Here is a 72,089-nt window from a genome sequence, read left to right on the forward strand (position 1 = left end):
TGATATGCTGCCACAGGTTGGCACCCGCTTATTATGGTAGGCCTTCTTAAAAGCGGCCTCTATGTAAGTGTTTGGTGAATCCTTTCCCCAGTGTTACTGAGTGCATCACCTGTTGGATTGCATACTCAGGGTAGCTAGATCACTTTTTGAGAAAAGTTAGTATCTGTCAGCTCCCTTTCAGTTATCTGTTTATCAGCTATATTGCATATAACGGTGATTGTAGGCTAGACTGTTCAGCCTCCTTCTAGTTAGCAATAGTTTTATACTGCTGTGTAATAGATTTCAGTCTGCTCACATACTGTTTTTGGATTTTACACTGCTTCAGGCCCTGCAGCATGTTGTTTGAGGTAGCAGGCTCAACTAGCCTTCCTTAAGCCATGTTGGTTGTGTATGGTTCCCTTTAGTCACAGAACTTAGGGTACTTTGCCTGTTTGGAAAGTGTAGCCTAGCACAGGTAGCAGTTAGCTTCCCATAGTTAATTGGGTTAGAGCTGGTTCCCTGTAGCTTGATTCCCTGGAAATTCACAAACTGAAGCCATGTGTCACTGAATCGGCAGGCCCCTTCAGGCCTCCTTTTTAGTTTACATGTTGGCACAGATTGTGTTTTTCTGTGCGGCTTAGGGTGAGATGACAGTAGTGAAACCTTACTGAGGTTTGGTTTAGCCTATTGTTGCCTCTCTGAGTCGATGATTCTAGTTGAGCTAAGAGCCACCTAGCGCCTAGGTTGGATCTTTAGGCTCCTGGAAACGGCCACGAGACTTACGCCATGTGTCCTGGAGGATGCTAAGCCTGCGGTCCGCCTTTTTTGGACACACTGGTGTTTGTTTTGGGTGTATTTCTCTCTGAGAACTAGTCATATACACTTTCGCTGGCCAGGGGCCCAAGTGGTAGATTCAACCCCCTCTTTTGCGGGTTGTTTACCTGGCTTGGGACCTAAACACTACCACGAGCTGATGCCACGTGTTTGTTGAGGTTATAGGCCTTCCAGGCCTTCCTTAATACGTGTTGGCGTACGCTGTACTCCTCTTGTTTAAAGAGTAAAAAGTGTTTTTTTACTGAGTACACTGCCTGTCGGATTGTGTTGGGTGGATTATTAAGGAGCACTGTGCAGCTTTCCTTGGCTGCCATGGAAGTTATCTGTCTCTGTACGTTAGACAGGTCTTCAGAAAGGCGTTTTACCATAAAACGGGTCGTTTTCTGAAGTGTACTTCTGTTGTCATGTTGTAAGTCCCTCCCGGGCCTCCATGATTATGTGCTCTTGGCATAGTCTACCTGTTAGGTGAGCTCTGCGCTTCCCCCTTGGGGTTGGGTTTGTAATAGTGCTTAGCTCCCTAAGCTGATTATGATGGTTCGGCCTTCATCAGGCCCCATCTTAAGCCCCAGGCTGGTTTGTGCTCCCCTTTCAGGGTTTTCAGTGCACAGCCTCCTCAGTGCGTTAATTAAGCACTGGGTAGATCCTAGGTGAGCGGATTATCTCCCCTCGATATGAGGGTTCATAGCATTCAGCTGAGTTCTGCTCTCCAGGATGCCCGTCTCTGCGCGTGGGTCTGAGCTGGTTTCTGCCTTTCTGCAGTCACTCTTACCTATTTTCTTCTTGAAGAATGCATTCTAGAGGCTCTGTATTCAGACAGGGTTGGCCTGGACTAAGTCTGTTCCCCTAGAAGACCAGGTCGGCCTCCCTGGTGGCAATGAGGGTGACCCCGTTCCCCTCAAGAGTGGCTGGCCGAGGTTCCCTTTGGTTCCTTGGCCACATTCCCTTAAAGGGACCACTTTTTCCTTCGGGAAAGTGGGTCCCGGATGCCTTAGCGATTTCTTTATGCTCTATTTGTTAAAAGAGAAAGGTAGAAGCCTTTTGGAAGTTCAGCTTGGGCTGTTGGCCAAAGGGAATGTTGTCACTGACAGCCTGGTGTGACCCGAGGGGAAGTTGCTGAGCAGTTCGAGAACTGCTTTGAGACCTTTGTTTCAGCCATATTTTTTGGCAGGCACTCTCCTCAATCATGGCGGCGTTGGTATATCGTTCCCCAAAGCGTGGCAAACGCAGAGTTGAGTTCCCTTCGAAAGGGAACGTCTCAGGTTACTCATGTAACCATGGTTCCCTGAGAACAGGGAACGAGACTCTGCGTTTACTTGCCACGTTTCAGGCGGCCTGCTGGGCAGTCCCTTCAAGATGATGGATAATGACTGCTCCCGCGGGCGCGCTCTTATACATCCGGGTCGCGCCCCTATGACGTCATAGGCTGTCGCCGGCCAATGAGCATTGGAGTTATTGGATAGTTGGTTTTCAGACACCGAGTCACGTGTGACGTTCCCCAAAGCGTGGCAAACGCAGAGTCTCGTTCCCTGTTCTCAGGGAACCATGGTTACATGAGTAACCTGAGACGGTTTCCTGTAGGGATATAGTCACCCAGAAGCAGATTAAAGTCAAATACTGGTCTGTTTTGTCAATGTAACAGATGATTGTTTAATGTTTAGAGGAAATCTGTTTAAGTGGAGAACATTAGTGGACAGTGTAATCCCAAATTCAGTTCTTTTATACAGTCAAACACACACAATTATGTAAAAATGCCTGTCTTGGCTAGCATTCACGTGTAAACACTTGGGAAAGAAATCAGATGTGTGTCACTATGTTGGATTTGCATTTGGTCTTAAAAGTGCACTATGTAGGATTTCTGTCCGCTAGGGGTCACTAGAGGCCTATTCAAAACAAAGGCGTAGCTTGATGAAGCCAAGTTTGAGCGCGCAATCTTCTTAGACATGTGGTCTTCACCTCAACGGATGGTGCAAAAGAAAAGGGATAGGACTCGGGAAGAAATCATGTTCATGGATGTGATTATTAGCATTACTGTAGTATGAAGCAGAGCAGGACCGAGTGTTGTGGGAGCTGAAAGAGGCCGCTGGAGCGATTGCACAACACACGGCTCAAGAGCAGCAGAACTTTTATGATGACACAGTTGCCGGAGTATGTCATGAGTATGAGGTAACACAGCTCTGTTTATCATATTAGATACATTTGAGTGTGTTGAAAATGATGTTATAACGTTACTCTGTGCATTCGCTCGGTGGCTGCTGTGAGACATGTTTGAGACACACTGCAGTAAGAGATCGATTTTAGAATATCATATACTCGATGGCTTGTGTTGATAAATGGCATGCAATTCATTTTAAAATGTATAATGGAGAGAATTCTGTATTACTGTTACTAAAAAATAAAGCTGCATCTGATTATGCTATGTTAGCTACTTGACAAAATAGTGTTTTTCTCTGAGGCATGGTTAAGCATGGTACTCGCAAAAAATAAAGTAAAATTGATTTAAACAATAAGACTAAATATGTTGAGCTATATTCCAACAATTCATTTTCTGTCCATGGTTTCTACAAAATAAAACCGTAAACTGAGGGTGACGCGGGTATGACGCCATTGACAGGCGACTCCTCACACGTTCCAGAGCCTTGGTTAAAATTGCAATTTTCTCACGATTTACAAATAGTTGGAAACATTTGGGATATTGTAGGTACTCTATTGTAAGTGAACAAAATATATAACACTGGCCTAGTGGTTGTTGGATATTTTACTGCAAAAATATTACATATTGCACCTTTAAAGTGACAGCAACCTATAAGAACCTGCTCAATACAAAAGTCATTAATGTTAATCAAACACAAAGCACAGCTTTAACAAAGATTAATCTATATATTATTCATACAGTGAACACTACAGTGTTATTTTACATTTAGGCCTAATTATTACATGTCTGTACCTGAAAACACTACAGTTAGACCAGCTAGACTTTAACTGTAACTTTGTTGTATTGTATTTATATCGTATCATTATATCGTAATATGATCTGAATCATGAGTTTTGTGATCCATAGAACAACTACTCTATACACATGTGCTCCGATTAATTGCTGCTTCACTCAGAGTCCTGCACATGGATTGGGTACTCTGACGGGTGACCTGCTAATATTTGATGTAACGGGTGGAATAATATTAACGTGTCGGGTGTGGTGCAGGTTGGATGAGCAGTAAGCACATTTAGTAAAATAAATCAAACACAGGAAGATAGGATAGGTAGGATAAAGCAAACGACACAGCATGTAACACACAACAATACCTGAAAAATTAGCAGTGAACAATGAGGAACTTAAATACACATAATGATGAACTAAAGATAGACAGGTGTGCTTGTTAATGACTGTACATGTAAACTAATGACTGGTGGGAAATAAACCAACTAAAGGTCAGTGAAAATGATACTAGCTGAACATAACTGTGGCCTTGCACCATATGGCTGAGGAGGTGGTTCAGGGAGCAAACAAGGGATTGGTGAAAGAAACTCTAGTGGGAGGAACCAGGTGGTGATGGTAGGAGGAGTGGAAAAATGGTAGGAGGAGTGGCCAGGTACCCCAGAGCACAGCCAGAATGAATGCCCAGAGCAGAGTCGACAGAGGGAGGAGGATGTAGTCTTGGCTGAGACTGAGAAGCCTTTAACAGTGGAGCCCTAGGCACAGAAGGAGAGCCAATATGGGACCAAGCAACACTGATGGTTCCAGAGACCAAGGTGGAACCGCAGCGACGAGTGACCGAGGTGGAGCCAGAGTGCCAGAGGGAGCCTTGCGGAGCCGTAAGACTGAAGGTTGCTGATGGAGCCGAGGGAGGGAAGAGCCAAGGTGAAGCCAACAGATCAATGGCCCAAGGTGAAGTGACGGGATCAGAGGCATGAGGAAGAGATGGGGGTCCACTTGTTTGTGCAAGGCTGGCGACCGTAAGACCCAAGGCTTTTCCATACAGCAAAGCATCAGAGGAGAAGACGAGGGGATGAACCAGCAAAGATGGGGCTGAAGGACTGCCTGAATTTGGATGAGGAGGTGAGAGAGGGAGGCTGGGTGGGGTTAGTACACGACAACACAATCTCATTACATGGCGATGAAACAGTCTTTATGCTTGGCAAGACCAGTGGCAATGATGACAACCCATAAGAAACAGTGCAAGGCTGGGAGGGGAGAACTTTACGTTGTGTGATGCGGTCACAGTGATTTACACAGTGATCCAGCCTTGGCTCTCTCTTGAGGGATGAGAATTAAGCACCTACTCTCTGCGGATCGGGTCCTGTGGCCACCATTGTGGTGAGGTGGGATCGAGCGCAGGGGTTGTAGGTGGAGTGCGGGAGGAGTTGAACAGGAATATTTTTGTTTAAGCTCCTCTTGCTAGCTCTAGTACTGCTACTGACTAATTTGCTATGTCAAATTCTGAAGAATTAGATGCAGAAATATGGTTAAAATGCAGCTCCCTTATGTTCTCTGATGTTGCAGCTGCTTCCCCCAGTGGCTGGGGTTCAAAGCATGTGGCTCCTATATGAGTCTTATGAGAATTAGATCATTTGCTGAGGCCTCCACTCTCCCGAGCTCCACCTAGAGAGTGACATCAAGTGTGTTGGCTCTCTTGGGCCATGTAGCCACTTAGATCGACCAATATTGATTTTTTTAAAACATATACCGATAATTTGTGTTTATGTGCCTGATAATCGATATGCAGAACCAATATTTATTTACTATTATACTTCTGTTTTTGACTTGATTACAACACCACCAAACTAAACAAACCATTTTATTTATACCAATCACTCCCTCCTTGCATAGAAAACAAATCTTATTTATACACCAATAAATAGAGGTGTCTGAAAGTGCAAAAAATAAAAAAAGTGCACTTTTACTAAACTGTTTTTGTTTAAAAAAAAAAAAAAAAAAATCTTCAAGGTAAAAAAACAACAACAAAATAAATAAATAAAGCACATAAAAGTAATTCTAACCAATTAAAAAAAAACAGTGACACTGACAGTGACATCAAGTGTTCAGCCCTCAGGGAGGCCGGCTTTATAATCTGTATAAGATATTCCTTTGCCCCTAGAGCATGCAGGCCTTTCAAAGATACTCCTTTGCCCCCTGAGTGTGTGAGCCTTTCAAAGATACTATTTTGCTCCTAGAGCGCGCTTTGCCCTCCTTTGCCCCCAGTCCACTAATTTGGAGCAGTTAAGGCCCGGGTATTCTTCATTTCCCACGTTCCCCTCCATCTCACGCACAATTAAGATACTCCTATGCCCATGAGCGCGTGAGCCTTTCAAAGATACTCCTTTGCCCATGAGTGTGCGAGCCTTTCAAAGATATTCCTTTGCCCCTAGAGCGCGCAGGCTTTTCAAAGATACTCCTTTGCCTGGTGAGTGCACGAGCCTTTCAAAGATACTCTTTTGCCCCCTGAGTGTGCTCACCTTTCAAAGATTCTCCTTTGCTCCCTGAGTGTGCGAGCCTTTCAAAGATACTATTTTGCTCCTAGAGCGCGCTTTGCCCTCATTTGCCCCCAGTCCACTAATTTGGAGCAGTTAAGGCCCGGGTATTCTTCATTTCCCACGTTCCCCTCCATCTCACGCACAATTAAGATACTCCTTTGCCCCCTGAGCGCGCAAGCCTTTAAAAGATACTACTTTGCCCATGAGCGTGGAAAGACGCGCATCACAGTATAACTGATGCGCTGCGAGGACAATAAAATATTAGTTAGATGGCTTACTCCTCATTTAAAAAAATACTGTCAAATACAATTTTTTTCTCACTATGGGCCACAAGAGAAATATTAAAAAAATTAAGAAATATTATCTCATTGTCTCTAAAAGAATATTCATTGTTATTGCAGCATCGGATGCCAAAAGTTTTTACTTTCAGTTTCTGTAGAGAATAGGCCTAATTTACCAGAGTTTGAGACTTCTTCACCCGCATAACTTCACCCGCATAACCACGCAAAATTTGCACATTGTTTGTCTGATATCAACTGGCTCTCCTTCATGGTTTAAAATGGAAATATTTTCAATATTGCGATGTGACATTTTTCTTTATCACCAGTTACTTGCAAAAAGATTCACATATCATCCACGTCATTTCCTGTGATAATAAAATTAAGTGAATTATTAAATAAATTAGTAAATAAACAACAAGCAAACTTAAACTTGTTTGCTTAAAATTTCTGCAAATAATTTGCTGATGCAGGTACAAAAAAAATAAATAAAAAATTCTTGCCCCCCATCTCGAGAGTCAAATGTCGCCCATGGATGTAACCATGGTTCCCTGAAAGGGATGCAGTGTCTTGTTCCCCTTCTCAGGAAAATATTTTCTCTTTTTCAGATTTGGGAGAAAATGCAGCAGATGAAAGGTTTGTACTGCCAAGGAAAGATGTGGATGAGGAGACTGCAACAGGAAACTTTACTGAGCAAATGAGTGAAGATAAAAAAGAAAGAGGAAAAGAGGAACTATTGACTAAAACATATGTTTCAATAAAGGTGAGTGTTCAGAGGAAAATATTACAAAACAAGTGAGAGATTCTGTAATAAATGTTAATTCATTCCAGGACTTAAATTCATTAAGGAACACCACTATGGTGTTTGTAGTCAAACAATTGTTTATTCTACTTTATTTATTTATTTTTTTATTTTCTCTGTGATCTGCATTGGCAGAGAAAAATAGACAAAACAACACTGGCAATACTGTTTTCCAAAGTGCATTCACTTACTAAGTTCCAGTTAAAGCTGCTGTCCATAACTTTTGGCACTCTAGCACTTAATCAACAGAACTGGACACATCTTGCGAAAGAACATTGTAGCCGGAGCTACTTCTCTCTGTTTATGTCTATGACGACTCATGCAGGTACTGTGTTACTCCGCAGCAGTTCCTACCACACCGGTCTAAAATAGTCTGAATATAAACACTTATAATAAGTGTACCATAATGATTCAGGGAAAGACAAAAACATGGTTTGGAAAATGGAATCATGTTGTACATTCTCATTATATTATGTTTGTAAATTTTGAACAAAAAAAAGTTACAGACAGCAGCTTTAATTGAACTGTTGTACTGAAGCACTACACTATATAATTGTGCTGTTGAACAGAATATCAGCACGGCTGTGGCAGAATCCCATCTGTGCTGATATTTGTAATGAGATCACTCTTGCGCATGTGATATCTTTGAGATGAGGATGAGAGTTATTTTAAATTCTGTACTTGCAACCCTGCTCAAAGGAAAATTGTTTTTTTTTGTTATTGCTGTTTTTAACAGAAGGAAATCAACAACCTTGAAAGGCCAGGTCTGTACCTGAAGTGGGAAAAGTATGAAAGACAAAAGAAGCATCTATTTTGCAGACTTCATCTTGACATGTATCCCAACATTCTGAGAGTTGCAGACATTCTTCAATTAACTGCACGTTCATTACAGTCCCATGAATCTTGTGCTGAAAAGGATTTGATTCAAACTTTCATACAAAAACTACTGATGATGAACTATAAAGCAAGATATATTAAAACTAAAGAGAACAAAGAGGAAGATTCCACAAAACAAAGAGACAATGGCTTATCTGATGATGAAAGCGATGTATTCAAAGCAATGTCTTTTTCTAACATAGAAAAAATGAAATCTGAGCGAATTCACCCAATGGATGTTCAGATGTCCATGTTTCACTGTGTTGATAGTTTCCTGAAGCAGCTGATGGTCACTAAACTGTCCCAGTGTCAGTACGCTCTGCCTCTGCTTGTTCCTGATCCATTCACACAACAGATTGAGTTTCCTCTCTGGACATTCAGACAAATCAACAAGAGCTGGAAGATGAAAAACACCAACAATGAAATCATCAGTCAAACCCAGCCAATCTACAAGGCAGAAACTCCAATGGTGTTTTTCTTCAGGTTTAGCTCTGTGTCTTCATCCAAGTCTGAGCTGATGAACAGTCTGATTAATGAGAAACACAACACATTCTTCCACAGGAACTGCCCAGGCAGCAGCAGAACCAGAGAACTGATGGATGGAGTGGTGGAGATCGCCTGGTTCTGTCCCTCTGGATCATATGATGATAAATTCACTGACTGTGTTGCGTTCTGTAATCTACACGGTGATGCAGGAGACCATGAGAAACAGCTGCAGATCCTCACTGAAATGGCCTCAGTCAATGTTGTTCTTCTACCAAAACTGGACAGGAATGACAAAAGTGCAGCAATAATACAAAACCTGTACAGGAACAGAAAGTCACTCATTTGTCTTTTTACTGAGGATGAATCTGCTGTAATTGAGACAAAGAAATGGAAATTCAAAATTGGTTTGAAAGACAGAAATCAGTCAGATGTATCTGAAGAACTTAGAAGAGCAATAAATGATTGTCTCTCAGAATCATGTTCCACTTTTAGACTTGAAGATATGTCCAAACACTCAGATATCAGAGTAGATGAAGAAGATGATGATGACTGCAGGAGAGGAAGAGAAGCAGCACAGCGGATGGTAAGTTTCCTAGAAAAGAAAGATCTGACAAAAATCAAAGACTCATTTCTGCCCTGTCAAGGGAAACTGTGGCATCAGTGGTGTAAGAAGAACAAAGAATTACATCAAAATCAAGCATATGACACAGAAATGGAAATTAGTAAAAAACACACTGAAATGAAGAAAATTCGTCAAAACCAACATGAATCCGGCATCAGTAAGTTTATGATGTTCTTTATTAAAGAAATGAACTTACATGCTGAAAATAAGAAGTATTTCCTTAAATGGCTTGAGATCTTCTTGGATGACTATATCTCACAGGATGTTTCTGTTCTTCATCACAAATATGATGAAAAGTGGTCAGTGGTTGCAAAACTGAAAGAAAATGATAATAAACCTGAACAACTCAAAGTTGAACAAAATGAACTTGAGAAAATATCTGAGGAACTTCAAGCTGCCGCCTTTGGTCTGGAGCACATCATGAGGGAGATCGGTCAGATCTATGAATCATGTTCATCTGTGAAGAAGAACAAGAAAGACCTGCAGTTTGATTTCTCTTCTCTCCCGAGTCTTGCAGCAGAGATGATGATCTCTGGATTTCCACTGGAGCTGATGGATGGAGATGCTGCTCATGTTCCTTTGATCTGGATCTCTGCTGTTCTAGATGAACTCATCCAGAAACTGGGAGACCAGAGAGTCTTCGTGCTGTCAGTTTTAGGGCTTCAGAGCTCTGGGAAATCCACCATGCTGAATGCCATGTTTGGACTCCAGTTTGCCGTCAGTGCTGGCAGGTGCACCAGAGGAGCTTTCATGCAGCTGGTCAAAGTGTCAGACGAGATGAAAACACTGATGAACTTTGACTATATTCTGGTTGTTGATACTGAGGGTCTTCGTGCTCTAGAACTGGCTGGAAGATCAACAAGAGATCATGACAATGAATTGGCCACATTTGTTGTTGGAATTGGAAATCTGACATTGATCAACATCTTTGGAGAAAACCCATCTGAGATGCAGGACATTCTTCAGATTGTTGTTCAGGCCTTCTTGAGGATGAAGAAGGTCAGACTGAATCCCAGCTGTGTGTTTGTGCATCAGAATGTTTCAGACATCACAGCTGGAGATAAAAATAAGGAGGGAAGGAGACGACTGCAGGAGACACTGGACGAGATGACAAAACTAGCTGCTAAAGATGAAGTCTGTGATGCAGAATGTTTCAGTGATGTCATTAAATTTGATGTTCAGAAAGATGTGAAGTATTTCGCTCAGCTCTGGGAGGGCAGCCCACCCATGGCACCACCAAACCCAAAGTACTGCGAGAATATTCAAGAACTAAAGGAAACTATAATGTCTAAAGCCTCAAAACCACATGGAATGATGCTTAAAAACTTCAAAGATCATATTAAAGATCTCTGGGAGGCTTTACTGAAGGAACGTTTCGTCTTCAGCTTCAGAAATTCTCTGGAGGTCACAGCCTACAGGAAACTGGAGACCGAATACAGCAAGTGGTCCTGGAGTCTTCGCAGTGCCGTGATGGAAATTGAGAACAAACTACACAACAAAATAGAAAATGAAGCAATTCATGAGGTTGAGGAAACTGATCTTCAAACAGAACTGAAGAAGACAAGTGAAGAAGTGAAAAAATCAATGTCAGAATTCTTTGAGAAAGACACAGATGCAGATATACTGATTCAGTGGAAAACATCATTTGAAATCAAAATCAAAGAGCTTCAGGACAAGATTGTGAGAGAAACAAATAGGAAATTAAATGAAATTCTTCAGCAGCGAGACCTGAAGAAAAAGATTGATGCTCAGAGGACACTTCATGAAAACACTCTCTATGAAAAGAGCAAAGAGCTTGCCTTAAAACTCAAAGACAAAGCAAAAGATAAAGAAACACTAAAGAAAGAGTTGGATTTGTTTTGGAATCAGAGTGTAAAGAAGATCATTACAGACACTCAAATTTCAATCAAAGACATTGATATGTTGAGAGATGTGAAACTCCTTCTCAGTGACGTCTATAAAAGTACTCCTGTAGACCACAGGAAAGAGGGCAGTGAGTACAATGATATTTTCACTGTGAGGAGTTTTGGTGAATATGTTATTTTTAGAGATGTCACAAAAAGAATGCATGTAAAGAGTTTTCTTAGGAAAATTCAAAAACCATTTAGACTTACTCAAAATCCAAAGAGTGATGACCAGATACGATCATTAGTCACAGATGTTGCTCAGCAGACAGACAAAATGATTCAGTCATTTAATATTTCAAAGATGGGCTACAATATCAGTTACATTCAACAACTCATAGATTACATCAAGAAGAGAGTAACAGAACATCAGGAAGGACCAGTGAAATATGTGTTCAAGAATGAATTCTTTGTTGATTTGATTTATTCCATCTGTAAGAAAGCAAACAAGATGATCACAGACCAACACAGAATATTCAAGGAAGCTAATGATCCTGTAATATATTTTGGGAAGAAGAAAGAAGAGTACTACAAAATTTTACAGAAATACTGTCATGGAGCAACATCAACTGCCATTTTTGGTGAGATCATCTGTCAGAAACTGAAAGGGCCCATTGAGCAGAGTGTCTACAAGAAGACTGCCAGAGATCTGACTGATGAAATGAGATCAAACTGTGAATCACTGAATGGAAACAGATCAAATCTGGAGAAACACATCCTGAAGACACTGGCAGAAGAGGAGTATTTTTACAAATACATGAACTACATTGATAATCCCAGAGATCACTTCAAGAGTTTCATCAGAGATGAAGTCAGTCGGTACATCACTGATAAGTTCAGTGTCAGTGTTTTACCCAAGATGAAGGAGAACATTGAACTCCTGCAGCAGAAGATCATGAAAGCAGCACATGAATCTACTGAACATGTTCAAGTGAACAGAGGAGATGTTGGTTTGTGGTTGAGGAGTTTCACACAGAAGCTCTCAGATGTGCTGATCTTCTCTGAAAAAGACCTCAGTGGAGTGAAACATGATGATGTTGATGATTTCAACCTCCTAGAAGATGTGTTAAGACAAGAACTTCCTGCTACAATGTCTGATATCAGCAGTAGATTCAATAAAAAGACATTTCCTTCAAACCTGGACAACAAATTGAGGCCAGATGAGCTTCTGATTGATCACTTCTGTCAGTGCTGTTGGGTTCAGTGTCCGTTCTGTGGATCCATCTGCACCAACACCATAGAAAACCATCCTGGAGATCACAGTGTTCCTTTCCATCGTGTTACTGGCCTGAATGGGTGGTTTCACTACAACACAACAAACTTGTCTACTCTAATCTGCACATCAGCAGTAGCAAGCAGCACTACATATTTTCATCCCAATGACAATGAAGATGAAGTCATCTGGAGAGATTATAAAAGTGCAGGACGAGAATATGCAGACTGGAGCATCACCCCTGATCTCTCTGAACTGCCCTACTGGAAGTGGTTTGTGTGCAAATTCCAGAATCGTCTTGAAAAGTGCTACAATAAAACATTTGAGGGACTGGGTAAGATCCCAGATGAATGGAGAATATACTCAAAACAAGATGCTTTTGAGAGTTTGGATAAATACATCTAATTGAACAAATAAAATAAGCTTCTTTAGGTTTTGACTCACAGAATACAGTTTGCAAAGAGTTTCTGTTCTACACTTCACTGAGTCTGAAATCAACTAAACCTCATTTCACAGAATACAAGACTGTACTTCATAAACCAGTATTTGTACATTGATCTACACTGAACTGTTGCATTACGGAAAGCTCCAACTCTAAACATCATTAAAGATTTCTCACGTCTAACTTAAAAATAATTACTGGGAAATTACTGAGAAGTGCCAGATAAATACATCTAATTGAACAAATAAAATAAGCTTCTTTAGGTTTTGACTCACAGAATACAGTTTGCAATGAGTTTCTGTTCTAAAATCAACTTTCACAGAATAAAAGACTGTGCTTCATAAACTAGTATTTGTGAATTGCTTCATTGGCTGTTTTTAACCCAAGCTCAAGCATTTTGTGTACATGAACTTGTGACTGTGATTGGCTGGAACACTGAGATCAGAAGCGGGAAATTCAAATTTAAGTATTGCCACCTTTGACTTTTTCTTTAATGTGGTAACAAAACAATTGATGCATAAACAAAATGTCTAATTGTGAGAAAACAGTTTGTCTTTTGATTTACTTAAGTGTTCAATATTTTCAGTGTCTTCTAGTTTTATTTTAGACCTTGTATTTTCAGGCTGGTTGGCTACAATTTTTTTTAATTAAAATGATTTAAAGATTTAAATGTGTTTAACTATGTTAAAGGGGTGGTTCAATGCGATTTCACTTTTTTAACTTTAGTTAGTGTTTAATGTTGCTGCTTGACCATAAACAGTATCTGCAAAGTTACAGCGCTGAAAGTTCACTGCAAATGGAGATATTGTCTTTTAAAGTTATGGCAGTTTAATGCCTACAAAAATGACCGGTTTGGACTACAACAAGCTTCTTCCCGGGTTGGTGACATCATAAACCCTTGCTATTAACATAAACACTGCCCCCGGGAACACAACAAAGTGGGCGAGGCCATGTGGCGCAGCATAATGGAAGCGGAAGAGTTGTGTACACCGGACGCGAGTGGCGTGTCAAAAGATAATAGAACCCATTATAATCTGAATTTTCTACACTGGATGCGGCGCTGAAGACAGCTTCCAGAATCTACACGAGTTCAATGCTGGATTTGCACAAAGGCTTTTACTGAAAGAAGAAGCAGTTCCTACTTTAATAACAGAAGCTGCTGTTTATTGGCTTCAAACTGTAAGTACGTTTTATTGTTTGTACTTTTAAACATATAGTTCTGTTGCTATTTTTGGTTGCATCAAGGACATACAAAGAGCAACTTGTTTTTGCTTCGCTAGCCAGTTAGCTAAATTCTGTTGCATACACCAACAAACTTCTATGTTCATAGACAAACAGTTGTTCATGCTATAAATTAAACACTGCCTTTACAAAAATGTGACTACTCAGTCATGTATTCAGCTACAGTAAAGCTTTAATCAGGATAAAACTGTATATTGAAAACTAACAAACAGCAGTGACAGCATATCTAAACACTTTGACACAAATACAAAAATGAAATACCATTCATAAACCTCCTTTAAAAGGCACGATTGAAGAGGTTCTGCTTGACCCTCTTCATCTGGGTCTGATTTGGGCTCAATTTGATACAGCAATATAGGCGCTATTATTTACATTTCCCCTGAAGCGGTAGTAATAACGAATGGTAAGGGGCGTGGCGTTTCCGGACGCTTCAGCGAATCACGATACACTGGGCCAGCTACCAACCTCCTAACCAATCCGAGCACATTGCGTATTTCGGAGGGAGTGGTATCATAGAACCAGATAGTCAAACGAGCCGTTCATATGACAGTGGAAACAGAGGTGTAGAATAAAGGTAAAATATATGAAAAATACAGCGTTTTCAAAAAAAAGAAGCATTAAGACATGCTAAACTGTGCTCCAAAAACACAATCAAGCCTAGAAAAAAAAAAAAAAACACTGAACCACCCCTTTAAAGGGCTATCTAGTGCTATTACTGTAATGGCAAAAAACTTGTGAACTTACATTATACTATGTATCTAAAACAAATATATGTGGTCATTGTTATTTTTGGAGAGATGAAAATGTATTCTAGTGTGCAACAATGTTTGAAAAATTGTAGACCTACAGCATATGAGCATGTGATTGTGATTATCTACAAAACAGAAACATGCCTAAAAATAAACGTATTAAATAATGTGTATATATGTGTGTGTTTAGGTATGGATGTGCATGCAAAGCACAGCTTAAAAATTCAATACAGTTCTCAGAAATACAAACATTAATTATGGAGGTTAAACATTTTTATATTGCCACCAAAGTTATGTGTGTGTATGTGGGTGTGGGTGTGGGTGTGGGTGTGTGTGTGTGTGTGTGTGAGAGAGAGAGAACCTACCTGAGGTTTAAGTTAAATCTACATGTATTACTTGTCAAGTATACAAGTGTAACCGGTGGCTTTGTGGAGTTAGACACAGGACAGCAGGCAGCAGTTTCTCTGGATCATTTATTCCATTCCTGATACAAAACAAAAATAAAAATAAGCAGCCACTTCAAGCACACTTTATCACCATGTGCTCTCATTTCCACATATTTGGCAGAAAACAAAAATATAACTAAAAAAAAAGGGTAAGTAAAATAACATTATATACATGAATTGGAGTGAAAATATAGGTATAAAAGCAATAATTACTAGTGATGTGACGTTCGACAACGAGGCTTCGAAGCTTATATAACAAAAAAAACAACAACAAAAAAAACGAAACATCTCACAGTAAAGCACTTTGCCAGAGCTAGATATGTTTTGCTATAACCACATGATCTGTGATGTTTGAAGCTTCAATTCGCACACAACCACATGACTGCATTAAATCCTGATTCAGCACAAACCCCTTGCACAGGTTTCGAGTGACATTAGCTCCTTTGATAAGAAGAAATCATAATACCAATAAATATTTACATGTGTAGTTTTGGGCATATTCAATTTATAATAATCTTCAATTCACAAGCACTTCAACAGACCATTCCACAATAATCATTATTTAGATTATATATGTCTACAAAAGCCTTGACTATGAACTCAGGTTTAGGACTAAGGCAAAGGCTTATGTGAATAAGGCTGCATGTGTTGATCAAAGCAAATTCATAAAAATTGCTACAGTAACACTACCGTACAACACAGTTACTCCCATTTATTCATTCTTTCATAAATTAATTCACAGACTCATTTTTTCATTCATAAGTACCAATATATGTGAAAGAGTATTTATATGGACTAATTGTTTTTATTGTCTTTATGTTTTTCATAGCACAAACTGATTTATTAAAAGAAAATGTAAAAAATGGCAAAGGAAGCTTTTCCACCTTTTGATGTCGTTACTGTGCATGGTGTTGAAAAGCTTTGAGTAATTAAACAGTTTTTCTGCAATATTTGATGAAAGCCTCAGTTTATCATCACTAATAATTACAATAAAGATTAAATAAGATTATCAGGAAGTCAAAAGAAACATACCTCTCTGATACAGTTAAAATGCAAAAGGGAATAGGAGGAGACGAACAGGAAGTTATGTTGATTCGTAGCATCACAACAATTAAAGGGGAAAGCACTCACTTCAACCAGGCACATAAGGTACAGTGCACAGCACATGGGTTAAAGTGAAAAAAATTCTTTTGACAGGCCAAGTCATATTCTTTTTAACCGACATTCTATTTAAATAGTTGAGAGCATTTAAAGGGGAGAAGTTTTAAACTTTTTTTTTTTTTTTTTTTTTTTGCCATTATTGCCATATTGAAGTCTCCTGTGGCTTACTGTGCAAAGACATAATGGAAGCCCATTTCCGCCACAGTTGAGTAAAAAAATATAATTCTGTAAGTCATAATAATGAGAAACTTTATCATAATTAGAAAGTCTTAGTATCTCATAATAATTTGAAACTATAATTAATATAATTAATAATATAATTAAAATATTTTATGAAGACGTTACACAACAAATAAATGTCATATTCCTTTGTTAATCTGAAGTTTCCACCGATGAGCACAGACAGGAGTCGGTCGTTACCACAGTAACCGCTCTGCTTCTGCTTTCCACCTTCCACCTCTCGCATTTAAATGGCTTTGACCAGCAGATGTCACTAGCATGCCACACCCTTCTGCTCTTTACCCTTCTTGCTCCGCTGCTTTGCGCATGCGTAGAAGTTTCTCATTATTACGAGAAAGTTTCTCGTTATTATGAGAAACTAAGTCATTATTACGATAACGTTCCTCATTATTATGACTTACAGAATTATATTTTTTACTCAGTTATATTTTTTGTGCCAGAAACAGGCTTCAGACATGTACCTTTTAGCTAACAAACTAAAAGCCTTTCCATTCTCACCCATTTCGCTAAGCCAAGCCCATTTACGTTTATTTTTTTTAATCAATACTCTGGTCTCATGAGACCAAATCAATCAGTGTTGCTAGAGGAGGAGTACAGTGAGAAGTGCCTGGTTCCCACAGTAAAGTTCAGTGGTAGTAAAGCTCTTATAGGGATGTGTTGAAGGTGTGAGGGAGTTGTGCTTTATCAATGCTGTCATGAATTCCCACACCACTGTGTAATTTAATACACAAACTTGAAACAGAAGATGTTACCCTTTCCACATTCCCTGCATTGTTGGCCAGGAGTTAAACAGGACAGATGTGACAAGTTGTCATGAACTTGTACATTCTGTGCCAAGAAGGGTCAGAGCAGTATATTCAAAATTATGGAGGGCATACTAAATGATAGAATATTGTACTAATTTCTGCAATCCTTAATTTAAACAAAATTGGCTAATTTACTTATTTTATGGCTATTAATGATATATATTTCTCAGTTTTTATTATGTGTATGTTTAATACATTTTAGTTTTGCCATCTTTCCATGAATTATTAGTGATCATAAAGAAAATGCATCTTTTGTATTTGTTCAGAGGATTTATGCTGTGCACTGTATATGTGAATGAACAATTTTGTGTGAATTCTATTAAACAATACATTGAACAGTATAATTTCTATACCTGTTACACAAGCAAGCAACATGTTGCAAAAAATGATTGCTATCATATATGCCACAGTCGACCACTGCTGCACCTTTGGTTTTGTTTATTTTATTTTATTTTACAATTAAAGTTACAATTAAAGTTACATTTAATGTCCGCCTCCTCTTTCCCTGAACTTGAACTTTGTTACTGATACATTTGATCACTTAAATTAACATTATTTTATTTAATTCTAAAGAAATAGATGCAAGTGCTGAATCAATACTCACACAGGTCGCTTATTAAATATTATGAATTAAAATTGTATGGTAATGCAGCGCTGTTTTACTTGGTCAAAAATAATACTAAACTACATTTGAAAGTTATGTTATAATGTTACACTGTGCTTTGCTCTCTAGCTGGTAAAAGAAACTTGTTGCACACTGCAGTAGGCTAGATCTTTATTAGAATATCATATTAATAAAAGCTGAATGACTTGTGTAGCTAAATGGCATGCAATTAATTTTAAAATATATTATATGATGGAGAAAATGCTGTATTACTGTTACTGTGGCTATGCTCTTCTCCTGGCTGACCCAAAGTCCCAATCTGGCTAGTTGCCAAAAAAAATGCATACCAACTCCTGAGAGAGAATCAGTCAGTCATCAAGGCAGTTGAGTATACGAATGCCCACTTCCCTTAATGTGGCAAGAGCCACCTCTGCGACTCACGAGGAGACAGGGACAGCCCGAAAGGGATGTCCTTGTACTGGTATGCCTGTCCCTCAAAGTCTAACCATAGAAACAGTCTGTGCCTGGGAAAGATCAAGACATGGAAGGTCCTTTAGGTCAATCACCACAAACCAATCTTGGTGTCTGACATAAGGCCAGATCCAGTACTCGCATCTAAGATTGGTCTCAATCTTACAATGAAGTAAGATGAAGTAAAGGCTGTAACAACCTTTCTTTATCTCGACTGGAGGGACAAGCTGTATTGCATCCTTTGCAAGAGGGACTGTGATCTCGTTCCACAGGATAGCAGAGTCCTCACCTCGTACTAAGGTGAAAAGAACACCACTGTATCTGGGCGGGTGCCTGGCAAACTGAATCGTACAGCCAAGCCAGATGGTCCTGATTAGCCAGCTTGATGGGAAGGGAAGCACTAGCCATGCACCAAGGCTCTGTACGAGTGGCACTAGAGAAACTATGTCTGATGTATCCACGGTGGGAAGCTCGTGGCTAAGCAGTGCACGGCTCACCATGTCGAGACGGCTCGAAAGCCATGATGAACGGTGTACGAGAGCACCTACCTTTGTCCAGAGGCCTGCAGTGGTGGAGGTCAGTGATGGAGCTGTACTAATTTGCATCTCATCACACTTACCTCTGTGCAGGCCTGGTGCAGCAGAATGCGGGGAGGTGAAGTATTTGCATTTACCGAGATTCTGTTACAAACATTTGATGTACGGCCATCATAATGACGAGGACTGTTTAACTTTTTAAAAATATAAATTGTATATTTATTTATGCTGGCACTGCGTTGTCACGAGAACATCCCAGCTGAAGATAATGAGGAAATTATGTCGATCCCTTTGCAAAGAATAAACAGCTACATACGGCATGTGCATACCTTGCTCACTTCAAAGTCCCCACTGTTAGGGCTTTACCCTTCAAAGGGAGTGGGGCGTGATAGGGATGATCACTTCCATTTGGATTTTTTGCCCCATGAACCGTTCAGTAGGAATATGTGTACCGTTACACCCCTAGTGTGTGGTGCGTGCTGGCCACTAGGGGTGTAATGATTCACTCGTTTTCTTGATGCATCGATTACAAATCCTGATGATGCATATGCATCGATCTTGAAACATGTTTTTTGAATCATGAATTGTTAATTTCGGCTGATAATCGATGCAAAATGCTAAGAATTGGATTAATCACTATTCAGTGCTTTAAAATATAAAAACATTAAATTACTACATGCGCAAATTAATGGAGAAGTTGTGCGCATCACTCGAGCCCTCACAGCTCTCCTTCACAGACATGCACTGCACTCTTTACCGCCTTTCACTGGATTGCGCTCGTGCTCCGTCCGTAGCACTCATCAACACATTTTTAGTGTGTCAAATCACTCAAGCCATTGATAAAGCTGCCAAGTCATTGCGTGGTCACTACTGTTGAAATAAAGCGTTTTCATTGCGTGGAAATGTCACCGTTATTTTATGTAAGATAAAATACTGAAATTTTATGGAAATGGGTCATACCATTGACATTACCTGAGCAGTTGAAGTAAAACCCCGCTTATTCAAGGATGCACCTTTATTGAATGGACGGAGCAAACACATAATGTAAGTGTCTAAAATACATACACACAGTTCCAATGAATGATAAATGAAATTTAACTATGTTGTTAATCTGAATGTGCAAGTTAAAACACTTTACTAAGGTTGCGTAGCCATTAACACTGTCCTGCACTACAGTTAACATGAACTAACAATACTTTTAAATTTTGGCTTATATAATTTCTACAAATGCCAATTTTTAGGCTATTAAAATCAAGTAATGTAGCATCATTAAGAACTAATATTAACAATGGACACTTTTTTTTTTTTTTTTTTTGCCCTTACTCTCTGACCTCCTGAAAGTCACTGTGTAATTCTCACCCTGACTAAGACACATTGAGGGAAGCATTTCAATAAACCTAATGAATGCATATAAAAAGGCAGAATCAAAATAATCAAATCGCATTGAATTTTAATGTGAATCATCTCAAATCAAATTGTTCTGAATTTTCAAAAATCGTTCTTGAATCAAATCAAACACCTATGAATCGTGAATTGAATCGATTCACTGTCCACCCAAAGATTCGCAGACTTATTGGCCACCTTTTATACACGTACAGTGGGTACGGAAAGTATTCAGACCCCCTTAAATTTTTCACTCTTTGTTATATTGCAGCCATTTGCTAAAATCATTTAAGTTCATTTTATTCCTCATTAATGTACACACAGCACCCCATATTGACAGAAAAACACAGAATTGTTGACATTTTTGCAGATTTATTAAAAAAGAAAAACTGAAATATCACATGGTTCTAAGTATTCAGACCCTTTGCTGTGACACTCATATATTTAACTCAGGTGCTGTCCATTTCTTCTGATCATCCTTGAGATGGTTCTACACCTTCATTTAAGTCCAGCTGTGTTTGATTATACTGATTGGACTTGATTAGGAAAGCCACACACCTGTCTATATAAGACCTTACAGCTCACAGTGCATGTCAGAGCAAATGAGAATCATGAGGTCAAAGGAAATGCCTGAAGAGCTCAGAGACAGAATTGTGGCAAGGCACAGATCTGGCCAAGGTTACAAAAAATTTCTGCTGCACTTAAGGTTCCTAAGAGCACAGTGGCCTCCATAATCCTAAATGGAAGACGTTTGGGAAGACCAGAACCCTTCCTAGAGCTGGCCATCCAGCCAAACTGAGCTATCTGGGGAGAAGAGCCTTGGTGAGAGAGGTAAAGAAGAACCCAAAGATCACTGTGGCTGAGCTCCAGAGATGCAGTCGGGAGATGGGAGAAAGTTGTAGAAAGTCAACCATCACTGCAGCCCTCCACCAGTCGGGGCTTTATTGCAGAGTGGCCTGACGGAAGCCTCTCCTCAGTGCAAGACACATGAAAGCCTGCATGGAGTTTGCTAAGGTTAAAAGCGGTATGTGTGGAGAAAACCAGGCACTGCTCATCACCTGTCCAATACAGTCCCAACAGTGAAGCATGGTGGTGGCAGCATCATGGTGTGGGGGTGTTTTTTCAGCTGCAGGGACAGGACGACTGGTTGCAATCGAGGGAAAGATGAATGCGGCCAAGTACAGGGATATCCTGGATGAAAACCTTCTCCAGAGTGCTCAGGACCTCAGACTGGGCCGAAGGTTTACCTTCCAACAAGACAATGACCCTAAGCACACAGCTAAAATAACGAAGGAGTGGCTTCACAACAACTCCGTGACTGTTCTTGAATGGCCCAGCCAGAGCCCTGACTTAAACCCAATTGAGCATTTCTGGAGAGACCTAAAAATGGCTATATACCAACGTTTACCATCCAAACTGACAGAACTGGAGAGGATCTGCAAGGAGGAATGGCAGAGGATCCCAAATCCAGGTGTGAAAAACTTGTTGCATCTTTCCCAAAAAGACTCGTGGCTGTATTAGATCAAAAGGGTGCTTCTACTAAATACTGAGCAAAGGGTCTGAATACTTAGGACCATGTGATATTTCAGTTTTTCTTTTTTAATACATCTGCAAAAATGTCTACAATTCTGTGTTTTTCTGTCAATATGGGGTGCTGTGTGTACATTAATGAGGGAAAAAAAATGAACTTAAAGGTCCCGTTCTTCGTGATCCCATGTTTCAAACTTTAGTTAGTGTGTAATGTTGTTGTTAGAGTATAAATAAATCTGTAAAATTTTAAAGCTCAAAGTTCAATGCCAAGCGAGATATTTTATTTAACAGAAGTCGCCTACATTGAACGGCCAGTTTGGACTACATCCCTCTACTTCCTTCATTAATGACGTCACTAAAACAGTTTTTTGACTAACCTCCGCCCACAGGAAAACACAAAAAAGGGGGCGTGGTCTTGTTGCGCTCCCACGCAAGAGTTGCGTTTGTAGAGTGTGTTTGTCGCCATGTCGTCGAAACGCTGTTATTTTCATCCCGCAGTCCAATCACCTTTGTTTGGCCTTCCCAGGGACCCTGTACTTAGAGATCAATGGTTACAATTTATGTTTAACTCGATTCCCGAAAATTATAATCCACATGTAAAACTATGTGCAGCACATTTTGCTGAGGACAGCTTCCTCAATCTCAATCAGTTTAATGCCGGATTCGCACAAAGATTATTCTTGAAAGATGGAGCAGAAGCTGCTGTCGAATCACAACACAGGAACCGCTGGCACAATCAGAACTCGTTACGTATTTCTGAAGGAGGGACTTCATAGAACAAGGAAGTCATCAGCCTGTTTTTATGACAGTGGAAACAGCGGTATACAGATAAGTAAATTATGTGAAAAATAATGTGTTTTTTCACACGCGAAACATGAACACATGTTATATAGCACACTATAAACACAATCAAAGCTTCAAAAAACCATGAAAAACAGGACCTTTAAATGATTTTAGCAAATGGCTGCAATATAACAAATATATACATCTTCGTTTAATTTTTGAGTCCCATAAGGTTTTCATATCACATTTATGCCGATGACACTCAGCTCTATTTTCCATTAAAATCAGGTACTGATTCAGTTTCCTCTCTGCTAGCTTGTTTAGAGGACATTAAGGTTTGGATGGACAATAATTTCCTTCAATTAAATCAGAAGAAGACTGATGTTATGTTGTTTGGCCCTTCACACCTTTTAAATAACATAAGTTCTACCCTAGGCCCCCCTTCAAGATAACATTTGTGATAAAGTTAAAAATCTGGGAGTTACCCTTGACCCTGAGTTAAAATTTGATAAACAAATCAACTCTGTAGTTAGAGCCAGTTTTCTGCAGCTTAGGGGACTTCGCAAGCTGAAAAATATTCTGAGCTTTAGTGATTTGTTATTCATGCGTTTATTTCAACCAGGCTGGATTATTGTAATGCTCTATATGCTGGAATAAATCAGTCCTCGCTTTCGCGATTACAACTGGTACAGAATGCTGCGGCTCGTTTTTTAACAGGGACAAAAAAGAGAGAACATATTACACCTGTGCTGTCATCACTTCATTGGCTACCCGTTCGTTTCAGAGTTGATTTTAAAGGTGCCCTTGATTCAAAAATTGAATTTACCTTGGCATAGTTAAATAACAAGAGTTCAGTACATGGAAAAGACATACAGTGAGTCTCAAACCCCATTGTTTCCTCCTTCTTATGTAAATCTCATTTGTTTAAATGATCTCCGAAGAACAGGCGAATCTCAACATAACACCTACTGTTACGTAACAGTCGGGGTGTACGCCCCAATATTTGCATATCCCAGCCCATGATGTTCCCAACATTATAAAAGGCATTAGACAAGGGCAGCCAGTATTAACGTCTGGAGCTGCACACAGCCGAATCATCAGACTAGGTAAGCAAGAACAACAGCGAAAAATGGCAGATGGAGCAATAATAACTGACATAATCCATGATAGCATGATATTTTTACTGATATTTGTAAATTGTCTTTCTAAATGTTTCGTTAGCATGTTGCTAATGTACTGTTAAATGTGGTTAAAGTTACCATCGTTTCTTACTGTATTCACGGAGACAAGAGCCGTCGCTATTTTCATTTTTTAAACACTTGCAGTCTGTATAATGCATAAACACAACTTCATTCTTTATAAATCTCTCCAACAGTGTGTAATGTTAGCTTTAGCCATGGAGCATAGCCTCAAACTCATTCAGAATCAAATGTAAACATCCAAATAAATACTTTACTCACATAATTCGAAGCATGCATACAGCATGCATGACGAACATCTTGTAAAGATCCATTTGAGGGTTATATTAGCTGTGTGAACTTTGTAAATGCACTGTAATATAGTTGACAGCTGGTGTGGCAGGGAGCAAGCGATTTAAGGGGGCGGCGCCGAGTGTAAATCAGTGCATAGTTAATGATGCCCCAAAATAGGCAGTTAAAAAAAATTATTTAAAAAAATCTATGGGGTATTTTGAGCTGAAACTTCACAGACACATTCAGGAGACACCTTAGACTTATATTACATCTTGTGAAAGAACGTTCTTGGGCACCTTTAAGGTTTTAGTATTTGTATTTAAATCAATTCATGGTCTTGCCCCTTCTTATATTTCAGAACTTATCCATTCATATTCCCCAGTGAGAACGCTCAGATCTCCCACCCAGATGATATTAAATGTTCCAAAATCCCGACTTAAATCCAAAGGTGACAGAGCTTTCTCAGTTCATGGTCCTAAGTTCTGGAATTCCCTACCTGTGTCTATTAGACTTTCCCCCTACTCTTTCTACATTTAAATCTTCTCTCAAAACATACTTTTTTTCTCAGGCATATGTGTAATTTGATATTAATTTTTTAGTCTAAATATTGTTTTATATTGCATGTGTTACGTGTACTGGTGTAGAGATGAGGCAGATCACGGATTTCCACAAGCATATAACACTTTAATGAAAGCAAGGCAGAGAACACCATACAAACACTAACATAAACAGAGAACGGACCAGGAGTGAAGGGAGTGAGTGCAATATATAAAGGGAGTGCAGATGATCAAGTCCAGGTGCAGGTGATGAGTGAAGATGAGGAGCTGACGAGGGAAGTGAGTGCAGGTGATGAAACAGGAGGATTATGGGAAATAGAGTCCAGGGGAACAAGGGATCTGTGACATTACCCCCTCCCGGTAGGCGCGTCCTCGCGCCGTAGATGAACAACCGGGAGGGGGGCGGGCGCCCTGGAGACCTCAAGCTGGTGCAGGGGGAGGAGCAGACTGGAGTGGAGGTCTCCAGGGCAGGTTCAAAAGCCATGGCGGGTCAGGGGCCGGAGGCAGCCACGGCGGGTCAGGGGCCGAAGGCAGCCACGGCGGGTCAGGGGCTGAAGGCAGCCACGGCGGGTCAGGTGCAGCGGGCAGCCATGGCGGGTCAGGTGCAGCGGGCAGACATGCAGCGGGCATACATGGCGGGTCAGGTGCAGCGGGCAGCCATGGCGGGTCAGGTGCAGCGGGCAGCCATGGCGGGTCAGGTGCAGCGGGCAGCCATGGCGGGTCAGGATCCGAAGCCTTCGAGGCGTTGAGCCCAGTCGGCGCAGAAGGACCGGCGGGAGATGGCGGAACCAAAGGCTCTGCCGACCGAAGCGCAGCCGGGACTCCAGAAGGCCGCAGTGGAAGCAGTAGGACAGCCAACAAAAAGAACACCGGGGGGAGTGAGGAAGCCAACTGAAACTGAGGGACGGAGTGACGGAGCGGAGACGGAGGAGTGTAGTCCAGAGGGAAGGGCAGGCTGACGAGTGCACAAGGTGTGAGTGGAGGCAGGATGGATACTGGTGACGCTGGTGGACTGATGGGTAACGGTGGAGCAGAGGGAGGTTGGAGCCGGGGTGTAGGTAATCGCCCAGAGGTCCGAGGTGGAGATCTGGGCGAGGGGGCTTGAGGTGGAGGTTCAGTGTAAACATAAATGGATGGAGGTGGGAGAGGGAGGCAGGGAGGGAAAACAGTCTTAGAGCTGGCGGGTTCAGAAACACAGTTCATAGGGGCAGTAAGCTCGGCGGCGGCTGGAGCGGCTGGCTCGTAGGCGGCGGCTGGAGCGGCTGGCTCGGCGGCGGCGGCTGGAGCTGCTGGCTCGGCGGCGGCGGCTGGAGCTGAGGGCTCGGCGGCGGCGGCTGGAGCTGAGGGCTCGTAGGCGGCGGCTGGAGCTGAGGGCTCGTAGGCGGCGGCTGGAGCAGAGGGCTCGTAGGCGGCGGCTGGAGCAGAGGGCTCGTTCATCCCCTCAAATACAATTAAAATCCCCACAGGCACTGGAGCTGGCTCTGTGGGGACTGGAGAGGGCTCTGGAGAGACTGGAGCGGGCTCTGGAGATACTGGAGCGGGCTCTGGAGATACTGGAGCGGGCTCTGGAGATACTGGAGCGGGCTCTGGAGATACTGGAGCGGGCTCTGGAGATACTGGAGCGGGCTCTGGAGATACTGGAGCGGGCTCTGGAGATACTGGAGAGGGCTCTGGAGAGAATGGAGCGGGCTCTGGAGAGACTGGAGCGGGCTCTGGAGAGACTGGAGAGGCTCGTTCATCCCCTCAAATACAATTAAAATCCCCACAGGCACTGGAGCTGGCTCTGTGGGGACTGGAGAGGGCTCTGGAGAGACTGGAGCGGGCTCTGGAGATACTGGAGCGGGCTCTGGAGATACTGGAGCGGGCTCTGGAGATACTGGAGCGGCTTGTTTCCTCCTCCTCCGCTTACGGGACCCAGTGGAGGAGTGTGGGTTCCGCGTGGGGCAGGCAGGGAGTTTCGTAGGAGGGGTATGTGGAGGAAGACGGAGGTTGACTGACTGGCCCGGCCAACCGTGTTTCTGGATGAACTAGAGACAGACACCCATCCAGAACCCAATCGACAAAAATTTGGAGTCATTTAACCATAAAATGGAATTTATAGTTTCGCTTAGGGAGAAACGATAATCGGGTTCACCAAAACGGATGGTGTCATCATCTAGTCCATCCAGAAACAGAGAGATCAAACATGCTTCAGGCCAGTCAGACAAAGAAGCAAGCTCAACGAACTCCTCCACATACCTCTCCAGCGAACGACCTACCTGCAGGAGCCCGATTAGGCGATCGCTGGCTGTCAGGGTGAGAGGCGTTGGAGGAGCAGGAGCCAAGGAGCTGGGGGAAGTCTCCATTTTTTTTTTTTTTTCTGTGGAAATCCAGTCGGTGTGGTCCGTTCTTCTGTTACGTGTACTGGTGTAGAGATGAGGCAGATCACGGATTTCCACAAGCATATAACACTTTAATGAAAGCAAGGCAGAGAACACCATACAAACACTAACATAAACAGAGAACGGACCAGGAGTGAAGGGAGTGAGTGCAATATATAAAGGGAGTGCAGATGATCAAGTCCAGGTGCAGGTGATGAGTGAAGATGAGGAGCTGACGAGGGAAGTGAGTGCAGGTGATGAAACAGGAGGATTATGGGAAATAGAGTCCAGGGGAACAAGGGATCTGTGACAGCATGATGTTCCTGTCTTAATTTTATTACTTTTGTTTTGGTTTCTTTGATATTTTATTATTAGTGTTTAAATTGGATTGTATGAGGATGTTTTGTTTGGTATATTGTGCAGCACTTTGGTCAGCATTTATGCTGTTTTAAAGGGCTATATAAATAAACTTGACCTTGACCTTGATATAACAAAAATATTTTCCGTACCCACTGTATGTCCAATGGTGTGGCCAGACATACAAATTCCACACAGCAATTTCATTTGCCTTTTCCTAATATGTCAGAGGTGTTTGGGGTTCCCAAGAGTGACCTTTAGTGTCGATATATTGACATATACTTTCAAAAGTGTCCGACAGAAAGAGTACTTTATTTATCATGCACTTTGATCTCTGAACTTTGCAGACTTTTTACATTCATCAACAGCTATATTACATACTACATGAAAGGTGATATTCAAAAAAGCATAATAGGGGCACTTTAAGAGTGTAGACTAATTGTTATATAGACTATTGTATTATACACTAACAATATACTAATATTAGACTGTTGTCCATGGCTCAGTACTATTCATTCAACCTAACAAATATCATTATGAACTTAAAATCCTTGGAAGTACAGTAAGTGCATCATTATGTCTGTAAAGCTCTGCAGTTTCTGCCCCAGAACACTTTGGTCTTTGGTGCATGTTTACACACCCTGTGCAGACATGTCAGAGTTTGGTATTCTTAATCTTCAACTTGACTTTCTTGTTTTACACCCTGGCAAATGACTGCAATGTGTAAAACTCTTTTTGAGACTTTATCATAAGGAGATGAGTTGTCGACAATTACAATTTTCAACAACAACAAATATAAAATCACCATAAAAATTCTACACAAAAGGCACTGGATCTCATTCACTGCATGTATTTGCATAAATCTGTGTGCAAACATTATACATAGATCATGATCAGTGTTACCACGTTTTTCTAAAATTATAGAACTTTATATATTTTTTTTTAAAACCAACTGATGCCACATGTGTGCAATTATTAGTGAATTAGACCAAGTTTAGGATCACCAAAGAAAACACTTCCTCTTTCTGATATGTCATGTGATTTAAAGTAACATAGACAATGCTTACAGGTGTCTATATAAAGGTGATCAGAGAACTTTCATTTGCTATTTTTGAATTCAGGAGATGACTCAGAGAAGCAATAACACTCAGGTTAGTCTTCATTGCTTAATAAGATCAATTTTATGAGTTCTAATTATTTAATGTCTTTAGGACTAGAATATGAGTTACTTAATTTGCTGCTGAATGGATTGACTAGAACTTGTTTTATCAGTGCCTGCATATTACTGTGCAGTAGAAAGAGACAGCACAACATCATTTGATGTAACCATTATTACAGTATCAATATAAAATTCAAAATTCAATTTAATTTCAAAATATAATAATAAATATCACACATTTATAATAAAATATAAATGTGTGATATAATATTGTAATGTAGATACTTTTATTGTACTTTTTGCATAAATCTTGGGGATAAACAACAACAAAAAAAACTGTATATATATATATATATATATATATATATATTATTTATTTATTCATTTTTTTGAAAATATGTAGGCTATACAAATAATAAAAAAAAATCCAAATACCTCTTACAAATTTTTATCTGTCATTGAACCAATAAAGACCCATATCTGTTTTTATCAAACTTACAAGATGATAAATGTAAAACTGACCACATTTTAAAAACATACTCATTGAGTTGCATAACAGATAGAAAATATACCTGTTTAAAAATATACCATAGTTTCTGCTCTAAACGAACTGTCATGTGATTTACTGGAGATCTGACAGCCTTAATGTCTTGTTAATCCTGTTAGACTGGATCTGAAACTATTGCTAGTTCAAGATTCTAGAGTCAATATTTGTACATTTGATTGCTTTGTTTTTTTGGGTTTTCTTCTTCCTATCAACTTATTTAATGTTGAATATTAAATCAAATGATAATCAAACTTTTTAAGTTTGAGTTAGTTCCATCTTGTTTAATTAAATGTAATTATATTTTGACTCAAAACTCCAAATAGAATCAATATTTTATATACCATTTGACAGATTTAAGAGACATAGTACAATAATTAAGACATCAATAAGTGGTTAATTAAAAACAAAATCAAACCCACATATATAATACAAAGCATATGTTTATTAAATAAATCTTTACAATTGTATCTTTTTATACATAATAGTAGGTGCAAGTTGGTGTTTATATTCTTACCAAAGAAATTTAAAAGAAGCTTTGAAACTATAGGAAGGTGTTTAATATAGTTAATAGTTGTCAAAGGTAATGATTTAATGAGTTTGATTTTGCACAAATTCTACTCACTGTCAGTGCTACCATTGACCTCTGATGACTGAATACTATCAACACTGTGTGGTGTAAGACTTGACCTATTATTTAAAATTTTACATTTCTTTCCAATGATATAGTAACAGAGCCAAAACTAAATGTTGCCATGGCCACTTCTAAAGAGACAGACTGTTTTCCTGCTATAGAAGGACATTATGGCAAAGACTACACCAATCAAACTCAAAACAAATCAAATCTAGAGGTAGACATCCTCACGGAATCTAAGCGAAAAAGTCATGAAGAGTGTGACTTCAGTGACACTGACTCACTCAGGAGCTTTGGTAAGAACACAAAATCAGTTATTTTTTTATTTTTTTTCCATTGCTTAAGTTCTTATTGCTGAAGTTGTGTATTAATGTGTTTGACAACAGTTATTTTGTGTTTTTTCTAGATTTTATTTTTCCTAACCTGACAATTGTGTCAACTGGAAACTCTGCAGCCATCCAGTTTGGAACAGAAAACATTCTACTAGGAGAAAAACAAACTAATATTGAAAATGCAGAAATATCCAGGATTGTTCCTTTACAGAGGAAGATATCAGAACGTCACGTCTCTGTGATCAACATTACCGGTTTACATGAGGCTGAACTTTACCTGGACTCTGTGGATCATCACATTGGTCAACTAATGAATGAAAATGAAATCCACGCCTTCATCTTTGTTGTGCGACTGGGCCAGTTTACAGATGCTGATAAGATTTGTTTTGAGTGGCTTCAGAGAGTGTTTGGTGACAAAGTTCTTCAGTTTGTGATGATTCTCTTCACCTATGAGAGAAAAGAAGAGTGTGACACAATAAAAGATATAAAAGATCCTGTTCTGGAAAAATGTGGGGGAAAATATCACACCTGTAACAAGATGATGAACAATCCATCAGAGATGAGAGAACTGATGAACAAGATTGAGCATCTGTTTCATGAGAATCAACAACATTGCTACACTGGAGTGATGTTCAATGCAGCATTAAAAGAGAGAGAAAACCTGAAAAACAGTGAATGTCAAAGTGGTAAGAACACAGATTTGGTTTCCTGATGTTAGTTTATTCTGATGTGTATTTGCCCTTGATGCTATTCTGTTATTTTGATTAAATATTCAATAACCATACAATCATAGAATCAAATATACTAGTACACATGGACCTCCAACTGATACATGCTCAATGTTATATTTCAAATTTTATTTAATTTTTTTTTTTTTTTTTTTAAATTAATTAATTTATTTAGGCTGGTAAATAATTTAGGAAGTCTGCCTAGATTAGACTACTTATATCTGCTTTAAATAATGTAATTTTTTCTTTGAATCGTTTCAATAAGAAATCATAATTTATATAAGACTGTATATAATATTATAATATTGGCCATATTGGTAGCAGTGCTATTAGAATATTATCAGCTTGGCATGACTACTGAAGAAGCCTTAGTTGGTGCTCCTTTCTTGCAACAACACCTTTATAGATAGAATCCCTGGTTAAAAACAATATCATAAACATATTTTTAATAAATAATTAAAATAGATACATTAATTTAAAAATAATGATAATATGCACAACCCATTATTCTTTTTGAGATATGCTTGAGTCTTGAGAGAATAATTAAGAAAAAAAAAAAAAAAAAAAACAATTATGGGATACTTACATTAACTTTAGAATTTGCCAGAACTGTACATTAATGTAAACACAGACAGCTGTGCAACATAACATTAATTTGTACAATAATAATTTTCTAAGCTGGTAATGTAACAGTTCTATGTGGCTGTAATAAAGCGCAGACACAAGGAGATTCAAAGAAGTAGTATTTAATAAATTTATCAAAGATCACTCAGGAAATCCACTCTAACACAACAATGTAAATGAGGCCGAACAAAGAACTGAATGAACTGAAGGCTTAAATACACAGACTGAGTAATCATTATAAAACAGAACAGGGGCCTCATTTATAAAATGTTTGATGTTATGATCAATTCTCAGATGTGCATACGTGTGATTCAATGAATGTGCACATACACGCCTCTCTTTCAGATGTGAAATCTATATATCATGAATGATCTTGAACTTGCGCACAGCTGAATGGTTTCAGTTCTCCACCTTGTTAATGACGCATAATTAATGTAATTTACAATTAAAAAATCACCAGTCATTGTCCAAATCCTTTAAAGGTGCCATAGAATGGCCATTTCACAAGATTTAATATAAGTCTAAGGTGTCCCCAGAATGTGTCTGAATGTGAGAATGTGTCTTGGTACAGTTAAATAACAAGAGTTCAGTACATGGAAATGACATACAGTGAGTCTCAAACTCCATTGTTTCCTCCTTCTTATGTAAATCTCATTTGTTTAAAAGACACTCGAAGAACAGGCGAATCTCAACATAACACCGACTGTTACGTAACAGTCGGGATCATTAATATGTACGCCCCCAATATTTGCATATACCAGCCCATGTTCAAGGCATTAGACCAGGCCCGGATTAACACAGTGTAGTGCCCTAGGGTGACCACATTTGAAGTGCCCCCACTCCCCACCCATTCAATTTATATGCTAGTGCAACATGAACATATCTCACTAAATATCTTTATTTCCATCATAAAATGCATGTATGAGGACTACATGCAAAACCATATGTAAAAAAAATAATAAATTTAAAAAAAGCAAGCCCAAGAAAGACAGTTGCAAGCAATCATAACAACTGAATTCAGCACCACAGACGCGCGCAGCAGCAAAACACACACACTGAACTTTACAAGCATCTAAGCAACCATCTAAAAGAGAAAACCGTTCCAAAAATTTCAAATCGACAACAGCGTCACATATTTGCAGAGAAATAATTCCTTTTTCTAGAATTTTTGCATGCAAAATCGTTAATTAATTCTGCCTTCACGTGCATTGGAATTATCATAAATACGAGCTTCCTATAGGTAAAATAAATTGTACATGAACATTTACATAGTATATGTGTAATCATTTGAAGCGTATTGTATGTTTTATACACAGCGAAATTTGCCTAAGTTACATTTGACCGAAATAACAGAATCGTCAGCCACCGGATTATCTAGATAACACTGTAAATGTTTATATGGTTGTCAGTGCATGGGACACCACATAGGCCTATAATTTTGGTTTTAATAAGATTTTCCCAATAAATAGGCAAGAATAAACCTGGTGTCCTCCATGCAGCAGCATGCACAGACCTCCGCGAGGGCAGGGGCGAAATCGCGTTCTGGGGGAGGAGAAATGGGAACGCGGGGGCACCGCTATGTAGAGACATCGGATGGGATGTATTTTTCAGTCCCGCTTCCCGCAGGAATCATTTGATTTTCCCGCAACCCGCACACAAATGGTGTCAAAGACTTGGTAGTGTCTCACCACCCGCGCCCATCAAATCTCGTCCCGCGCCGCACTCTGTTGTGTTGGGTCCCGCGGATCTCTACCGCGATGCGACCGCAAACTGGGTACTTTCACTTTCGCGATCAAAGGGGCAGGGCGCTTTATATTCTCTCCATATATATTGTATCATTAACTGTTAATTTTGTATCTGTATCTCTCCAGCTAAATATATTCAAAACATGATAAAAAAAAAAAAAAAAAAAAATCATTATCTTAATCCCCTGGTGCCCCAGGGCACTCGCCCAATCCCGTCTATGGATAATCTGGCCCTGCATTAGACAAGGGCAGGATGTCTGGATCTGTGCACAGCTGAATCATCAGACTAGGTAAGCAAGCAAGGACAATAGCGAAAAATGGCAGATGGAGCAATAATAACTGACATGATCCATGATATCATGATATTTTTAGTGATATTTGTAAATTGTCTTACTAAATGTTTCGTTAGCATGTTGCTAATGTACTGTTAAATGTGGTTAAAGTTACCATTGTTTATTACTGTATTCACAGAGACAAGAGCCGTTGCTATTTTCATTTTTAAACAATTGCAGTCTGTATAATGCATAAACACAACTTCATTCTTTATAAATCTCTCTAACAGTGTGTAATGTTAGCTTTAGCCACGGAGCACAGCCTCAAACTCATTCAGAATCAAATGTAAACATCCAAATAAATACTGTACTCGCATGATCCGAAGCATGCATGCAGTATGCATGATGAACACTTTGTAAAGATCCATTTTGAGGGTTATATTAGCTGTGTGAACTTTGTTTATGCACTGTATTATAGTCGAGAGCTTGGGGGCGGGGAGCACGAGATTTAAAGGGGCCGCAGCCTGAATCGGCGCATATTTAATGATGCCCCAAAATAGGCAGTTAAAAAAATTAATTAAAAAAAAAAATCTATGGGGTATTTTGAGCTGAAACTTCACAGACACATTCAGGGGACACCTTAGACTTATATTACATTGTAGTAAATGAACAGAGTTTGTAAGGAAGGAAGAGGACAAGGGTCGGCTTTGACTGCTGACTGAGTATTTTATTGGTCTTTTCAATAATCAACATAAACACAGTGCACACGCACAACAGAGAAATAACTTCAAATCAAATGACTTCACTCCAGTATAAAGCACTCCTGCTTCTCCTGGTGTTTTATCCTGTCTCCACGCCAATTACTGTAATAAGAGACAGGTGTTCGTTATTTGCACTTAACCCGCTCATTTACCAAGCGTCTCCTGACACTCTCTCCCGCTGCAGACCTCGCTGAACCACGCCTCCCTCGCCACATACATCTTGTGAAAAAACGTTCTAGGGCACTTTTAAAGTTTATTATTTTCATGTGTTTTAAAGCTATATCAGTTTAAACTTCTAATGGATCGTTTTCTGAGCTCACTTATCTGAAGCACACGCACACAGACAGCTGTCTTTCAGATGTCAAGTCTCGTGAGTAACTTCTCTTTCACATTTTTTGTTTTGTTTAAACTGTCAAATACACACAAGGTTCTGTCAAAAACACAGTTCGCATAAACATAGTCAGTTATGTCTGTGAACGTAAATAGCAGGCAACGAGAAATTGTATGTGTATATTAGATTTGTGGCACATTCCCTTCAAAAATAAAACTAATCCACTGCGTTCAGCGGCTCAGATGTAGTTAAATGAAGACTGTTATATTCACTCTTACATCCAACAACAAAATATCTCAATTACTTACCAGATATTGTTGTTGCTACAGCTGCTCGAGTGTGGAGAAAATGGCAGACAGCTTAGAGATCGTTGAGGACGGAAGGGCAGGACTGTCAGTCAGTGGCCGTCGGCGGGGCATGAGAAATGTGATGTCACATTACTCAGAGAATCAAAACAGCTTGTCTAAAGAGACTACTTTGGTTTAATGGGGATTTAAAAATAAGGAGTGGGTGGATTTTTATCATTGTAGGGTGGTTGTGTTCACACACAGCCAACACACATTTATATCCAAACACCTTGTAAAAGTGGATTTTTTATAATAGGTGACCTTTAATTTAGAATGGCGAGCTGCAAGAATAGCTTAGATTTTCAAAAACCTGCAGCACTCTGACAAGGAAAAGTGTGTACATCTGCTCAGACTGCTCAAATGAGGCCCCCAGACGAGTAAATTAAGAACTATGGTAACTAATAAACACTGGAAACTCAGGTAAACTATAACAAGGAAACCAACACACAATGAAACTAAACTAAAACAGAACATATGTTACAAGTAAAAGCTTTTCTTTTAAAATGCATGTGTTTTGTTTTTGCTTCCTTAAAGCAGATTGTTGTTCAGAACCCACAATCAATAAAGAAAGAATGGAAGACACTACAACATCAGAGACTGGAGAAAAACATGACGTGAGTGCACATTGTAAATATTGGCTGCATTGATAAAACCAACTACTACCCTATTTCATAATTTACCTATTTGCAGTTTTCAAGGTAAATGTGTTACTGGGCTCAAAATGCTTCTCAGGTCTGAATATATAAAAAAGAAACAATCATAAGAAACAATGATAACTTTGCACTTGCCCAAATAGATTAAAGAAAACTGTTGAAAATTTCAACCAATTTTAGGGATTGCCAGTGAGGGACTAGTTCACCACAGATGGTTAGAGACATGAAAAAGCAGCATGAAAGTTCTTTGATGGTTTGCTTTATTTCGCCACCTTAAAGCAGAACTTTTTTACCTTCATAAATAGTTTTCTAAGTCCTTACGATGGTTAATTGACTTGTAGTGGTGTGTTTGAGGCGAGCACTAACCCCCTCTGGCACGTCTACGCCAGAAAACAGCACTTGCAAGTTGAGCTGCGCCGACCCGACACATTCTCGCCTCATGTTCACGTTCACGCGAGAGTGACAAAATGCTTTACGGTAATTCAAAAACAATGTATATATTATGACTTTATAAGACAATTTCGAACACCTCCATCAAGATTTCTTGTACTGTATTTGCAAAACTACTGTGCTGGTGAGCATTGTAGTTGTTGTAGTCCAGAGCTGCACTTGGAGTATTTACGACAGTGTGATTTACTGAAGGAACCTGTAGGGGGAGCTTCGCAAATCTTACTGAGTTCTGCTTTAATTCCACAGTGTGAATAAACTTTGAGCACATAAGTGCAAGTACATTGGTATTTGAGTGTGTGTGGTTTGTTTCTATGGAGCCCCGGACATGCAGGAAAAAAATAGTAGGTTAAATCGTGCGCAGGATTTACTATTTCAGGTGGATGCTGCACAATAATGGTGGTTGAGAATATTCCCCTTTCCATGTAAAGCACTTTGAGTGCCAACAACAACAACAACAACAAAACGCTACATAAATGTAACGAAGTAACAAATTGTTATTGTAACACAGTTTGTTGATAAGGGAGGAAGGAGGCGGGAATCAGCGAATGTTTAAACACTTTAATATCAAAATAAACACTGTTGGTTAAGGTAGGTTTTGAAGCTGGTATACTGGTTTGAGCTGGTTTATGCTGGTCAAGTAGCTCAGGACCAGCATGGTCCAGCATATGACCAGCATGGACCAGCATAGACCAACATAGGACCAGCTCAGGACCAGCATGGACCAGCATAGGACCAGCATAAACCAGCTCAAACCAGCATACCAGCTTCAAAACCTACCTTAACCAGCATATGCTGTTTTTTTCAGCAGGGAGTATACACATAAACAAAACATCATGTAAAGTCCAGGCCTGGTCCTCTCTCATCCTTCCACCATCACCACTCCTCCTTTTATGCTTCCGAAGCTCCTCCATGAGAGATACGAAACCGGTGTGGCACAAAGGTGATGCTCATTTTCAATCAAGCCACTGGCCTTGCTCCGTTCTCATGGCCCTCGGCCACAATTATAATTATTATTATTATTTGTGGTAAATGGAAGCTCAAGCATGTTCGCTTGACATGTGTGGTTCATTCTCATGTGTTACACAGCACGTTTGAGCTTCAGCAAGAACCAGAGGTTCATTCTCATGTGTTATGCAGCACGCTTCCACAAGAACCAATGAGGTTCATTCTTGTGTTATGCTGCATGTTTGCTCTTCCACAATAACCAATTCATTCTTGTGTTAGCACATTTGAGCTTTAGCAAGAACCAATGAGGTTCTTTCTGGTGTGTCATGCAGCACGCTTGAGATTCCCCAAGAACCAATGAGTTTCATTCTAGGGTTACACAGCAGGTTTGATCTTCCACAAGAACCAATGAGGTTCATTCTTGTGTTATGCTGCATGTTTGCTCTTCCACAATAACCAATTCATTCTTGTGTTAGCACATTTGAGCTTTAGCAAGAACCAATGAGGTTCTTTCTGGTGTGTCATGCAGCACGCTTGAGATTCCCCAAGAACCAATGAGTTTCATTCTAGGGTTACACAGCAGGTTTGATCTTCCACAAGAACCAATGATGCTCATTCTTGTGTTACAAAGCAGTTTTGAGCTTCCGCAAGGACCAGTGAGGTTTATTTTTGCTTACTAAGCAGCACATTTGAGCTTCCACAAGAACCAGTAAGGTTCATTCTCATGTTACACAGCATGTTTTAGCTTCCTCAAAAATCAATGAGGTGCATTCTTGTGTGTTACGCTGCAAGTTTGAACTTCAGCAAGAGGTTTGTTCTCATGTCAAGCAGGTTCGGTTGAGCTTCTGTTTATGTTCGCTGATCAGTGTTTATACAAACCCGATTCCAAAAAAGTTGGGACACTGTACAAATTGTGAACAAAAAAGGAATGCAATAATTTACAAATCTCATAAACGTATTTTTTCACAATAGAACATAAATAACATATCAAATGTTGAAAGTGAGACATTTTGAAATGTCATGCCAAATATTGGCTCATTCTGGATTTCATGAGAGCTACACATTCCAAAAAAGTTGGGACAGGATAGCAATAAGAGGCCGGAAAAGTTAAATGTACATTTAAGGAACAGCTGGAGGACCAATTTGCAACTTATTAGGTCAATTGGCAACATGATTGGGTATAAAAAGAGACTCTCAGAGTGGCAGTGTCTCTCAGAAGTCAAGATGGCCAGAGGATCACCAATTTCCCCAATGCTGCAGCGAAAAATAGTGGAGCAATATCAGAAAGGAGTTTCTCAGAGAAAAATTGCAAAGAGTTTGAAGTTATCATCATCTACAGTGCATCATCCAAAAATTCAGAGAATCTGTAACAATCTCTGTGCATAAGGGTCAAGGCCGAAAAACCATACTGGATGCCCGTGATCTTCGGGCCCTTAGACGGCACTGCATCACATACAGGAATGCTACTGTAATGGAAATCACAACATGGGCTCAGGAATACTTCCAGAAAACATTGTTGGTGAACACAATCCACCGTGCCATTCGCCATTGCTGACTAAAACTCTATAGGTCAAAAAAGAAGCCATATCTAAACATTATCCAGAAGTGCAGACGTTTTCTCTGGGCCAAGGCTCATTTAAAATGGACTGTGGAAAATTGGAAAACTGTTCTGTGGTCAGACGAATCAAAATTTGAAGTTCTTTTTGGAAAACTGGGACACCATGTCATCCGGACTAAAGAGGGCAAGGACAACCCAAGTTGTTATCAGCACTCAGTTCAGAAGCCTGCATCTCTGATGGTATGGGGTTGCATGAGTGCGTGTGGCATGGGCAGCTTACACATCTGGAAAGGCACCATCAATGCTGAAAGGTATATCCAAGTTCTAGAACAACATATGCTCCCATCCAGACGTCGGAAGACCTTGCATTTTCCAACATGACAATGCCAGACCACATACTGCATCAATTACAATATCATGGCTGCGTAGAAGAAGGATCCGGGTACTGAAATGGCCAGCCTGCAGTCCAGATCTTTCACCCATAGAAAACATTTGGCGCATCATAAAGAGGAAGATGTGACAAATAAGATGTTGTATTCTGAATAAAATATTGAAACTTCCACATCATTGCATTCTGTTTTTATTCACAATTTGTACAGTGTCCCAACTTTTTTTGGGATCGGGATTGTATTTGATTAAAAGCCTAAATTCAATCTGTTCATAATATAAAGCATGGAGTCTCTTCATAAAATGTGGACTAAACCACTCAATTCATGTGGAATTGTTTTATGATCTCTTATGAACTTTTTGAAGTGTCAAAGTGTCAGTCTATCGAAGGACAGAAAAGCTCTCAGATTTCATCAAAAAGATCTTAATTTGTGTTCCGAAGATGAACGAAATTCTTACAGGTTTGGAACAACATGAGAGTAATGGCAGAATTTTCATTTTTGGGTGAACTATCACTTTATAGTTGAGTACTGGAATTTAATATTGGATTTAATAAATGTATCATTGTTTTGTCTATTAAACAGAGAAAAAACAAGGACATTGGAAAAGAGCAGAGCAGAGCAGAACAAATATATCACCTATTTCACAGACTTCATCTTAAAGACAGGTACCACAATAAACTGAGAGCTGCAGATGTTCTTCAGATAACTGGACATTCATTACAGTCCCATGAGTATTGTACTGAACAGGAGCTGATTCAGACTTTCCTACAAAAACTACTGATGATGAACTACAGAGCAAGATTTATTATATCTAAAGAGAAAAATGAGGAAGATCACACACAACGAAAAGACAATCACTCATCTGAAGATGAAAGTGATATTTTTCATGAAATGTTTTTATCTAACTATGGAGCAAGCCAGTCTAAGGCCATTCACCCGATGGATGTTCAGATGGCCGTGTTTCATTGTGCCGATAGTTTCCTGAAGCAGCTGATGGTCACTAAACTGTCCCAGTGTCAGTACGCTCTGCCTCTGCTTCTTCCTGATCCATTCACACAACAGATTGAGTTTCCTCTCTGGACATTTAGAGAAATCACCAAGAGCTGGAAGATCAGAAACACCAACAATGAAATCATCAGTCAAACCCAGCCGATCTACAAAGCAGAAACTTCAATGGTGTCTTTCTTCAGGTTTGGCTCTGTGCCTTCATCCAAGTCTCAGCTGATGAACAGTCTGATCAATGAGAAACACAACACGTTCTTCCACAGGAACTGCCCAGGCAGCAGCAGAACCAGAGAACTGATGGATGGAGTGGTGGAGATCGCCTGGTTCTGCCCCTCTGGATCATATGATGATAAATTCACTGACTGTGTTGCATTCTGTAATCTACACGGTGATGCAGGAGACCATGAAAAACAGCTTCAGATCCTCACTGAAATGGCCTCAGTCAATGTTGTTCTTCTACCACAACTGGACAGGAATGACAAAAGTGCAGCAATAATACAAAACATGTACAGGAACTCAAAGCCACTCATTTGTCTTTTTACTGAGAATGAATCTGCTGTAACTGAAATAAAGAAAAGAAAATATAAGATTGGTCTGAAAAATAGAAATCAGTCAGTTGTATCTGAAGAACTCAGAAGAGCTATAAATGACTGTCTCTCAGAATCATCTTCCACTCTCAGACTTGAAGATGTGTCCAAACACTCAGATGTCAGAGTAGATGAGGAAGATGATGAAGACTGCAGGAGAGGAAGAGAAGCAGCACAGAAGATGATGAGTTTACTGGAGAAGAAAGATCTGACAGAAATCAAAGAATCAGTTCTGCCTCATCAGGGGAAACTGTGGCATCAGTGGCGTCAGAAGAACAAGGAACTACATCGACCTAAAGCAGATGAGATAGAAATGGACATCAGTAGAAAGAAAACAGAGTTGAAAAGAATTCGTCAGCATCAGTATGAATCTGACATAAGAGAGTTTATTAAGTTCTTCATTAAAGAAATTAACTCAGGTGCTGCCAATAAAAATATATATTTTCTCAAATGGCTCAGAATCCTCCTGGATGAATATACCTCAGGTGACCTTTCTTATCTAAATCACAAATATGATGAAAAGTGGTCAACAGTCTTAAAACTGAAAGAGAATTGTAATAAAATTGAACAACTTAAAGCTGAACAAACTGAACTTGAGAGAATATCTGAGAAGCTTCAAGCTGCAGCCTTTGGTTTGGAGCACATCATGAGGGAGATCGGTCAGATCTATGAATCATGTTCATCTGTGAAGAAGAACAAGAAAGACCTGCAGTTTGACTTCTCTTCTCTCCCGAGTCTTGCAGCAGAGATGATGATCTCTGGATTTCCACTGGAGCTGATGGATGGAGATGCTGCTCATGTTCCTGTGATCTGGATCTCTGCTGTTCTAGATGAACTCATCCAGAAACTGGGAGACCAGAGAGTCTTTGTGCTGTCAGTTTTAGGGCTTCAGAGCTCTGGGAAATCCACCATGCTGAATGCCATGTTTGGACTCCAGTTTGCCGTCAGTGCTGGCAGGTGCACCAGAGGAGCTTTCATGCAGCTGGTCAAAGTGTCAGACGAGATGAAAACACAGATGAACTTTGACTATATTCTGGTTGTTGACACTGAGGGTCTTCGTGCTCTAGACCTGGCTGGAAGATCAAGAAGACATCATGACATTGAATTGGCCACATTTGTTGTTGGTCTTGGAAATCTGACATTGATCAACATCTTTGGAGAAAACCCATCTGAGATGCAGGACATTCTTCACATTGTTGTTCAGGCCTTCATGAGGATGAAGAAGGTCAGACTGAATCCCAGCTGTGTGTTTGTGCATCAGAATGTTTCAGACATCACAGCTGTAGAGAAAAACATGGAGGAAAAGAGACGACTGCAGCAGACACTGGATAAGATGACTAAACTCGCTGCTGAAGATGAAGTTTGTGATGCAGAATGTTTCAGTGATGTCATTGCATTTGATGTACAGAATGATGTGAAGTATTTTGCTCATCTTTGGGAGGGAAACCCACCCATGGCACCACCAAACCCAGACTACTGTGAAAATATTCAAGACCTAAAGGAAACTATTATATCTTGTGCAGAAAAACCCCATGGAATGATGCTGATAGACTTAAAAGATCATATTAGAGATCTATGTGAGGCTTTACTGAAGGAACGATGTGTCTTCAGCTCCAGAACTGCTCTGGAGATTTCAGCCTACAGGAAACTGGAGACTGAATACAGCAAGTGGTCCTGGAGGCTTCGCAGTGCCATGATGGAAACTGAGAATAAACTACACAACAAAATAGAAAATGAAGCAATTTATAAGTTTGAAGAAACTGATCTTCAAAGAGAACTGAAGAAGACAAGTGAGGATGTGAAAAACTCAATGTCAGAATTCTTTGAGAAAGATGCTGATATATTGGTTCAGTGGAAAAAATCATTTGACGTAAAAATGAAAGAGATTCAGGAAAACATTGTGAGAGAAACAAAGAGGAAATTAAATGAGATTCTTCAGCAGCGAGACCTAAAGAAAAAGACTGATGATCAGAAGACACATCATGAAAACACTCTCTATGAAAAGAGCAAAGAACTTGCCTTAAAACTCAAAGACAAAACAACTGATGAACAAACACAGAAGAAAGAATTTGATTCATTTTGGAAAAAGAGTGTTGACAGGATTCTCTCAGACAGTCCTCAAATTAAAGACACTGACATAATGACAGATGTGAGAGAGATCCTCAAAAACATCTATAGAAGTTCTCTTGTATACAATTGCAGTGAGAGCTATGATATTTTTACTGTGACGACTTACTCTCAATATGTCATTTTCAGAAATTCCACAAAAACAGTTAAAGAAACATGTGGATTTGATCAAAGTCTTTCTCTAGAAGATGAAGCCCAAATAAGATCATTAGTCACAGATGTTGCTCAGCAGACAGACAGAATGATTCAGTCATTTAACATTTCAAAGATGGGCTACAACATCAGCTACATTCAACAACTCACAGGTTACATCAAGACAAGAGTAACAGAACATCAGAAAAGACAATTGAAATATGTGTTCAAGATTGATTTCTTCATGGATTTGGTTCTTTCTATCAGTAAAAGGGCAAACAAGATGATCACTGACCAACACAGACTCTTCAAAGAAGCCAATGATCCTAAGATATATGTAGAGAAGAAGAGAGAAGAGTACTATAGTGTTTTCCAGAAATACTGTCATGGAGCAACATCAGCTGCCATTTTTGGTGAGATCATCTGTCAGAAACTGAAAGAGCCCATTGAGCAGAGTGTCTACAAGAAGACTGCCAGAGATCTGACTGATGGAATGAGAACAAACTGTGAATCACTGAATGGAAACGGATCAAATCTGGAGAAACACATCCTGAAGACACTGGCAGATGAAGAGGACTTCAAAAAATACATGAACTACATTCATAATCCCAGAGATCATTTCAAGAGTTTCATCAGAGATGAAGTCAGTCAGTACATCACTGATAAGTTCAGTGTCAGTGTTTTACCCAAGATGAAGGAGAACATTGAACTCCTGCAGCAGAAGATCATGAAAGCAGTACATGAATCTACTGAACATGTTCAAGTGAACAGAGGAGATGTTGGTTTGTGGTTGAAGAGTTTCACACAGCAGATCTCAGATATGCTGATCTTCTCTGAAAAAGACCTCAATGGAGTGAAACATGATGATGTTGATGATTTAAACCTCCTAGAAGATGTGATAAGACAAGAGCTTCCTACTATAATATCAGACATCAGCAGAAGATTCAACACAGAGACATTTCCAGTAAATCTGGACTATAAATTTAGACCAGATGAGCTTCTGATTGATCACTTCTGTCAGTGTTGTTGGGTTCAGTGTCCGTTTCGTAAAGCCATCTGCACCAACACCATAAAAAAACATCATGGAGATAACAGTGCTCCTTTCCACATAGAGAGAGGAAATGGAAGGCATTTCCCACAAGCACAGTATCTCTGTGCTGTTATTTGCACAAAATTAGTGGCAAGTGATCAGGATTTCTATGTACCAGATGGAAGGTTCCCTTCTAGAGAATACAGAAGAGCAGGAGGAGTTTATGAAGACTTGAGCATCACCTCTGATCTCTCTGAACTGCCCTACTGGAAGTGGTTTGTCTGCAGATTTCAGAAAGATCTGGAAAAACACTACAGTAAAACATTTGAGGGGAGTTTTAAAATATCAGATGAATGGAGAAAATACTCAAAACAGAATGCTATTGAGTGTTTGGGTCAATGTATCTAATGGAGCAGATAGTGAATGAAAATCTCACTTTTCCTATTAGATTCTCCTCAGATCACAGTTAAAAAACGAGCTTCTATCACATATCAGCAAAAATCTGTACTCATCTACGCCTCACTCCATGGAGAACTAACAGAGTACACTGATACAAGAGCTTTGAAGACAATATTCAATCTTAAAGTGGAGCTACACATTTTTTTTAGACATTTTTATTGAAAAAAATGTATGCAACATTTAACAAAAATTGTTATTGTGGAGCATTTTATAGCTTTCCTTTTTTTTCCCTTTAAGTTTGGATGTTAAATTATTTGTAGATATTCAAATTAATAAATGAGCTTAAAGTTATTGGGATTATAAAAGTAGAGTGTTTGTAGAAATACAAACAAAAGCTTAATTTAAAGCAACTTTATGTAATTTTGTGTATTTTATCAATATTACTGCCCCCTACAGTTAATGGGCAAGTTGTCATTCACTGGAATTCACTCTTGATTTACACCATATTTAATTCTTATGCATAATCGAAAAAAGTGTGCCATTAGAATGATTTTTACACTATGTCAAGGTAAACAACTTGTATAAAGTTGCTTTAATCAGATTTAAGCATAATCATATTTTAAACATATCATAAATGTTATTACATAATATTGTGATCATCAGTACATCTAATGATTCATGTGCTTGTATATAAATAAACCATGTATACAAAAACAACACCTCTGTCCTCTTGTAATATTGAAATCCTGGACAAATACTGCATGCAGGTCAACAGCCGAAAGACAAAATGCTCTGATCTCAGTTTTAAGAGATGAAACATTTAGTCTGTGAATTAACTGAAGAAAAAAAACAAAACAAAAACAGATTCACTTCAGACAGATTGAAAATATACTGCATCCATCTGTTTCTCAGGATTCTATCAGCATGGTTACTTCATGACATAAATGATATACAGTTGCTAGAAAAAGTATGTGAACCACTTGCAGAATCTGTGAAAAATGTTAAAATAAGAGAGATCTTACAAAATGCATGTTATTTTTTATTTAGTACTGTCCTGATTAAGATATTTTACATAAAATATGTTTACATATAATCCACAAGACAAAAAAGTAGCTGAATTTATTAAAATAACCCTGTTCAAAAGTATGTGAACCATTGATTCTTAATACTGTGTGGTTACCTGATGATCCACGACTGTTTTATTTTTTTTTATTTTTTTTTTTTTGATGGTTGTTCATGAGTGTCTTGTTTGTCCTGAGCAGTTAAACTGAGCTCTGTTCTTCAGAAAAATCCTCCAGTTCCTGCAAATTATTTGGTTTTCCAGCATCTTCTGCATATTTGAACCCTTTCCAGCAGTGACTGTATGATTTTGAGATCCATCTTTTCACACTGAGGACAGCTGAGGGACTCAAACTCAACTATTAAAAAAGGTTCAAACATTCACTGATGCTCCAGAAGGAAACATGATGCATTAAGAGTCGGGGGTGAAAACTTTTGAACAGGATGAAGATGTCCAATTTTTTCTTATTTTATTGAAATATCATTGCTTTTCATTTAGTACTGCCCTTCAGAAGCAACAGAAGATGCTTGCATGTTTCCCGGAAGAAAAAAATAAGTACAATTTACCTTGATATTCAAATTCAAAAGTTTTCTTCCCCTGCAAGTGGTTCACATACTTTTTCTTACAATTGTATACTATTAATATTATGCAATAATTATAAACTTTATTCCCTTTACCTTTCTGGGCCTTTAAAGTGGTAATTATATTTCTGTATATGGAGGAGTCAGAGAGATCTCGGATTTCATCAAAAATATCTGTTCAGAAGATGAACAAAGTTCTTGCTGGTTTGGAACGACATGAGGGTGAGTAAATGATGACAGAATTTTCATTTTTCATTGAACTAACCCTTTAATTAAGATCTGATTGGTGATATTAGTGAAGGTTTGTTTAGTGATATTAGCAAAGGACTGCTTCTGATACCAGATGGCCACTTTGCATAACCAAGATGAAGTATATTTGCTTGAAAGCAAGAAGGAGTCTTTATCATTTTGTAAGCTTCCGTCCATTGGTGATGTTCTCTCAGTATATCTTCAACGAATGGGGAAAAAGGGTATGGTGAAGCATGAAGCAGCAGTGCAGACCATGAAGGAGATCAACATTTTTTGGGAAAAGGCCCGCATTCCTTTTCATCCTGTAAACAAGCTCGAAGACCTTGTAGGAAAATGGACAGTCTTGAAGAAGGAGTGAAGGAGCGAAACAACAGAAGAATGAAGAAGAATTCAAGGAGACCTTGAATGCTTAAGATGATTAAGAGGGTGCAAGATTATTGTAGTTGAAGGACTTGTCTAATTGTCTAATTGTCATAAATATCTAGATCAGACTGCAATCAGTTCTCATCAGCAGCATTGTAATTTAACATTTTAAGACTAAAAACACTGTTCTTTTAATCTAATTCACCGTTTATTAATGGTCTTGTATAGTTATTAATTATGTGTGGTTATGGTCATTAAGACAGAATTTCAATTTTGTTGAGCACACCCTAAATGTAGTCCAATCAATAAATCGATTGAAATTCGGGAACCTCTCTGATTGGTGAATCACTCGGATTGTAATATCCATATGCTTTTTATGGACATAGATAGAGTGCCAGCCTTTTCAGTGCGGTGGTGGGAGTGGTTATCAAACCACTGCTGTAAAGTCAATTCATTTTTGCATTTCGCTTATAAATGGACAGGTTTGTAATTAAAATGAAAAATTCAATTAACACTAGCTTTTCTTCAATTAGTAGTGCTGCTGCTACTTTAAATGACCAGTCATTGTCAACATCATCATGTAATGACAACAGCAGCAGTAAGGCAAAAGAACTCGAACATATTGAGAAACTAGGAAAAAAACAAATGTGTATCAGAAACACACTGTTAAAGGATTAGTTAACTTTCAAATGAAAATTACCCCAAGCTTTACTCACCCTCAAGCCATCCTAGGTGTATATGACTTAAAGCAATTTTTCCCAGATGCATTCATAATCATTACCTCTGCCAGTGCCCTGTGGCAAGCTTTTTGTGTGCACTGGAACGCTGATTAGGCAAATGTATGTATTAAACACATTCAGGCAAAGATCACTTGCTATGTGGGTTACACCATCTACAACATAATGCTCCGGCAGACAGCAAATGTCAGTGGCACAAGATGCAATCCACTGTCACATTTTTAGTAGCACATGCAAATGAAAACTGGATGTGCCGGATGTGTCACTAATTATAGCGACACATGCCGATGGCTTCTGTACATAAGATGCCATGTCACTTAATGTTAATACCACCTCTCCATGAACAAGCAAAGAAACATTGATAAATGTATTTTCATCATTTAGTGTGGTTATGTGATGAGATTGTGGTTCCCAACCTTTCTTTTCCAGAAGACCGGTAACTATTTACAGTATATTATATTTATATATATTTCACATCACCTCATTACTCTGAACAAGTAAGCTGCATGCTGAGCTTTCGCTTGCGTTTCAAGTTGCCACAGTACATTGCTACTACAGTTTATCATTTACACGTCTTGCCAGTTTAAACATTTAAGCCATTTTTAACCATATCACATGAGCACCACTAAATCTTTTACCGACGTTTTTTTTTTCCGTGTGGGTGTGTGCATTTTTTTTTAGAGTACATTGACAGAACACATTACTCTGGTACTATGATAGCGCAGGGAGCTCTGTGGAATGTATACCACATATCAAGTCCAACCAGTTTCTGAGTTTTTACTGTAATGAAGACGGAAGAAAATGCAGTTATATTAATGCAAAGAAGGCTGCAACACACTGACTTTTGTTTGAAAACTAATGACTGGAGCAGATCATCCAGGAAACCTTGTGAGTCTGTTCATACTGTTATTTCTTTGGAATATAGAAGCTTATATAATACGATTTTTGTTTAAAAAAATAAAGGGCTTGTATCAAGGGAGGAAATAACTTAATATCATACCAGTGACTGACTTGGCTCATATTACAATACATTTCTGAAGATTTAAGCAATATTCAGCAGTTTACTGTGTAGAAAACTGAAGTTGTTTGTCTGAGATGTTTTTCTTATACGTATCTAACAGGAAAATCAGTGAAGTTCAGCAGGATTCTACACAAGTAAAGACAACCATCAACTTCTAAACAGTGAGTTTTTAGTACAATAATCAGGGGTTGAAATTACCCTTTTCACTCACAGCGAATTTGGCTACTAATACCGACCATTCTGAACTTGCTGTGGTGTGGACAGTGCTATTTAGAACCATTTTTATAACTTTATAGTTATCGTTCTTGGTGTGAACAGGCATTTAGGTCTGAGCAATCTAATATTTAGGAGCCCAAGATAAAAATTGTTTTTGTTCACTCATTTTAATAATTTTTGGTGTAATCGCAATCAGACAATTTTTTATTTATTTATTTTTATCCTATCGTGGATTTATTGTAGAGGGCTGCATTGGGTTTGGGCTCCCGCGGGACCCGCGGGACCCAACGCAAATCTCGCGGGAGCGGGCGGTTTTACCTTTGCTGCGGGCGCGGGCGGGAGTGGGCGGTCAGAAAACTTTGCGGGAGACCCGCGGGAAACGGTGGGATTTGGCGTGTAATAGAAACGGAGACAAATGAAGTTGAGAAGAAAATTAAAGCGGCTCTTTACTTGACAAAAGCAAAGCAAGACAAAGACACTTGGAAACAATTCTTAAAATTCGCGCGTTTTATTTTGAGCATTCTCGCATGATCTTCTAGTGCACCGTCAGAGTGAGAGGGCATTCAGTGTGTGTGGGCGGATCATGGAAGAAAGACGCACAAGTCTGCGACCGCAGTCAGTCAGCAATATACTTTCCCTTCATAGTAATATGGAGTAAGCAATGCAAATCCCAATGATCATTCATTTGTTTAAGTAGGCTACGTTATTTTTATTTATTTATTAGTATTATTTATTTTCTTTGCAATAGCCTGTTAAGCAAGGCATTCTATTTATTTTATTTATTTCGTTTTGTATTTAATTTGTTTAAAGTATATTATGTGTTTATTTAATAAGTAAAAGTTATTTCGTATTGTGCTTTGGCTTATTTACTTAAACTGTTATTTAAACTGCTTGTTTAGTTAATCGTTCGGTGAGTGTGTATGCAGTAGCCGTTTAAAAACTGAGGTGCCGCTAGTTGTGGTTTTGTTAACGGTTAATGTTTTATAACGCTAATAAAAAAATACCCAATGTTTTTTATCACGTGTGGTGCTTTGGTTTTGTACTTCATCTTATTTAAACACAATCATGTTTAAAGTCTGTTATTCTGGATGTTAACTTGAACGAATTTAGTCTGAGAGTATTTGTTTAGGCCTTTTTTTACAAGCTCTGAGAGAAAGTCCGCGGGAGCGGGCGGGTTTGGACACAAACTTTGCGGGCGCGGGCGGGAGTTGAACATGCGGGTTGCGGGAGCGGGCGTTCCTGGTCAGATATTCAGCGGGAGCGGGCGGGTGCGGGTTAAGGAAATCAGTCCCGCGCAGGGCTCTAATTTATTGTTTGACCTCACTATTTGGGGAATAGACACAGTCTCTATAAAATGGACTACACACACTTATGTCAATTAAGTGGGTAGAACAAAAACTGAATATTTTACTTGTCATATGGTGCGTAGCATCTTCATTACATCACTGGGATAAAGAAAACAATTTTGGACAAGAGAAAAAAAATACTCCATATGTAATTTACTTATTGTTTTCTTGTTATTGTGAATTTGTACAATAGGAAAAAGAGTGGCATATAGGAGATAACATGTTATAAAATCTGAAAAGCCACAGATGAAGGACAATAAAAATGTATACTTGTTTTTAAATGTTGAAAGGCAAGTGATTGTTGTGTTTCAGTGAGTGATTTAAGGATTGTTCTGCTGGGGAAGAGTGTGTCAAAAAACAGTCGAGTGGGAAACTTCCTGTTGGGACGAGCAGCGTTTGACAGTAAAGCTCCTCCAGATGTTGTAGAGAGAGTCGGAGGAAGATTGAAGGACAGATATGTGAGCATCATCAACAGTCCTCAGCTGCTCCAGACAAACATCTCAGATCATCAGATAGAACAAACACTGAAAGAATGTGTGAATCTGTCTGCTCCAGGACCTCATGCGTTCATACTCGTACTGCAGGACAATGACTTCACTGAGAAGGACATGAGAAGAGTGAAACAAGTGCTGAAAGAATTCAGCGAAGTGGCAATTAAATACACCATTTTGCTCACAACTGATGATGAAGCACATGGTGTTAATGGGCCACCTCTGAAAGTTAATAAATTAATTGAACAATTAACTGCAGAGTGTGGAGGAGGACATATGCATATCGAAGAAGGGCAACCTGTATGGCATTCTGAGATATTCAGATGTATAGAGAATATACTCAAGGAAGAACATGAACCATTTCTAATATGTGACATCTATGAGAATATAGGAGGAGGAAGATTTGTGAATGAGCTGAGAAGATCTGAAGGTTCATTTACATCAAAAAAGGAAGATTCTGATGGTAAGGACACTCAAACAATAAATAGGTACTTATTATTAAACTGTGTTCTTCAGTACAATACTGAACAATATTCTGACACCAGGTTGAACATCAGGGGCAGATATAACATTGAAATTGACTTTTGCTATTTTATTGATAGTAGTATTGTACTGATAGAAATTAGATGCACTGTAGAAGCAGAATTCAACTGCCATTTCAGAAACACTCCTTACCTAATGTGTCTAACAGACAAAGGTTATACATAATTACATGCATGATTTATATCATGTGACCTACTGCCCTCTTTACCCCAGACAAAATAATAAGTTGAAAAAAGGTACAGCTGCCAACAGTAACATGTAGTAAGTTCACACATTCACAGAGTAGATTTCAATAGCACTTTTGAAACGTGCTTTAAGCTTTTGTGAATCATTTGTTTCATATCAGTGTGTATCATGTATTAATTGTTGATAGACCAAGTTCATGAGTGAATTTGTGTTTATATATTAATGAAATTAAAGCTGTACCATGATTTTGACATAACATATATAATCTTTCTTTTTAATATAGTGAATATTAGAGAGAAAAGTCCTGTTCATGACAGCCTAAAGAGTAAGTTTCTAAACTGATTACAGACAGATTTTCATTTGATTGAACATTAATAAGAAATGGTAGCACTTTAGTATGGGGAACACATTCACCATTAGCTATGAATTTTCTGTTATCTATGATTTAAAAAGTAGCCTAAGCTTTACTCACCCTCAAGCAATCCTGGGTATATCCTATATGATTTTTTTCTTTCTGATGAACACAATCGGAGATATATTGATAAATATCCTGACGCATCCAAGCTTTATAATGGCAGTGAATGGATCAACGTCTATGATCAACGTGTATGAAGCTGAAGAAAGTGCAATCTTGAAAAGGGTTGCCTTTTTTTCAAGAAATGAAGGTTTTTTGATTGAAACATTCCAGGATTTTTCTCCATATAGTGGACTTCAATGGAGCACAAACGGCTGAAGGTCAAAATTAGTTTCAGTGCAACTTCAAAAGGTTTTAAACGATCCCAGACAAGGAATAAGGGTCTTAGAAGAGAGCTAGTTCAAGATGAGCATTTATGGTTAAAATATAATTATAAAATATATCATTTTTAATGATATATTTATTGAGGGTTTATCTAGATAAGACCCTTATTCCTCGTCTGGGATTGTGTAGAACGCTTTGAAGCTGCACTGAAACTGTAATTTTGACCTTCAACCATTTGAAGGCCTTCCATTGAGTCCAAGTCCATTGAGAAACTAAAATCCTGGAATGTTTTCATCAAAAACCTTAATTTCTTTTCGACTGAAGAAAGAAATACATGGACATCTTGGATGACATGGGGGTGAGTAAATTATCAGGAAAATTTGAATTTGAAAGTGAACTAATGCTTTAAGTTCAGGTATTGGGTAGGATTATGGAATGTAGAATATGGTCATGAAGAATAAGGCATTAATATGTCCTATATAAGTACCAATGTACAGCCAATTTGCAGGCTAATAAGAAACTAGTTAAAAGTGATAATTGTTCCCCATTCTAAAGTGTTACCTAAGAAATAATATCTAAATATACTCTAGTAATTTACTATAGCGGTTTTGTTGTTGTTTAAGGAAGCATAAATTTCACCAGAAAGCTGAACTTGGTGCTGTGCGGAAGTAATGAAACACTGAGGAACTCTGTATCAAATCTTATAAGAGAGAAGAAGAGAGACATGGCTGTACATAGACGTCTGATCAGTCTGGTGGAGCTTCCAGCTCTCAGTCGGCTCTCGGAGAAGGAAGTGATGCGTCAGACTTATTGCTGTGTGTCTCTCTGTGATCCTGGAGTTCATGTTTTCCTCCTCATTATTCCTGATGCTCCACTGACTGACGAAGACAAAGCAGAAATAGAGGAAATCCAGAGGATATTCGGCTCAAGAATCAACAAATACCTCATGTTTATCAGAATCCTAGATGAGAACCTTAGTCAAATTAATTTAGTTGCTCCTGCATCTAGTGACATGCCTATTCAGACGTTTGGAGGTCACTGTTTTGTTCTGGGGAACAGCTCACAGGTTCCAGCTCTACTGCAGGATGTGGAGAAAATGGTAGAGGAGAACAAAGAAAGTTACTACTCAACCTTCATGTACCTTCAGGCTCAATTAGAACTGGAGAGAAACAAACACAGAGCTGAAATAGAGCAGCTGAGAAAAGCTCAATTAACAACAGGTATGAGATCAAAAAAGTGTGTGCTCATGTTTAAATTATAACAATTTATGTTAAATTATATACAATTCACTACTTGTTTGACAATTAAAAGGACCCACTTTATGTTAAGTGGCCTTAACTACTGTGTACTTACATTTAAATTAATCATTCGATACAATGCACTTATTGTGTACATACATGTTTTTACATTGTAGTTATATTTTAAAAACACCTGCATGTAATTACATCTGTAATTAATTTCTGTAATTACATTTATAATTACACTCTTGACCCATCCCTTAACCCTTACCCCTACCCTTAAACCTACCCATACCACCAAAGCTTTCTCTAACCTTACCCGTATCCCACCTCAATAGCTGCAAATTTGTTTTGCAATTCAATATGAACCCAATAAGTACATTGTACTTATTTTTTGATGTAAGTACATAGTAGTTAAGGCCACTTAATATAAAGTGGGACAAATTAAACTCTCAAGTGTCATATTTGCTCTAACCAATAGCATATGTGACATAGAAACACATCTGCTGTGATTCTCTTGTCATAATGATCAGGAGACAATACTGATTCCCTTCAAATTGGACACAAACTGCAAAATAATAAATGGATTAAAAAAAAGAGAGAGAGAAAAAAAGATAAATATTTCATTGTAATAATTGTTCTTCTCTTGCTGTTTGCAGGTGTAACACACAGTGATGTTGGTGTGAGGATTGTGTTGCTGGGAAAGACGGGTGTTGGGAAAAGTGCATCAGGAAACACCATACTGGGGAAAAAAGCTTTTAAATCATTACTGACTTCGCGCTCAGTGACCAAAGAGTGTCGGAAAGAAACGACAGAGTTCGACAGAAGACAAATAACTGTGATTGACACTCCAGGACTGTTTGATACTGGAGTCGATAATGTTGAGACCAGGAAGGAGATTGTGAAGTGTGTCTCAATGGCGGCACCTGGACCACATGTGTTTCTGCTGGTGATTCAACTGGGACGATTCACTCAAGAGGAGAAAGATGCCGTGAAGATGATCCAGGAGACTTTTGGAGACAAATCCAGAATGTACACCATGGTGCTTTTCACCAGAGGAGATGGACTTGGAGAAACAACAATTGAAGATTTTATTGACGGTGAAGATAGCTTACAATACCTCATCCAGCAGTGTGGAAAGAGATACCATGTGTTCAATAATGAGACTAAAGTTCGAAAACAGGTTTCTGAGCTGCTGGATAAGATTGACTGTTTGGTGACAGCAAATGGAGGGAGTTTCTACACCAGTGAGATGTTCCAGCAGGTGGAGAAAAACATCAAAGAACAACACGAGAGAATCATAAAAGAGAAAAAAAAAGAGAACAAGAGAAAAGAAGAAGAGCTGAGAGCCAAATATAATGAAGAATTGGAGCAAATAAAGAAAACAAATGAGAGAGAAAGACAAGAGATGCAGAATAAACTGAGAAAAAGAGAAGAGGAGTTTAAAAAGAAAGAAGAGGAGATTAAGAAAGAAACAGATGAGATTGTACGAAAAGAGCTGCAGCGAAAACTGGAGGAGCAGCAGAAACTGTTTGAAGAGGAGAATGAAAGAAAAGAAAAGGCTTTAGGAGAACAACAACAGAACTTCATAAATTATTTGAAAGAAAAACATGAGAAAGAAAAACAAAAACTCCAGGAGAAAATTCAACATGAAACAAGAGAACAAGCAGAGTGTGAATATCGTGAAAAACTTGAGAAAGAAGTGGCTAAAGCTTTAAAAGAAGCTGAAGAAAAAGTTCCATTTAGATCAAAACGAGCTCGAGACTGGAGTCAGTATGTTCCTGTTCTTGGGGGAGTTGCTGGAGGAGCTGTTGGTTCTGTTGAAGACATTGTGCATTGGATTATCAGAAAAACATCAACCACAAAATCAAAGAATGAAGAGTGAATTCAATGCCCAATTTCCAAAACCATTCTTTTTCCATTGTGCTGTTTTTAAAATCCATTTAGAATTATTATTAGAAATATTTCATTTCCTTATTTTTTGTCTTCTCAGATTTAGGATCTGATTCCCAGTGAAAGCAGAACTTTATATTTACAGCAATACAAAATACCAATGTTTCTCATTGTATATGATTAATTAAACATAAGATAATTTCCAATTTCAGATCCTGTTTCTTAAGTACAGTCAATCATGGTGACAAATTAATCAGAAAAGAAGACCTAAAACTGTTGGATTTTTTTTTTTTTTTTTTTTTTTTTTTAAATCTGTTTATGTAAGGATGCTAATTAAAGTTAATTTTGAGACTTAGTCATTATTTCCTTATGGTACTAACAACTTCCTGTGTGTCACAAGTCCACTGAAGGCAAGTTTGAAAGTGAATCCAAGTGCAGCTTTATTTAACAAATGTGAACTAAATACAAAAACAAAGATATGGCTTGACTTGAAACTTTAACAAATTTGTATTTATTTATATTAACTCACAAACAGCAGGGTACAGGAAACAAAGTGGAGGGGCTCGATGAAGCAGCTTCAACTCAAGCTCTGATGATCGCACTGTGTTTGCATACTTTACCACAGCTGAAGTTAAATAAATTCAATATTTGACTAATACACTGATGTTTCAAAGACATTTTCATTCAATACTGTATGTACTGCTTACATGGTTTTGGGTACAGGGGGTGGGATGGTGGGCCAGGCCTGTGAAAGGGAACAGGACCTGGATCAGGTGACAGTGATTGGCCTTGGTTGTGGTGTAGTGGCAAACCATGGATCAATGGTGGACCTGGGCCATGGAGCAGTGGGCAAGACCATGGGCCATGGAACAGGACAGGCTCTGGCATGGCAGCCATGACATGAAGAGCCTCTGGCGTAGCGGGCATGACGTGAAGATGCTCTGGTGTCATCCCTGAGGTACTCTGTCTATAAAGCCTGGTTCACACTATCATTCATGGCAAGGTTTTGTTTTTTCTCTGTTATACTGCATCTCTCAGCATCTTCATATATCTTGTTTTCTGGACTCTTTGCCTCTCTCTTGGATTACCCTATTTGCCTGTTTTTCCTATCTGATTGCTTCTTTGGATTGTTGAGTTTTGACCCTTTGCCTGTATTGATTATGATTACCAGCAGCCATATCACCCTGTAAGCCCAAGACTGGTTGCCCACTGAAGCAAAGCAGGGCTGAGCCTGGTTAGTACCTGGATGGGAGACCTCCTGGGAAAACCAGGTAGCTGCTGGAAGAGGTGTTAGTGAGGCCAGCAGGGGGTGATCATCCTGTGGTCTGTGTGGGTCCTAACGCCCCAGTATAGTGACGGGGACACTGTACTGTAACAAGCACCGTCCTTCGGATGAGATGTTAAACTGAGGTCTTGATTCTCTGTGGTCATTAAAAATCCTATGGCACTTCTCGTAAAGAATAGGGGTGTAACCCCCGGTGTCCTAGCCAAATTCCCTCCATAGGCCCTTACCAATCACGGCCGCCTAATAATCCCCATTCATTGAATTGGCTCTTTCACTCTCTCTCCTCTCCACCTTCAGCTGGTGTGTGGTGAGCGCACTGGCGCCGTTGTACTGTGGCTGCCGTCGCATCATCCAAGTGGATGCTGCACAGTGGTGGTGGATGAGGAGAGACCCCTGCTATGATTGTAAAGCGCTTTGGGTGTACAGTAGTACATAGGAAAGCGCTATATAAATGCCTCATTCATTCATGATTTTGGAATGGGTTATTCAATAAATGCTGTATTTAGATCCTCATTTAACTCTTGTAGTGTTTATCTTCTCATTTGTGTGACAATACCTGTTCTGCTTGTGCCTCAAACATTTCTCCTCCAGGTCTTGTTGTCCTCCTATCACATTCCTTTGATGGAATTCTGTAAATAGCCTTTTTGCCTGTTTTAGGTTGATGTTAGTAAGTTTTATAGAAGATAGAGAGTAAAAGCTATACCTTTTCAAGGAAATATTAATGATAGTGACGGCAGTGCATCAGAAAATAATGTAGTAGTATGAAAGGAAGAATTTGAAGATTAAGGAGAATAGAAGCACTGATGGTGATGGCAGAGATGAAGAATATAGATTGTTGTGGAAGTCAGGCATTTCAGTACATTCTACTATGTTAGTTTGGAAGATCTGATCCATACTGAAACCAGAGGTCAGGAAAGATGCCAGTGCCTGTTGTCATCACTACACTGACAAGCCTGATGACTAAACAGGTCAAGATCAAGTTATGTGTGGAAAGTGTGGGCTATACTGAAAAAAAAAAAAAAAAGAAAAAGTGTTGTTGATTTTCACTTGTAATACAATCATTGATTTGGAATTCCAAGAAAGAAATAATGTTAAAGATTTTTTTTAAGTTTTTGAAAAACTAAGACATGGTTTCACTATTTTCCAGGCAGTGAAGTTGTCTGAATTTGTGTTTCACATAAACACAGTCAGTTATGTCTGTAAACGTAAACAGCAGGGACAAAAATTGCATATAAAAGAAAGATACTCTTCTCCATTAAGGAGATGTGATGTGTGCAAATTAGGAAACAGGCAGAGACGAAAACTGAATTTGTACTTGCTTTTAGTAAGGTGACCTGATTTCTGAAATGGAAACCGGGGACAATTCCTATTTGAGTGGTCAAAATACCACCAAAATCTCATTTGTTATTATCTATTAATTAAAAAAAACGGGGACAGTACATTTTTAATTTATTTATTGTTGTGGGTTCCACATTTTACATTAATAAATATTATGATTTAATTTAATTATTAGGATTTTTGGTCTGGTTTTAACTAGCCGGTAGGCCTAACTACAAAAAACTATTAAACTATTACACTATTTTGAAAAATCACATTACAAAATATGAGATAAATAACACAAATAATATTTGCAACATTTATTAATGAATTTAATATTTTCATTTTCACGAGCTGTTACTGTACAAAATTACAACTTTTGTCCGATGACATTTTAATTTTCTTTTAACAGCTTTACATTTTTGACATGAAAGTAACTTTGTTGTGGCATTCTTGAGTAAAATGTAGGCTACATTATTATTTCCCACTGGAATTTGTAAAAATTTGTTGGGTGCACCTCCTCTAGGGGGGTCCAAGGGCATGTCCCCCTCGGAACAAAATTTTGTACATTTTAAGGTTAAATGCATCAATCTGGTGCACTTTGGAAGCTCAAAATTAAGAGCTTCAACTCATGTACAGTGTGCAAATTGAACAAAGAAACAACATTGACTTGTACCTGGACATTAAAGAGGGTTCAAACATCTTTTTATTTGTGATATAAAGTCTACATTGTTTTAGGTGTTTTAGGATGCCAAACAATTATTACAATAAAATAATAATAGAATAATGTTTTAGGCCTATATATTTATTCATATGACAATAATATCCATATAGGCTATTGTAACAAATACGCTCTAAAATAAATTATTATTTTTAGTTAGGCTACTTTACACAACGTATAGGGAAATTAAAATAGTAGTTTGTAGCCAATTTCTAATATAAATCCTTGAGCTTTAATTATGATCACCAGATCACCAGCTGATCGTGTGAGCAAAGTGCGCACTTCTCTTTAAAACACGCAGCACAGACAGACTGTATATATATTTAATAGTGCTGTCAAAATATATATATTTTTAAACATATCTCTTTATTAAAATATGTTAAACAGTTCAATACCGCTTTTCTACAGTATCCACCGGCAGCGAGTTCACACACACAGCAGTTGTACAGAGCCACGCCTCCTGTCACTCACTCAGAGCAGAGCCACACCTGCTGTCACTCACTCAGTACAAAGCCACGCCTCCTGTCACTCACTCAGAGCAGCGGCAGGTCTCGAGACTCTCTTTCGGTCTGGTTGAAGGGTTTTTGTTATGATATAATAACTGATATGACAACTTTAGCACATTTGTCAGCTAAACATTCATTCAGTGTTTCCCATTAATGACCCTGTGCACCGGGTCATAATGAACTGAAAATTTAGAACATAGGCTATGGTCTATACGTTGTATTTTTCCAAGGAACTAAAATCGAAACCGTGATATGGCTTTGTGCCTTTATAAAACAGCAGAAGACAGCGATTAAGAAACCTCTATGCTGTATGCTGGCCATACTTTTTTCCAATGTATTTGCGGATTATTTTGAATGAGATATAAAACGGGGACATTTCCGGGGACAGCTCCAGTCGGGGACGGAGCACCAAAAACCAGGACTGTCCCCGGAAAACGGGGACGTCTGGTCACCCTATTTTAGTAGGAAAAATAACAAAACACCCAATAATACAATAAACAGTGAATCAAACATACATCCAAAACAAAATACATACCTACTTACAAATTATACAAACGTAAAGGATTAACGATAACAAAGCAAGGGACAAGAGCGGTGCTAAAGGAAAGAAATCAGTAAAACATAAACAGGTTAACTAAACCCCAACACAAATGCTAAGCTAAACAAAAGAAAGCAAGAAAAATAACATCTTCAGTGTAGAACACTGCTATCTACACTAACAAACATAAATACATAAATTGGCACCCGCTCATTGTGTATAAATAACTTTACGTGCTGTGAGGTGTAAGGCACGTGACATACTAACCTGGTCCCATCACTATCGAAGAAGGACTTGAACAAACTCTGGTAAACCGAGAGTCGAGTCACACTGTGATAACTTGTGCCTCGAGCAAGGAATAGACTGGAGACGTTATGCTGATTCAAAACAATGCAGCAGGATTTATTTCTCTTCACATCACTGTAGTGCAAATGCGTATATTAAGTCATGCAGGACTTATTTTTTTCAGTTCACCTAACTGCATACGGACATTAACTATGAAATAAACATTTTGTTGCTTAACTCTTAAATGAAAACCAAAAATAATAATTCTTTTGGAATATCACATTTCCAAATTACTACACACACCATAAACTGAATACAGCTTCATGAGGAGTTCCAACAGAAGAAAACTAACACACAATAACTAAATCAAAATGAAACTAAGCAAGGGCAAACACAAGAAAAGCAAACGCTTCTCCCGCGCTCGAGTCACATCTGGGTCTTCCCTTGAGTGACATAAATGACGCGACGCTCTGGTTTTTACAGAGACCGTCACTTTATCTACTAAATTCATGCCCTTATGTCCTGCAAAACATTTTTAAACCCTGCAGTACCCTTTTATATGGTATTTTTGTACAAGGTTATATATTCATCTCGAAAAAAATGTTTAACCTGCAATATGTACTTTAAATAACAAGAGTTCAGTACATGGAAATGACATACAGTGAGTCTCAAACTCCATTGTTTCCTCCTTCTTGTATAAATCTCATTTGTTTAAAAGACCTCCGAAGAACAGGCGAATCTCAACATAACACAGACTGTTACGTAACAGTCGGGGTGTACGCCCCCAATCAACAGACTAGGTAAGCAAGCAATGACAATAGCAAAAAATGGCAGATGGAGCAATAATAACTGACATGATCCATGATATTTTTAGTGATATTTGTGAATTGTCTTTCTAAATGTTTTGTTAGCATGTTGCTAATGTACTGTTAAATGTGGTTAAAGTTACCATTGTTTATTACTGTATTCACGGAGACAAGAGCCGTCGCTATTTTCATTTTTAAACACTTGCAGTCTGTATAATTCATAAACACAACTTCATTCTTTATAAATCTCTCCAACAGTGTAGCATTAGCCGTTAGCCATGGAGCACAGCCTCAAACTCATTCAGAATGTAAACATCCAAATAAACGCTGTACTTACGCGATTAGACATGCTGCATGATGAACACTTTGTAAAGATCCATTTTGAGGGTTATATTAGCTGTTTGAACTTTTTTTATGTTGTTTAAGGCAAGCGCGAGCTCTTGGGGCGTGGAGCACCAGATTTAAAGGGCCACACACCATGAATTGGCTCATTTATAATTATGCCCCAAAATAGGCAGTTAAAAAAATGAATTAAAAAAAATCTATGGGGTATTTTGAGCTGAAACTTCACAGACACATTCAGGGGACACCTTAGACTTATATTACATCTTTTAAAAAAAAGTTCTAGGGCACCTTTACTGTCAAGTCTGTAGTTACACCAGTCCACCAGAAGGTGTCTGCCAGCTTCAGTTTCTCTACCAATTGTGACCTTACATCAGATGCCATATCAATCCGCTAAGCAATGTTTGTATCTGACAACGGAATGGTTTTCAGTTTATTTACACAGTCGTCATTCCCAAACATTGTTTTGCACATATCGATGCAGGCTGCAGGCAATATCAGACCTTCTGCTATTTGATCTGTTTTTTTTACACGAAGAAAGCTTTAGATATCTTTCTGAGTACTTTCTGGATCTCGTTTTCGTTTGACCGGAGCTTCTGGAGCTGGTTTACTAGAATCCACATATGGATTTGCACCAGCTGTTTCTGAAGAGGTGGAAGAGTACTTACTCGGGGTGTGGATATTACAAAATGATCCATTCTGGTGAGCTTAATTGTATTTAAATTATTAGCCAGTAGCGTTTTCAAGTTATATGGCTCATAGTCTGCGTTGACGGTATCGCTGTTAAAGCTGTTAACATGTAATAATATTTTTAAAATCAAAACATTTTATTTAAATTGGACTTTGTGGTGTTTTTACCCATGTTTTATTTTCTTATTATCATTTGTGATTAAACATTAATTGGCGGACCCACTGCAGTACTGTCATGGACCCCCGGTTGAAGACACATGAGCTACAGGATACAGCTAGGCTAATTTAAGTAAATGTTTAACTTTACCATCTGACAAAACTTTAAAATGTGACTGTGTTCTAGAAGTATGTTCCTTTATTTTTCTTTAATGGATGTCACATGGATGTGAATGTGTAAAATGGTATTTGTTATTATGAAAACATGGCAGAAAGTACACATGGATTTTGAGTTCTAGACATTGATTGATATACATGACTGGATTGATCATTGAATTCTGATCTTTGAAATGTTCAAGCTCCATATTTCAAATGCATCAATGACTGACAGCCAACATCTTGACCAAAAATCACCAGATTTACAGTGTATCTAGGATAGAAACTAGGATAAACTGTATGCATATAAATGAATAGTTACTTTGAATGATATCTGTAATGGTCTTTTTTGAGGGGATAAGCGATATAAAAATAATTTAAATTATGTCTGCTGCACAAGTAATTTATGGAACACAACATATATGTATTTATCAGTCCAAATGTTTCATAGCCTGACATTTATATAGGAATTGAACCTGTTCTATAACTTTACATTAGTAGTGTCTGTATGGTGCTGCATATGATCAATGTTTTTGCTCAGGTTCATTACCTGTGTACTTATAAGAATTCTGCTGTGGTTGCTGAAACTTTTTTAACATGTTCCTGATGAATCTCTAGGTGACAGTTACCATTTATTTAAACCGCAAATATAAAATGTGTACTAAAACTTTGTGCCAGAAGGACGTGTATGTGTGTGTCAGGTGTTTCAACATGAATAAATTGCCTTATAGAAAATCAGCAAGTGTTGTTTTCAAACCCTCCTATAGGAGCATTCAAATATTTATTGAAACTAAATTCAAAAACTTGGACTAATTAACAGTAAAGACCTTTAAAAATGTCTCAAATGAAAAGTAAGTAAAAATATATCCAAAGTGACTTATTGTGGTAATTTACGGTAAAGTTACAAGAGAGCGAAAAACAAAGATGCAAAAATAGACAAAAGAGTGTAGATAGATCTAAAAGTGAATTAAATACTTCCTTAGTGGAATGCATACATCTGATGTATAACATTTTAGTAAGAAAAAAATTAGTAACACTTTACATTAAGGTTCCCTTCATCAAGAGTTTATAAAGGTGTTTGTTAATGAGTAATAAGCATTATAAATCATTAATAAGCAGTTATAACTGCCTGGATAAAAAGGGCCACTTTAAAGCAATACCAGCCAAATAGTGAGCCGTTTTTAACTCACACATTATAAATGATTAATAATTGTATTTATAGACACTTATTTAACTCAAGAACAGATTCCTGATTTATTTCCTGATGCAGCAAAATTGGCCATCATAGTTATGCTGAACTGAAGAGTGTTGTATTTGTGGTTTCCTCATTATCTCATGACTGCCACTTTTCTTACTATGTTGCTTCCTAGAAGTCTTACCAACGATACCCTGCAAATAGGTCATGATGCCTCTCCACAGCAGTGTATAAAAACTGATTTCTTGTTTCTCAAGATGAAATATCAAACTTTATTAAAAGCACACACAAGAGCACAACCATAACTTGATGGGATATTAATAATAATAATAATAAAAAATTCCAGTATTAGTTACCTGTGAACCTTAAATGTGAACCATTTATTCATGAGTTAGAAATGTAAATAACCTGTGAAAGTGAACACGTGTGAATCATGTATATATTAATGCACATGTATTAATGCACACACAGAAGATAGTATATTATTTGACTAAATATTTTATTGTTGATGCATTGTATATTAATGTCTGTAACTCATGAATAAATGGTTCACAGGTGTCCACTTTAATATTTAAGGTTCACAGATAACTAATGCTGGAATTTTTTTTATTTTTTTTTTTTTTTTTTTTTATTTTATCTAATCAAGTTATGGTTGTGCTCTTGTGGTTATATACCTATATAAAGTTTGACAATTTCATCTTGATAAACAAGAAATCAGTTTTTAAACATTGCTGTGGGTATAGGCATAATGACCTTTTTGCAGGGTATTGTGGGTAAGACTGAAACTTCTTGTCAGCAACATAGTAAGAAAAGTGGCAGTCATGAGACAATGAGGAAACCACAAATACAACACTCGTCTGTCTCACCGTGATTTTGCTGCATCAGGAAATAAATCAGGAATCTGGTTTTTGAGTTAAATTAGTGTTAATAAATACAAACCGTGTGGAACAACTGGAATTAAAATTTGTCAAAATAACTGTCTCTTCGGCTAAATAAGTGAATATTAAAAAATAAAAATATATAAATTATAAATAAATAAACTGTTGGATAAAATGCATGCTTTATACACTGTGTTTTTCATTGTGATCGACACTTTTTGTAGGTTTTAAAGTTACTGCAGTAACAAATATAACTATATAATAATATAGTTATAATTTTTTTTTTTTTAAATCAGTTTTAATTTTAATTTTGTTTTTGAGGTTTGTAGCAAACAGGATGTAGTAATTGACTTTGAATTCAAACTTTGTGAATTTAGTTCAGAATTCAAACGGAATTGTGAGGTTTCTTTAGGATGCTATAAGTGTAGACCATAAGATCCCAGAGACAGGAGGATGGATGGAGGTAAAATGAATCGTGTCATGATGTGCCATTTACACACAAGCACTCAAAGCCACTAAAGAGCTGTACAGATATATGCTCTATATATCAGTGTAACATGTAGATTTGTTAACATTTTAAGTGTCTACATTATAAAGTGGCAGGAGCAAATATTTAATGATTAAAAACACTTTAGTATTGAATACTTGCAGATTTGAATTAAGTATTTTTTCAGTTCATTTTCATTCTACAGAGGTATATTACTTTCTGCTTCCCTCTGAGTAAATGAGACTGTAGCAGCAATTTAAATCAGATGTTTGAAAGCAGCTCTTTGATGTAACTTTATTAAGATGCATTGATTTTATTTTGAAGATAACAGATCATAGATGAGCACAGAGTGAGTGAATCATGACAGATGTTGTGTATATTTGTGTATGTTTGTCACATACACCAGCTCTGCATCTCTGCGCACTAACATGTTCTTCTCATGAACGAGACGCACCTCACAATATACAAGCATTTCTGACTGCAAACACACAACATTCAGTCCTACTGACCTGATGATTACTGAACACTCAGTGTCACATGAAAAATAAAAAAATAACATCATTTAGTCAAGTCATTTAGTTATTTGCTTTATGCTCACTGATGTCTAAGTTGACTTGTACTGAACTGTATTTGTGAAAGTTTCCTCCTAAATGGGAGGAGTTTATGTGAACTATATCTGAGTGAAAGTTTGAATCTGACCAATTTGTGAAAGACACTCACAGCTGAGCACAGAAGGAAAATCAGATCAAATTCTGTTTTAGGCTACATGAGTCTAATGAAAAAAAGACAAGTTTAACTCCTCTTCAATAGACTAAACTGAAGGAAGGGCTGAAAAGATCAGAGAAGGTGAGTGAGGAATAAAGCTGAAATGCATGCTACACATTTATAAACCGTTTATAATAATCATAAAATTATAATAGTCAAAAAAATATGGCTAAGAAATGAAAGTGCTTATTCCTTTCACATATAAATGTCAAATATTCTGGCTGACCCCAGTGTGAGTTTTAAAGGCGGCCGTTAATGCATCACTTTATTGTTTTCATTTTTCATGAATTATTTTTCCCTTTTCATGTGTGAAATATTCACAAATTTGTTACCTATAGCATGAAATGTGTGATATTCCAATTGTCAAATATGTGTAAGTGGATGTATTTTGTTGTTTAAACACCTTTATAATGATCGCGTTAGTTGATCTATAACATGCAATGTTAGTTTGTGCCGCAATTCAGAGAATCTTATTTGTTGGATTTACAAAATGTAAATGTATCCACTTCTCATTAATATGGGCTTAATAAGTGCTAATAAATAGCCCATATTCTAGTAATATGCATGCTAATAAGCAAGACGAGAGGAACCCTGGCCAGTCACTTTCAGGCAGACACCCCTGAAGCCACCAGGGAGGCTGTCCTGGCCCACTTAAGGCCAAGTCTAGCCAACAACCTCTCTGTTCATGGAACCAATGGGGTAAGCAAAATAATCTTAATCCAAATTTAAAACAAGATTATATAGCTTATTTTTGGTTTGAAATAAGATTATTTTGCTTACCCCATTGGCAGATTATTTAGCTTGTTTTAAGGAAAAACTCCCTTAATTTTGACTTATTTTTCCTGAAAACAAGACATTTTTACTTGTCAACAAAATGCTTCTTGATTTAAGAACTTTAAGATATTTTGACTAGAAACAAGACAAAAACTCTAAGTAAGAACAGCATTTTGTGCAGTGTAGGAAGGGTGTCACGACCAACCTTCACTAAAAAAGGGAGCTCCAGGGCCCTAGTATGAAAGCACCCCTAAAGGAAGCCCTATCTTAAAACTACACCCCAAAAGCCTTAAGCAGGGAGCTTGAGTTCAATGCAAAAATGCAATGGCTCTTACAGGAGGAGAGGCAACCAACAAAAACTCAACCTGAGAAGTGGAGAAGGAGGCCTACATTTTTTTTAATGTAAAAGAGAGCCTGCCATACTCAGCAATCTAAAAAGGCTGTGCTCACCTTCAAACCCAGGCCTGGACCATCAGAAGAGTTCCCAAGCTTCTGGAACACGCTCATCATTGGCCCAGCCTCAGGTACGATGTAGGAAGGGTATGCGGGGCAGCAAAAGAAGAGGAGAGGGTGGTGGTGCAAACCCTCAAAAAGGGAAGAAACACTCACTGCTGTTCACAACGCCTGCCTTGCATAACTTCCATTAGATCCTGCTTCTTCTTTCTAGCTTCTCACCTTCTCTGCGACCTGCTCCTCGGAGGAGGAGGGGCCTGAGGGGTGACACTAGATTAGACCACAGACAGGGCCAGGTCACCCTGGCTGTCTGGGTGTAGACTCAGACCGGCATGGTATGCACGATTTAAATGCTACTGAGAGCGCCCTCACTTCTTTGAAATTTCCGACCGCCACCTCGACAGAAGTACCAAAAAGTTCATAGGGTGAGACTGGAGTATCGAGGAGAAAACCCTTCTCTTTCTCCCCAATATCTGCCAAGTTCACCCACAGGTGTCTCTCTATTGCCACCATTGCCGCCAACAATTCTAAATCTGTGGTGTGGCGCAACTCAGCTGCCCCCTCAGGTGAAAGATTCTAACCGTGGTCTATGTCTTTCAACAGATTGGCCTAGTATGCTTGAAGCACTGCCATAGTATGCAGTGAAGCACCAGCCTGACCTACTGCCGCGTATGCTCTGCCATTCAGATGCGAGGTGGTTTTGAGTGGTTTGGTAGGCAGAGCCGGAGCCTTAAGTGTTGATGCTCCACCACCAATGTGATAGTTTGCAGATGTTTCATCGATGATTTGCATGCCCATGACTATGGATGCGGGCTGAATATGGGTTTTTCCATGCCTTCTTGATCTCAGAATGGAGATCTGGAAAGAATGGAAGGCTCACGGGGACTGAACGACGGTGGCCAGAAAGATAATGTTCATCTAATCAACCACAAACAGTCTCTTCCTGAACACAATCCCATGATATCTTCAATCTGTCTGAAGCACGTCCCATCACGTCAAGCAGCTCCTTATATGTGAGCAGGATGGTGGTGAGGGCTCAGATCTAACACTCTCACTGTTGACATCGGCCATCAACTGCTCTTCATCTTGGCTTGGAGCCAAAAGAGCACTATCTGCTGAGCCAGAGGATGCAAGAGATATAGCGTCCTTATCGAGCATTGAAACCCTTCTCAAAGTATTCCGCAAGCTCCACCTTTCCAAATATCTAGGACACGGGTCAGCACAATGCTTGAAACATTTCTCAGACATAATGAATTGTCTTAAACAGATCACTACAGACAAACACTCCCTGAAGACGAAAAGAGGATGACATGTTCTTTGGACGCTCCTTATATACTGTCATAGGCTGTCGTGATTTGACAGTTTCTTCAGATACCACTCACGCGAGGGCATTCCCCATAAGTGTTCTAGGATGCAGTGTGAGTTCCCTTTTGAAAGGGAACAACCAATCTCTCTCCAGTTATATTTATATTAAATAATGTCAGTGCTGCTGTCACAGAGTCACAGCCAACACCCACGCATTGTCACCAGATCATCACGCTCCCACCACTCGCTCACAATCTCCCGAGTACTGATCACCTGCACCTGCACCTCATCATCCATGGACACTATAAAGACTCTCACTTCCCTCACTCCTTTCTTATCTGACATACCTAGACTCCTTACCTGCCACTCAACTGAGTTTACCATGTTCCCATACTGTCATCTTTCCGTTTCCAGTTCTCCGTTCACCAGCATCTGCAAAAGACACTCCTCTATTATCAAACCCAGCTAAGTTAGATTTCAAAAGTGCTTGTTTCTCTGACTTACCTGCATCCACTGTCTGCCTGTGTTCATGCCTCTGTTCAATAAACTTGTGTGTTCACTTACCTCTCTGCCGCCGTCTTTGTCCTGACAGCTGCATTCAGCAGCTTTACTTGTCAGACTGTGCATTTAAAGGTGCCATAGAGTCCTTTTTCACAAGATGTAATATAAGTCTAAGGTGTCCCCTGAATGTGTCTGTGCAGTGTCAGCTCAACATACCCCATAGAGTTTTTTTTATTCATTTTTTTAACTGCCTATTTTGGGGAATCATTATAAATGTGCCGATTCAGCATGCTTCCCCTTTAAATGCTCGCGCTCCCCGCCCCCGAGCTCTCGACTCTATACTACATTGCATAAACAAGTTCACACAGCTAATATAACCCTCAAAATGGATCTTTACAAAGTGTTCGTCGTGCAGCATTTCGGATTATGGAAGTATGGCAATTATTTGGATGTTTACATTTGATTCTGAATGAGTTTGATAGTATGCTCCGTGGATAAAGTTAACATTACACACTGTTGGAGAGATTTATAAAGAATGAAGATGTATTTATGAATTATTCAGACTGCAAGTGTTTAAAAATGAAAATAACAACATGACTCTTGTCTCCGTGAATACAGTAAGAAACGATGGTAACTTTAACCACATTTATCAGTACGTTAGCAACATGCTAACAAAACATTTAGAAAGACAATTTACAAATATCACTAAATATATCATGTTATCATGCCAGTTTTTATTGCTCCTTCTGCCATTTTTCACTATTGTCCTTGCTTGCTTACCTGCATAACGTCTGATGATTCAGCTGTGCACAGATCCAGATGTTAATACTGCCTGCCCTTGTCTAATGCCTTGAACATGGGCTGACATATGCAAAATTTGGGGGCGTACATATTAATGATCCCGACTAGGGCTGACCGATACAGGGCGATTGTCACGCGCATTTCGTCAGTAAAGCCGGTTCCCTGATTACTGCGAAATCGTCATCACCTGCTTTCAAATGGAGCGGCATTTAATAGACAGAGCCGTAGATCACTGACAAGCCACGCAATATCGCATTCATTATCGAAGGCGATTCATCTGCGATATGAACGCGATATTGCGTGGCTTGTCAGTGATCTATGGTTCTGTCTATTAAATGCCGCTCCATTCACGCTTTACTGACGAAATGCGCGTCCCGACTGTTGCGTCACAGTCGTTGTTATGTTGAGATTCGCCTGTTCTTCGGAGGTCTTTTAAACTAATGAGATTTACATAAGAAGGAGGAAAAAATGGAGTTTGAGACTCACTGTATGTCATTTCCATGTACTGAACTCTTGTTATTTAACTAGGCCAAGGTATTTTAAATTTTCAATTCCATGGCACCTTTGATGCTGCGTTCACACTGAACGCGTCTGGGGCGTCAAATTCGCGTCAGATGTGTCTAGTTGGACACTTGAACATTTTGAAGTCAGACGCGCGTCAAATTTGCTCTATTCGCGCATCTAAACAATGTCTGTTCAGACACGAATTTGCGTCATGGGAGGGGCTTCCATGTCTTTCTGCACAGATCCTCTGAATAAACTCATCATCTCGTCATTTGGAAACCAGTAGCGACAATTTAACTCGGTTATGACGGCCGGCTTTTGCTAGCTAGCAGGTGGGCTAGTATCAACGGCTAAAATCATGCAAAGCGTTTTACAACTAACCAGACTGTCCGATTTCTTCGCTTATCCTCTTCCAGTCAAGGTCCTTATTCCTGCCTCGATTAAAATATGATGACACATCATAGTGCTCAGGGTGGCCACACACAGCTACTATTATCTTTGTTCTGGTCTCCACCGCTGATCACGTCATAAACACGTCACTACCAAAGCAGAGTCCCTGATTGGTTATCGTGCCACAAATTTTCGCCAAAGTTCAGATTTTTCAACTCGGGCGTCAAGGGCGTCAGACGCTCAATTTGCACGTCAACGGCTGGTTCGCGCCACACTAGATGCTTGATTCATGCCGCAGGATGTCTAGACGCGCGTTTACATTGACTTAACATGTAAATCAGACGCCCCAACGCAGCATAAAACATTTGGTATGATGTTCTTTGTGATCTTTATTCCATAAGCATGTCAGTAGCTTTTTATGGGTGACTTCACAAACAGTAACTTGTAGCGATTTCGTACAGTTATTAATTAATTTATGAGTTAGATATATGAATATAATAAAGCTTTATGATTTATTATTATGCATATATTGACCCAAGGGGGAATTAAACATATATTGTGAATTAATTACAACGAATTATAATCAATTACATATATGATTAGTTCTGGTTTAATAATTGTTTAGAGAAACCATCGGTTTGTCCAGCAAACCTTTAGCTCCTCACAGAATTATCAAAAGGAAGATTTTTCTCTGGCCACGAGAAAGACTTCCTATTCTAGCATCTAAACGTAAAGCAAGGATATAGGATCGAAACGTTAAATTGACCTGGTTTTTGTTGAAGGAGCAAAAGAACAATCGAGCATGAATAATGTGTTTAATATATGAAAACTACTAGTACAGAGATTATACGTCTAAATACAGAATATACAAATATATACAAATAGGAAAGTAGAGACAGGAAAGGAAGGATGGTCAAAGAATGGCACATTACGACAGTTAACCCTTTTGAGAGCCAGCACAGAAATCAGTTTAAACAAATTTCAGAGAAATTAATACTTGCATATGGTTCAAGTCGGTGTGCAGCAGAGTTGCAATGCGCTTGGCTTGGTTGATCCTTTCCGAGAGGGTTTCTCCGGCGGGGTTTTCAAACGAGGTTTAACTGACTCGTAAGATGACAGAGAAGAAAGAAGAGAGAGGGTCCAAGGAGATGGTCGTCCCGGAAGGAGCTGAGAGTGTGATGACAGCGCCGTCGCCTGAGGCAGTTCAGGGGCAGTCGAGAGACAATCGGGAGACCAAGGAAAAATTGTGTGTCGTTGTTTTTATGGAAAACCAAGCTACTAACACACCTCCTGAGTTGGAACGGCCAATAGATGCGTAGCACTGTTTGGTGGGCAAAGTTCCTTTGTCTGGTCTCCTAGCTGAATTTGCATGATTTATGGCTATCAGATCGGATTTCGAGATGGAGTACTTTCTTCACAGTATCATTAAACAAATAGAACAATGCATTTGACAGATATGTGACCTATCTCAGTGAATGAGCAGTAGCAAGAGCTTTAAAACGAGCTCAAACTCGACAGATCAGAAAGGCATATAAAAGAAGTTATGGTTTACAGACAAATTCCATCATTGAAACTAACACTAACTCAACTACAGTTATTTAAACTAAGTCTAAACACTAGGAAACATGCAATGCACTTGACATACATGACGGGTACATGTTGGCATAGTTATATTTTAAGAATAGCTGTACATACAATCTCTAAGCATGTTTGTGTTTTTGTGTGTGTCTGTGTGTGTGTGGTGTGTGTTGGAATGTGATCTGGCCCTTTGATGTCCCAAGAGCTAGGAAATGGGGCCCTCTGTTTTACCTCGGAGGGTAACAAAAATGTCAGAGTGTCTTGTTTTTCTCTGGACCGGCCGGAGTCAAGGTCAGATTACAACACAGTCCAGCATGCGAGAAGCATCCTGAAGATTCCAGATTTTATTGACTGTCCTGATAAGTGTGCATATGCTACAAACTGTAACCTCATGGATCTTTTTCTCCTCTGATGTTTGTCTTTTAGTATGGGTTCAGTGGGAGTGAATGCAATTGAAACAGCAGCTCTTGGGAGACCCTTCAAGCTCGGTATGCTGTATGACTGCAGAAAAGACGCATTAATACCAGGTACCACAATATAAACTTTAATATGAGTTACTGAAAACAATTTATAACAAAATGATATAAAATGTGATTCTAATAAATTCACTGTTGAGAGTTAAAACACATTTTTCCTATT

The 72,089-nt window shown here is 38.8% G+C and overlaps 3 protein-coding genes and 1 pseudogene across 3 annotated transcripts; all 4 read left to right on the top strand.

Moving 5' to 3' along the window:
* Window positions 1-7,921: 7,921 nt before the first annotated feature.
* On the top strand, window positions 7,922-13,554 carry LOC125268071 (interferon-induced very large GTPase 1-like). The gene has a single exon (XM_048190166.1). It carries the CDS (start codon window positions 8,195-8,197, stop codon window positions 12,866-12,868), a length of 4,674 nt encoding a protein of 1,557 aa, XP_048046123.1. The 5' UTR covers window positions 7,922-8,194; the 3' UTR covers window positions 12,869-13,554.
* A 15,625-nt stretch (window positions 13,555-29,179) lies between these two features.
* On the top strand, window positions 29,180-44,888 carry LOC125268223 (interferon-induced very large GTPase 1-like). Its single transcript, XM_048190297.1, has 5 exons — window positions 29,180-30,235; window positions 30,346-30,948; window positions 32,693-32,772; window positions 35,661-35,693; window positions 39,684-44,888. Exons 1-5 carry the CDS (start codon window positions 30,061-30,063, stop codon window positions 44,361-44,363), a joined length of 5,571 nt encoding a protein of 1,856 aa, XP_048046254.1. The 5' UTR covers window positions 29,180-30,060; the 3' UTR covers window positions 44,364-44,888.
* A 3,077-nt stretch (window positions 44,889-47,965) lies between these two features.
* Window positions 47,966-55,680, top strand: LOC125268095 (GTPase IMAP family member 8-like). Its single transcript, XM_048190208.1, has 6 exons — window positions 47,966-48,232; window positions 48,466-48,526; window positions 50,240-50,881; window positions 51,431-51,472; window positions 52,510-53,106; window positions 53,784-55,680. Coding segments are annotated over exons 2-6 (2,508 nt in total). The 5' UTR covers window positions 47,966-48,232; window positions 48,466-48,525; the 3' UTR covers window positions 55,010-55,680.
* Window positions 55,681-56,183: 503 nt separating this feature from the next.
* Window positions 56,184-56,301, top strand: LOC125250761 (annotated as a pseudogene).
* Window positions 56,302-72,089: the final 15,788 nt, after the last annotated feature.

Source organism: Megalobrama amblycephala, linkage group LG1 (assembly GCF_018812025.1).
Source record: "Megalobrama amblycephala isolate DHTTF-2021 linkage group LG1, ASM1881202v1, whole genome shotgun sequence".
In the NCBI taxonomy this organism is placed as follows: Eukaryota; Metazoa; Chordata; class Actinopteri; order Cypriniformes; family Xenocyprididae; genus Megalobrama; species Megalobrama amblycephala.

What these genes read in the sequence shown, in the direction of transcription:
- LOC125268071 (XM_048190166.1), top strand. Translation starts at nt 8,195, where the DNA reads ATGTATCCCAACATTCTGAGAGTTGCAGACATTCTTCAATTAACTGCA.
- LOC125268223 (XM_048190297.1), top strand. Translation starts at nt 30,061, where the DNA reads ATGGCCACTTCTAAAGAGACAGACTGTTTTCCTGCTATAGAAGGACAT. An exon ending in TGACTCACTCAGGAGCTTTG is followed by an intron (nt 30,236 to 30,345) that starts GTAAGAACACAA and finishes TGTTTTTTCTAG; the next exon opens with ATTTTATTTTTCCTAACCTG. An exon ending in AGACTGGAGAAAAACATGAC is followed by an intron (nt 35,694 to 39,683) that starts GTGAGTGCACAT and finishes ATTGGAAAAGAG; the next exon opens with CAGAGCAGAGCAGAACAAAT.
- LOC125268095 (XM_048190208.1), top strand. An exon ending in TGTTCATGACAGCCTAAAGA is followed by an intron (nt 51,473 to 52,509) that starts GTAAGTTTCTAA and finishes TTGTTGTTTAAG; the next exon opens with GAAGCATAAATTTCACCAGA. An exon ending in AAAAGCTCAATTAACAACAG is followed by an intron (nt 53,107 to 53,783) that starts GTATGAGATCAA and finishes TGCTGTTTGCAG; the next exon opens with GTGTAACACACAGTGATGTT.